This window comes from Salvelinus alpinus, chromosome 27 (assembly GCF_045679555.1).
Source record: "Salvelinus alpinus chromosome 27, SLU_Salpinus.1, whole genome shotgun sequence".
Taxonomy (NCBI): Eukaryota; Metazoa; Chordata; class Actinopteri; order Salmoniformes; family Salmonidae; genus Salvelinus; species Salvelinus alpinus.
In genome coordinates this window covers 22,015,635-22,087,723 of record NC_092112.1, presented here as the reverse complement: position 1 = coordinate 22,087,723, position 72,089 = coordinate 22,015,635, and the positions used below count along the sequence as shown (strand labels likewise).

General features: G+C 42.3%; 1 protein-coding gene and 1 pseudogene across 1 annotated transcript; one reads left to right on the top strand and one right to left on the bottom strand.

The window, feature by feature from the left end:
* Positions 1-16,076: 16,076 nt before the first annotated feature.
* Positions 16,077-50,665, bottom strand: LOC139556162 (meiosis-specific protein MEI4-like; annotated as a pseudogene).
* An 8,699-nt stretch (positions 50,666-59,364) lies between these two features.
* LOC139556161 (5-hydroxytryptamine receptor 1B-like) lies at positions 59,365-63,813 on the top strand. Its single transcript, XM_071369739.1, has one exon. The coding sequence runs from the start codon at positions 59,835-59,837 to the stop codon at positions 60,996-60,998; it is 1,164 nt and encodes a 387-aa protein (XP_071225840.1). The 5' UTR covers positions 59,365-59,834; the 3' UTR covers positions 60,999-63,813.
* The last annotated feature ends 8,276 nt before the right edge of the window (positions 63,814-72,089 follow it).

Genomic DNA, 72,089 nt, shown 5'->3' with positions numbered 1-72,089 from the left:
ACACCTACTCATTCAAGGGGGTTTCTTTATTTTTAATTATTTTCTACATTGTAGAATAATAGTGAAGACATCTAAACTATGAAATTACACATATGGAATCATGTATTCCAACCAAAAAAGTGTTAAACAAATCAAGATATATTTTAAATTATAGATTCTTCAAAGTAGCCACCCTTTGCCTTGATGACAGCTTCACCTGGAATGATTTTCCAACAGTCTTGAAGGAGTTCCCACATATGCTGAGCACTTTTGGTGTTGCTTTTCCTTCACTTTGCGGTTCAACTCATCCCAAACCATCTCAATTGGGTTGAGGTCGTGTGATTGTGGAGGCCAGGTCATCTGATGCAGCACTCCATCACTCTCCTTCTTGGTCAAATAGCCCTTACACAGCCTGGTGTGTTTGGTCAATGTCCTGCTGAAAAACAAATGATAGTCCCACTAAGCGCAAACCAGATGGGATGGCATATCGCTGCAAAATGATGTGGTAGCCATGCTGGTTAAGTGTGCCTTGAATTCTAAATAAATCACAGACAGTGTCATCAGCAAAGCGCCCCCAAACCATCACACCTCCTCCTCCATGCTTCATGGTTGGAACCACACATGCGGAGATCATCCATTTACGTACTCTGCATCTCATAAAGTCCTCAACTGGCAGCTTCATTAAATAGTACCCGCAAAACACCAGTCCCAACGTCAACAGTGAAGAGGCGACTCCGGGATGCTGGCCTTCTAGACAGAGTTGCAAAGAAAAAGCCATATCTCAGACTGGCCAATAAAACCAAAGATTAAGATGGGCAAAGGAACACAGAGACTGGACAGAGGAACTCTGCCTAGAAGGACAGCATCCTGGAGTCACCTATTCACTGTTGACGTTGAGACTGGTGTTTTCCAGGTACTATTTAATGAAGCTGCCAGTTGAGGACTTGTGAGGCGTCTGTTTCTCAAACTAGACACTCTAATGTACTTGTCCTCTTGCTCAGTTGTGCACCGGGGCCTCCCACTCTTCTTTCTATTCTGGTTAGGGCCAGTTTGCGCTGTTCTGTGGAGGGAGTAGTACACAGCGTTGTACGAGATCTTCAGTTTCTTGGCAATTTCTCGCATGGAATAGCCTTAATTTCTCAGAACAAGAATAGACTGAAGAGTTTCAGAAGGAAGGTCTTTGTTTCTGGCCCTTTTGAACCTGTAATCGAACCCACAAATGCTGATGCTCCAGATACTCAACTAGTCTAAAGAAGGCCAGTTGTATTGCTTCTTTAATCAGAACAACAGTTTTCAGCTGCGCTAACATAATTGCAAAATGGTTTTCTAATGATCAATTAGCCTTTTAAAATGATAAACTTGGATTAGCTAACACAATGTGCCATTGGAACACAGGAGTGATGGTTGCTGATAATGGGCCTCTGTACGCCTATGTAGATATTCCATAAGTAATCTGCCGTTTCCAGCTACAATAGTCATTTACAACATTAACAATGTCTACACTGTATTTCTGATCAATTTGATGTTATTTTAATGAACAAAAAATTTGGTTTTCTTTCAAAAACATTTCTAAGTGACCCCAAACTTTTCAATGGTAGTGTATATAAAATGTCTGTGTCTCTTCACAGTCATCTTTGTGCAGTAAGGTAAGTAAGGTGTTTTAAAATCTCTTCTTAATAGGGGGCGCCATTTCCACTTTGGGAAAAAATAGTGCCCAAATTAAACGGCCTCGTACTCTGTTCTAGATCATATTTATTTATTTTATTTTATTTTACCATTATTTTACCAGGTAAGTTGACTGAGAACACGTTCTCATTTGCAGCAACGACCTGGGGAATAGTTACAGGGGAGAGGAGGGGGATGAAAGAGCCAATTATAAACTGGGGATTATTAGGTGACCATGATGGTTTGAGGGCCAGATTGGGAATTTAGCCAGGACACCGGGGTTAAAACCCCTACTCTTACGATAAGTGCCATGGGATCTTTAATGACCTCAGAGAGTCAGGACACCCGTTTAACGTCCCATCCGAAAGACGGCACCCTACACAGGGCAGTGTCCCCAATCATAATATGCATATGATATGCATATTATTATTACTATTGGATAGAAAACACTCTGAAGTTTCTAAAACTGTTTGAATTATATCTGTGAGTAAAACAGAACTCATTTGGCAGGCAAACTTCCAAACAGGAAGTGAAAATTCTGAAATGGGTCTCTGTGAAGGGCTGCTCCTATTCAATTGCCTTGTATTTATGGATATGTATGCACTTCATACACCTTCCACTAGATGTCAACAGGCAGTAGAACGTTGAATGAGGTGTCTAGCCTGATGTGGGACCGAATGAGAGCTTTTGGAGTGACAGGTCAGCCATATTGGCAGTATTTTGCTGCGCACCTGGGAGCACCAAATCGTTTTCTGCAATGCGTTAGGTAGACACGAAGAAATGCTCCGTCTGGGACGTTATTGGATACATACGAGAAAAACATCCTAAAGATGGATTTTCAACCGAGTTTGACCAGTTTATTCGACTTTTATTATGACTTTTGGAATTTTTCGTTCCATGCGCCAAACTTTCATGGACACGTGAGCACCATTATGCTAGCCAAAGTTGCTAATTCGACAGAGGAAATGGACATTCTAAAACAAAACAACGATTTATTGTGGAACTAGGACTCCTGGCACTGCATTCTGATGAAAGTTCATCAAAGGTAAGAGGTTATTTCGTATTTTTGTTGAATATGTTGACTCCAACATGGCGAAGAATGGCTGAGCGCTGTCTCAGATTATTGTATGCTGTGCTTTATACTAAAGTTATTTTTTTAAATCTAACACAGCGGTTGCATTAAGAACCAGTGTATCTTTAATTATATGTCCAACATGTATTTTTCAGCAAAGTTTATGATGAGTTTTTCTGTTAGATTACGTGACTCTCCAAAATTTCTCCGGACAATTTGGAGCATTTTTGCGCCATGTTCACAATGTAAAACCAGGATTTGTAGCTATAAATATGCAAATTTTCGAACAAAACATGAATGTATTGTATAACATGATGTTATAAGACTGTCATCTGATGAAGTTGTTCAAAGGTTAGTGATTAATTTTATCTCTATTTGTGGGTTTTGTGAAAGCTATCTTTGCGGTGAAAAAATGGCGTTGTGTGTTGCGCTATTGTGGTGAGCTAACATAAATATATGTTGTGTTTTCGCTGTAAAACATTAAAAAAATCGGACATGTTGGCTGGATTCACAAGATGTTTATCTTTCATTTGCTGTATTGGACTTGTGATTTCATGAAATTATATTATATGATATTCCCTGTGGCGCTAGGCTAGGCTATGCTAGTCAGCGTTTCTGATGAGGAGGATCCCGGATCCGGGAGGGTGATTCGGTAGAGGTAAAAAAAAACTGGTTTTATTGCTAGCTTGATTTACCTGGGGTGGCATACAGTTCCATATAGTCATGGCTCTATTTAATACTGTGCATTTCCCAGCCTTGGTTCTGAACCTGGGGACTGTGAAGCACAGGAGGTTGGTGGCACCTTAATTGGGGAGGATGGGCTTGGGGTAATGGCTGGAGCGGAATTAGTGGAATGGTATCAAACACATGGTTTCTATGTGTTTGATGCCATTCCATTTGCGCCGTTACAGCCATTATTATGAGCCGTCCTCCCTTCAGCACCCTCCACTGCTGTGAAGAGACCTCTGGTTGCATGTCTTGTGTTGTACCGATGAGTGTCTGAACTGTGTGCCAACTGCTTGAACAGACAGATCGGTACCTTCAGCACATCAATACCTCACACAAAGACCAATAGTGATGCAGTCAAGCTCTCCTCAACTTTGAGCCAGGAGAGACTGACATGCACATTTGGAAAGTTTTCAGACCCCATGACTTTTTCCACATTTTGTTACGTTACAGCCTTATTCTAAAATGGATCAAATAGTCCCCCCCCCTCATCAATCTACACACAATAACTCCTGATGACAAAGCAATAAAAAAAAGTTATTTTTCTTCCCGTTGGAAGGTGAACCTTCGCCCCAGTCTGAGGTCCTGAGTGCTCTGGAGAAGGTTTTCATCTAGGATCTCTCTGTACTTTGCTCCGTTCATCTTTCCCTCGATCCTGACTAGTCTCCCAGTCCCTGCCACTGAAAAACTTCCCCACAGCATGATGCTGCCACCACCATGCTTCACCGTAGGGATGGGCCAGGTTTCCTCCAGACATGACACTTGGCATTCAGGCCAAAGTGTTCAATCTTGGTTTCATCAGACCAGAGAATCTTGTTTCTCATGGACAGAGTCCTTAGGTCCCTTTTGGCAAACTGTAAGCGGGCCTTCATGTGTCTTTTACTGAGGAGCGGCTTCTGTCTACGAACAATTCCTTCGACCTCATGGCTTGGTTTTTACTCTGGCATGCACTGTAATTGTGGGACCTTATATAGACAGCCTTTCCACATGCCCAATCAATTGAATTTACCACAGGTGGACTCCTATCAAGCTGTAGAAACATCACAAGGATGATCAATGGAAACAGGATGCACCTGAGCTCAATTTTGAGTCTCATAGCAAAGGGTCTGAATACTTGTAAATAAGGTATTTCTGTTTTTAATTTTGAATAAATTTGCTAACATTTCTAAAAACCTGTTTTTCTTTGTCATTATAGGGTATTGTGTGTAGATTGATGAGGGAAAAATATATTTAATCCATTTTAGAAGAAGGCTGTAACCTAACAAAATGTGGAAAATGTCAAGGGGTCTGAATACTTTCCGAATGCACTGTAAGTGTGATACGTGTGTCTTTGTTCTGGACCAACTGCAATTTACCTATGTCCTTCTTTGCCGCACATGACCACACACCTGGGCAGTAGTCCAGGTGCTACAAAACTAGGGCCTGTAGGACCTGTCTTGTCGACTGAGATGTCAAGAAGGCAGAGCAACGCCCTATCATGGACAGACCTCTTCCCATTTTAGCAACCATTGAGTCTATATGTTTTGACCATGACAGCTTGCTATTTAGGGTTACACCTGGCAGTTTAGTCTCCTCAACTTGCTCAATAGCCACATTATTCAATAATAGATCTAAACAAGGTTTAGCGTTGAGCGAGTGATTTGTCGCAAAAATTAGGCTTTAAATTTTTTTGATATTTAGCACCAGCTTATCGCTAGCTACCCATTCTAAAACTGACTGGAGCTCTATGTTAAGGGTGTCAGTTATTTATTTTATTGTTGTAGCCAACGTTTATACTGTTGAGTCGTCAGCGTACATAAACACATGATGGGTCACATGATGAAACTAATTCCATTTCAGTCAGAAGTAAATTGAAGAGAAAAGGGATGTGAGGGACCCCATAACACAAAAGCTTTTCAGTGTCCTCGCCATTTCACTTAGTTGTGTGGCTTATTAACATATAATCACAGAGTCAGAGTGGAAACGAAAGCCCCAAATTGCTTTAGATAAATTAAAACAGAATTTCAGTTCGGTGGGTGTCATGCTCTCTTGCTAAATTGAAAAACTGAATCAAGGGAATTTTTGAAGTGGTCATTTATACAAAAGGCATTTTGTGTCAGAGACAAAAACAACATAGAGCTCAGTGGTGGAGTGAGAAGAACCTTCTTATTAAGCAACCTGAACTCTCATGGACGACATTATAATTTATGACCGATTAGTGCTGTTTGTGATCTTCCAACCAAACCCTGTTTTTGAAGCACCACTGCCCACTAATTAACGACAAGAGTGGGCTAATTCCAACACATACTGCCTCTGCAACAGTATCAAAAATGTAATGGAAACATAATACACATTTTGGCAACAATGTCAAAAGTAATGCACTATATAGGGAATAGTGTTTCATTTGGGACGCATTGCCTGTTTTGTATGGGGAGCAGCAGATCATGTCATTATAACTGAATAGCAGCTGTTTCATTAGGGTCGTGATGAATCATCCAGGGAGCTTTAAAACACAAAGGTCACAAACAGGAGTGTAACAGGATGGAGGTTCTGCCCCTGCAGAAGCGCAGGGCCCAGTTTTTCAAAAGCCATCTATCTGGATTTCGTCTATCGGATATGATTAAACACATAGAAATAGAATGAATAGAACTGACAAATCATTGACTTGAATGGGCACTCTTGTTATATTCAAATCTATTTCTAGGAATTTAATCCTATCCGATAGCCGAAATAGATCATTTTTGAAAAACTGGTCCCTGGTGTATTGGGACAACCGGACATGGCAGTAAATGAGGTACAGCCACTGCAGATGTCGGAATGACTTTAACACACCAGTAAAAACGAATTCCTTGAGGCCCCCACACGTCACATTTTCCCCCTCGAGGCCCCCACACGTCACATTTTCCCCCTTGAGGCTCCCATTATTAACCAAATAATGATAATTCTGTGTAACCCTCCTAATTTAGGCAGGCCCACGGGGCTAAAGATGGACCAGCCCATCTGGACAGTCCGTTTCTGTAGACAGCACCAGTGCACACCATCTAATGCACAGCTCTCTGGATCTTTAGGTTAAACTAGTGCGTCACACATTACTGTCTACTCTAAGAACCTGAGTTCCATTATAAGAACACTACAATGTACAAGGTTCCAGTTTGAAAGTCATGTCAGCACACACATAGGTTGTTGAGTTTTTGTAATTGGAAGCTCATTTTCCTATTTGGTCTGTAAACCTCTGACCGGGTCAAAAGTAGTGCACTATGTAGGGGATAAGGTGTTATTTGGAACACACATCCTAAGAATAACTATTCTTATGAGTTAACAAAGAGAGGGTTAGAATGAAAGACGTTCTAGGACATATACTATTATTATCATCATCATATTATTATTATTATATTTCTCACAAAATATGACCTATTGTTGGAGCAGGTTTATCCCCACAACTGTATTCTCAGTAGTCCTGCTGGAACTTAATTGATCAATTACTGTGAAGAATTAGCGAGAAGATGCCAACATCTGGTTTCCCTGATCTAAATCAGTCCCTTTGAAAATCAAGATCCAAAACTAGCAAACACACTGGAAAACTCCAGTCAGTCATCATCATGGATTTTCCTTTTAGCATGACTTATTAATCATTGCGTCAGATAACTGCAAACAAGCCGGAGAATCAACATTGTTCACAGTGGTGTTAAGTTCCATCCATAAATCCTCATAATGTACCTGTCCAATATGACCCATTGGAGTGTGAAGAACTGAAGACGGCCCTCATTTCCTTATATGAAGATTGATGGACATGTGTAGCTCCTCCTGAGTACTCGGACTGTGGGCACCCTAATCCCATTATAGTGCACTACTTTTGACCATGGCCATATAAAGGGAATAGGGCACCATTTGGGATGCAGACACTGTGTTCCGCTTCCACTGAGATGTCATATTTCAGAATGTAGAGGGAAAATAATTCTGTCATCTTGGCAGAGATGCCAAAACATGTAGAATTAAGACAAATGAGGATAAGTCAGCCTCAATTTACACCTTGTTAAAATACTGTATATTACATTAATCTCCCTGATTCCAACACATTCATAAGTAGGAGTGTGTGTATGTGTGTGAGTGAGTGAGTGAGTGAGTGAGTGAGTGAGTGAGTGAGTGAGTGAGTGAGTGAGTGAGTGAGAGAGAGTGATAGAGAGAGAGAGAAAGCGAAAGCGATAGAGAACGAAAGCGATAGAGAACGAAAGCGATAGAGAAAGCGAAAAAGAAAGCTATCGAGAGAAAGAGAGAGACAGAGAGAGAGGGGGCTTGCAGTTGAAATAGCAAGAGAGGACATTCAAACACTATTAACAGTGGGTTTATTTATACACTATCATTCATTATACATTTTACCGGAGGGCATCAATGACAAGTGTCACATAACAGTATTCCAGAGCACAGAAAGATGATGTACTTTTCACAATTTGAGTGTCAGCAAGAGAGTCATTCAGGGGAATACTTAAGGATTGACAAGGCCATTCTTCTTTTCTCCTATCGATAAAATTAGCAAATGGCAAACAATGGAATATGCTGAGGAGGACATTTAATCCCTCCTCTGAAATGTCCTGACATGGAGACATCTGGGAGGGACAGGCATGCTTACTAATGGCATCTTAATAATCCTTCTGTACTATATAACCTTGACAAGGTATGTGTGTGAGTACAAGAGGGGAGAGTGTGATTTCATGGGATATGCATGGTTGGGATCCTCAGTGATTTTTCACTGTCTGTATAACATTCCTGCTTTATGTGGTATTCCAGGGGCTCTTCTAACTTTTCTAAAATAAAAGTTGTAACTAAACCTGGTTTCACAAGTCAGAGAAAGAGACTTGATACTGCAACAGCATGAAGTTCAGATGAGAGTTAAAGTGGCAATTTGGGATTTCTACATCCATTTTTGGACGTTACGTTTCTCCAGCCTTCAGCTGTTCACCAAAAAAGTGACAGGGTCACTGCTTTGTTTTAGTTTGATACCCAGATTGCCCCTTCATACTAACATGAACGTAATTCCTACATACATGAACCCAGAGTAGCTCTGGCAAAAATCGTCAAACGTTTCATTACTTTTATCAAGCGTGAAGATGGCTCAGATACCGTCAAAGAAATTGCATTAACACTGTTACGACGGACGCATCATCGCCACAACTCAAGCGTGACATGTGGGCTGTGGGCTCAAGGGCAGTGCTGTGATCTATGACACAGACCCAGGATGACTCCAACACAACACCCTTAGGGCACTGACGTAAACCGACCGGGCACCACTTTATGACTAAGTAAGAGTGCTAACTGCTAACCATTCAGAGGCAATAAGAGGGTTGTAAGTAATATACTGCATCATCAGTAATATACTGTATAGTCAGTAATATACTGTATAGTAAGAAATACTGTATAGTAAGAAATACTGTATATATATCTATATATATATCTATATATACACACAGTTGAAGTGGGAAGTTTACGTACACCTTAGCCAAATACATTTGAACTAAGTTTTTCACAATTCCTGACATTTAATCCTTGTAAAAATGCCCTGTCTTAGGTCAGTTAGGATCACCACTTTATTGTAAGAACGTGAAATGTCAGAATAATAGTAGAGAGAATTATTTATTTCAGCTTTCATTTCTTTCAACACATTCCCAGTGGGTCAGACGTTTATATACAGTCAATTAGTATTTGGTAGCATTGCCTTTAAATTGTTTAACTTGGGTCAAATGTTTCGGGTAGACTTCCACAAGCTTCCCACAATAAGTTGGGTGAATTTTGGCCCATTCCTCCTGACAGAGCTGGTGTAACTGAGTCAGGTTTGTAGGCCTCCTTGCTCGCACACGCCTTTCCAGTTCTGCCCACAAATTTTCTATAGGATTGAGGTCAGGGCTTTGTGATGGCCACTCCAATACCTTGACTTTGTTGTCCTTAAGCCATTTTGCCACAACTTTGGAAGTATGCTTGGGGTCATTGTCCATTTGGAAGACCCATTTGCGACCAAGCTTTAACTTCCTGACTGATGTCTTGAGATGTTGCTTCAATATATCCACATCATTTCCATCCCTCATGATGCCATCTATTTTGTGAAGTGCACCAGTCCCTCCTGCAGCAAAGCACCCCCACAACATGATGCTGCCACCCCCGTGCTTCACGGTTGGGATAGTGTTCTCCGGCTTGCAAGCCTCCCCCTTTTTCCTCCAAACATAACGATGGCCATTATGGCCAAACAGTTCTATTTTTGTTTCATCAGACCAGAGAACATTTCTCCAAAAAGTACAATCTTTGTCTCCATGTGCAGTTGCAAACCGTAGTCTGTCTTTTTTATGGCGGTTTTGGAGCAGTGGCTTCTTCCTTGCTGAGCGGCCTTTCAGGTTATTTCGATATAGGACTCGTTTTACTGTGGATATAGATACTTTTGTACCTGTTTCCTCCAGCATCTTCACAAGGTCCTTTGCTGTTGTTCTGGGATTGATTTGCACTTTTCGCACCAAAGTATGGTCATCTCAAAGAAAAGACAGAACACGTCTCCTTCCTGAGCGGTATGACGGCTGCGTGGTCCCATGGTGTTTATACTTGCATACTATTGTTTGTACAGATGAACGTAGTACCTTCAGGCGTTTGGAAATTTCACCCAAGGATGAACCAGACCTGTGGAGGTATACAATTTGTTTTCTGAGGTCTTGGCTGATTTCTTTTGATTTTCCCATGATGTCAAGCAAAGAGGCACTGAGTTTGAAGGTAGGCCTTGAAATACATCCACAGGTACACCTCCAATTGACTCAAATGATGTCAATTAGCCTATCAGAAGCTTCTAAAGCCATGACATAATTTTCTGGAATTTTCCAAGCTGTTTAAAGGCACAGTGAACTTAGTGTATGTAAACTTCTGACCAAAGGAATTGTGATATAGTGAATTATAAGTGAAATAATCTGTCTTTAAACAATTGTTGGAAAAAGTACTTGTGTCATGCACAAAGTAGATGTCCTAACCGACTTGCCAAAACTACAGTTTGTTAACAAGAAATTTGGGGAGTGGCTGAAAAACGAGTTTTAATGACTCCAACCTAAGTGTATGTAAACTTCTGACTTCAACTGTAAGTGGTAAGCCATGACTTCCTGTTTCACTGAGGTATAAATATGAGGTGACACACAGACCAAGTTCCCATAGTCATCCATCACTATGGCAAAGACCCGAGAATAGAGTAATGATGTGCGACAAAAGGTTGTTGAGCTGCACAAATCAGGAAATGGCTATGAGAAAATAGCTAAATGGTTGAAAATGCCCATTTCCACTAGCAGGACAATACTTAAGAAGTTTAAAGCAACTGGAGATTTTAACAATCGGCCTGGAGGAGGATGTGTGTCTATATTGACCCTACGCACAGTGAGGAGGATGGTTTGAGTAGCCAAAAAATCTCCAAGGATCACAGCTGGAGAATTGCAGACGTTAGTTGGGTCTTGGGGTCAGAAAGTCTCCAAAACTACAATCAGATGCCACCCACATAACCACAAGTTGTTTAGGAGGGTTGCCATAAAAATGCCTTTGCTGTCATCAAACAATCTCAAGAGCCTACAGTTTGCTAAATGTTACTGGAACTTTCAATGGGACCGGGTTCTATGGTCAGATGAGACCAAAATAAAGCTTATTGGAAACAAACACCAGAGGTGGGTTTGGCGTAGACAGAAAGATAGCCATGCAGAAAAGTACCTCATCCCTACTGTGAAGTATGGTGGTGGATCATTGATGTTGGGGCTGTTTTTCTTCCAAAGGCCCTGGACAACTTGTTAGGATACATGGTATCATGGACTCTATGGTATCATGCCAGCAGATATTAAATCAAAACCTGACTGCCTCTGCCAGGAAGCTTAAACTGGGCCATGGTTGGATTTTCTAGCAGGACAATGATCCAAAACACACCTCAAAATCAACACAAAAAGGGTTCACTGACCACAGAATCAAGGTTTTGCCATGGCCATCCTAGTCCCTTGGCCTAAACCCCATTGAAAACCTGTGGGATGAGCTGAAGAGGAGAGTCCACAAGTGTGGACCTCGGAATCTGAAGGATCTGGAGAGATTCTGTATGGAGGAATGGTCTCAGATCCCTTGCCATGTGTTCTCCAACCTTATTACACATTATAGGAGAAGACTCAGAGCTGTTATCTTGGCAAAGGGAGGTTGCACAAAGTATTGAATGAAGGGGTGCCAATAATTGTGGAAGGGGTGCCAATAGAAATATTTGTTTCATGATAATACATTTCATTTTTATTTTACTTGAATTAAAGGTTCGATTTTTTGAATGAAAGACCAAGAGGATAAACAATAAATAAAAATTCATAGCCCGTTTTTCTCATATTTACCAAGGGTGCCAATATTAGTGGAGGGCACTGTAGTAAGTAATATACTGTATAGTCAGTAATATATGTATAGTCAGTAATATACTGTATAGTCAGTAATATACTGTATAGTAGGTAATATACTGTATAGTCAGTAATAAACTATATATCAGAGTTGACTTAAGAGTAGTACTGTACTGTATTTCTCCTTTATAATGTTGATGTATGTTGTTTATGGCCTGTACAGTAAGTTTAATATAAATGGAACCATTTGATTATTATAAATTGTATAGATTGTTTCTAACCTCATAGGTATTTTCTTGATTAAATAAAGATAAAATAAAATTGTATTCTACAGTTTATTATAAAAATAAATATCTCTCCACCACTTTATATTGCAACTTTTCAAAGTAGAGAGACTTTTGATCTGCTGGTTCACATTCAACTGACATTTCCTGAGGTTCATAATCCTTTCTCTGACCCCTAATGAATGGGTTTTAATGTTTCAACTCAGGATGGTAATAGCTTTGTAGTAATTAAAGAATTACATTCAGTAAATATATTATTGTTGACATCCAAAACAGCTGCCAAATAAAATTAGTTATCTATAACGTAAAAAAAACAGGCATATGGACCAAGCAGACATCAATGACTTGGCAATGACATCAGTCTTATAAGTTAATCAGGGTTGCAAAAAGTAAATTTTAAGTGCTTGGCCTTGGAGTCATTTTTGTCATCAACTCATATAGTAATTACACTATGTTAAATGGATAGTTCAACCAAATTACATATTGGGTTCCATACCCTGTAAGCAGTACAAAGCAAAACCAAAACCAATGTCATTTGGGTGAACTATCTCTTAAGGATCGGACCTCGTAGCTCAGGACCTGAAGCAAGGATATGCATATTATTGATACCATTTGAAAGGAAAGACTTTGAAGTTTGTGGAAATGTGAAATTAATGTTGGAGAATATAACACATTAGATCTGGTAAAAGATAATCCAAAGAATTATTTTTTTTTTGTCCCATCATCTTTGAAATGCAAGAGAATAGCCATAATGTACTATTCCAGGTTAGGTGCAATTTAGATTTTGGCCACTAGATGGCAGCAGTGTATGTGCAAAGTTTTAGACTGATTCAACCATTGCATTTCTGTTCAAAATGTTGTATCAAGACTGCCCAAATGTGCCTAATTGGTTTATTAATACATTTTCAAGTTCATAACTGTGCACTCTCCTCAAACAATAGCATGGTATTCATTCACTGTAATAGCTACTGTAAATTGGACAGTGCAGTTAGATTAACAAGAATTAAAGCTATATGCCCATATCAGATATGTCTATGTCCTGGGAAATGTTCTTGTTATTTACAACCTCATGCTAATCACATTAGCCTACGTTAGCTCATGGGTGGGAAACCGATCCCATAGAGGTTTTAAAGATTAGTCTAATAAATACTGTACGTGAAACCTTGCTGAAAAATATGTTTTAGAGGAGTCATCTTTTTCATTATCAACATTTTAGTAATCTTATAGCCTAATTGGTTGAACATTAAACCTTGATCTCACATTAGAGATGAGGGAATCATTCAGTGTCTCTTTTGTGTGTCAAGGTTAAATCCTCTACTCTGATAACAGAGTATTTGCGCCCGTCGACAGTGATCTATAAACAGAGATGTATGGTTCACCTGGAGCTGTGCATGCACCTTTAGGTGCTGTGTCCCAAATGGCACACTATTCCCTTTATAGTGCACTATCCTAGTTGTGACCTTTAAGGTACGAGGAAAATCCTCTAGGACAAGTAGAGCTGCCTGCCTGTGTGTGAGTGTGCGTGTGTATATAGGTGCTACATTGTATTTCGGTCACTTTAACCCTAGAGCTACCATTACCTCTAGGGTTAAAGTGACTGAAACTAAAAGACAAACTGGCTGGATAAAGTCTCACTATAACATGGATATAAGCTGGACATAACCTTGGCCAGGATCTGGAGTCAGATGGGGATGTAGTAACAAAGTATTATACACTACCGGTCAAAAGTTTTAGAACACCTACTCATTCAAGGGTTTAATATTTTTACTATTTGCTTAGCTCCATTCCATTAATTTATCATCCTGAAAAAATTCCCAGTCCTTAATGATAACAAGCATACACATAACATAACGTGATGCAGCCACCACTATGCAAAAAAATATTGAGAGTGGTACTCAGTAACATACCACATTGTATTCAGGACAAAAAGTTAATTGCTTTGACACATTTTTTGCTGTATTTAGTTCCTTGTTGCAAACAGGATGCATGTTCTGTAATATTTGTATTCTGTACAGACTTCCTTCTTTTCACTCTGTCAATTAGTTTAGTATTGTGGAGTAACTAGTGTTGTTGATCCATTCATTTTTCTCCTATCACAGGCATTAAACTCTGTAACTGATTTAAAGTCACCATTGGCCTCATGGTGAAATCCCTGATTGGTTTCCTTCCTCTCTGGCAACTGAGTTAGGAAGGATGGCTGTATCTATGTAGTGACTGGGTGCATTGATACACCATCCAAAGTGTTATAAATAATTTCACTATGCTAAAAGAAATATTCAAAGTCTGTTTGTTTTTTTACTCACCTGCTAATAGGTGCCCTTCTTTACGAGGCACTGGAAAACCTCCCTCGTCTTTGTGGTTGAATCCGTGTTTGAAATTCACTGCTTGACTGAGGGACCTTAAAGATAACTGTATGTGTAGGGTACAGAGATGAGGTAGTCATTAAAAATGTTATTAATCACTATTATTGCACACAGAGTGAGTCCATGCAACATATTATGTAACTTCAGCACTTCTTACTCCTGAATTAAAAATTAGGCTTGCCATAACAAAGGGGTTGAATACTTATCGACTCAAGATAATTTCAGCTTACATTTTTTTATTCAATTGTAAAAATGTCTAAAAACAGTGACACAAAATGTAAATGTTTTCCATTTAAAATTCTGGCTGTAACACAACATTTTGAAAAAGAGGTGTGAATACTTGAAGGCACTGTATTCCAGGCTTTGCATCTGGTTACCTTGACATTCAGCATGTCTTAGTGCAGCATCACCTGTCCGATGACTCTACCACAGAATTAGAATGATAATAGAATTCATTATCTTTGTAAATTCTACGGACTCCACCTTCACTGCACTGTGGTTTGCTTTTGACGTATTAACGGAAGATAATGCCTCTGCACAAAGAGAGCGCCATAGAGATCATGCAGTTCAGTGTTCTATGTAATTCTAAGAAGAGTGTGTCCTAACAATGACGCAAGTAGCAACCATGTACGTCTTTTGCCCATAGAGATGTGTTTTATCTTAGCGCCTTGGTCATTGCATGTACGTATGCAATGAGATATTTCTGCCTGCCTCCTTTATATTTCTGTTTCCCTTTGAACCAAAACACATTAGATGTCTAGGCACGTAAAAGCTGTCGTTTTTTTCTCTGCAGGCGAATCCTTCCCGGCCCTGCTAGCAACAGGATATGAAAGATGAGGAGATCACAGGCAGTGAGGCAGGCAGGGACACAGAGACAGAAACAATGGGAGTAATGCCTACCAGCAGAGCCAGGGCTTCTCAGAGAGCTAGTCATTCTCCATGCACCGCCTCAAACTGCACACTATTCCCTATATACTTTTGACAAGAGCCCTGGTAGTGCACTATATAGGGAATACACTCTTAGCATCTTTTTTCCCTATCTAAGGTATTCGGCTTTCCCCTACACTCTTAGAAAAAAAGGCTTCTGAGGCTGTCCCCATATGAAGAATTCTCCCTCCTATAGGGACAGCCCAGAACCCTTTTGGAACCCTTTTTTCTAAGAGAGTAGGGTGCCATTTGAGATGCAAATGTATTAAGTTGTACAGCCATTTGGACTCATGACCATTAATTACACACAACACGGGTTACAGCCGGGGCAAACATAGCAGAGCTGGCAGTCATCACAGGCGGTCTGCCTCACCTCCCCTCCCGTCCACAGCTATTTAGATGAGGATAACAAACTGGGGAGGGTCATGCAGCACTAATATAACCTGTTCAGTCTGTTAGGACACAGCCATCGCTGCTATAGAACATGGCAGTAAATCAGACTTACTGTATCCTACCTATAGAACACTACAACAAGTCAGACTTACTGTATCGCTGCACTAGAACACTACAAGTCAGACTCTAATGTCACTGACAATCTCTATACAATCATGTCTTAAATATCAGTACATATTTCTATAAACACTTATTTAATCGATCAATCAAAGTCCAGTAACTAAATATTTACATGGACTTGAATCAAGGATACAATCTGGAATATGAACATTTTGGGTTTTATTTATTTTCAAATCCATTTGTAACAATACTTCACTACATCTTGCTAATAGAATCAACAAATGAAAATGTAAATGCCTAAAAACTTTCTGGACATACCTTCCTTACAGTAAGATATTCCTGCTCATACAGCACTCAGTATATCCATTCTACATTCACAGTCTGTAAAAAAAATATTATAATAATCATAAAAAATGCAATGCTTTCCATTGTAATTCTAATGCCAGCCACAGTAGTCTATTTCACATTATAAACTGTGTGGTTCGAGCCCTGAATGCTGATTGGCTGAAAGCCATGGTATATAAGACAGTATACCACAGGCATGTCAAAACAATTATTTTTACTGCTCTAATTACCTTGGTAACCAGTTTATAATAGCAGTAAGGAACCTTGGGGGTTTGTGATATATGGCAAATATACCACGGCTACGGGCTGTATCCAGGCACTCCATGTTGAGTTGTGCTTAAGAACAGCCCTTAGACATGGTGTATTGGCCATATAATGTACCACTCCCCCTCGGGTCTTATTGTTTAATTGCCACACTTTTCCCAACAAGAATAATGACAGGCTTTGGTTTAGCGCCACACTATTTATAGATTATTCTTCTGAAGAGGTAGCCAACCTCAATGAATAACGCACCTCCCACCACCTCCTTCTCCAGTCTTGTTAAGTCCTGTCTCTTCAATCCTGTCATGTCAGTCAAATTGACTGTATCTGCACCAACTTCTGCAGCCCTTTGAAGTGGAAACATCCTGGAGGTGGAATTACACGCCTGTGTGGCCGTGGTGGCGCCATGCTCGTTCCTGGAACGCCAGTCTCAGGTCTGGGTGGTGGTGTCGGAAAAGGGGGTGAGGAGAGCCCCTATCCTCCACATGTAGAGGCTAAACAGGGGGAAGTCAGACAGGAGAAGGATGCTGTGTTCCAGGCTGCCCAGCAGGGCCCTCTGCTCCTACGTCCAGTGGTGACCTGGCCCCACTGCGGCCCCTGGAGGTCCATGTAGGAGCTGCTCCAGGAGCCAGACCAGGTAGAAGTTTTCATACTGGGACACGTCAAACTGGACAGACCCCTTGCTGCTCTCCCCCTGGGAAACACACATCACACAGGAAAGGAAAGTACATGTCTGGAATAAAGAACAAGCTAACGGCATCTCGCTCTTCATTGTTAATATTTGTACTCAACTTCCTCTCAAGCAAAGCTGCAATAAAAGATACAGTTCGGCTATATAACTGTACAGGCTAGTAAAAAGGGCAATGAAATTAATATCTACTCAACTGAAGTTAAAGGCAGAAAAACAGACAAAAAAGTGAACTACAAAAAGTTGGACTTATGCAAGACGTGTACTTTGAGGCAATAAGAAGTCACTGTGTGCATATGTGTGTGTGTGAGTGCTATGTGTTTGTTGTGTTTGTGTATGTGACTGTTGTGTGTGTGTGTGTCCGTGGTTAGCGTTTGCGTGTGTGTGCATGTGTGTGTCGAGTGTCAGTGAATACATTAGCAGCCAGATGGCTGTCGGGTGCGGCTCCAGGCGAGCAGCCTCCAGAGAGCTGACAGGATGTGGCATACTTTGTCCTTCCAGGCTCACTCAGAGCCCATCAGGGTTAGAGCACGTACATACACCTCACCTCCCTGGGGTGCTAATATTTTATTCTCAATATTGCCGCCGCCATGACGTCTCCTGTCACATCTCAAGTGGTTGTCCTACTGTTAAAAGGTGCATTCCCAAACCACAACAACCTGGGAAAGTATGATCAAATGTCTACAGAATTCATAACGCTTAGAAATGTTTCACAACACAATCCATTCCCCTAATTGGTTGCATCATAGAAAACAAGATTGTACATTTGTCCATTAATATTACAGCAGGTTGGGAAACAAAATGTAGAGGAAGTCCCGAAATGTACTGCAACACCTCGATCAGTGGGGGTTCTGTGCACTATTCTGTCACTCCTCTCCCCTCAGGAAGAAGAAACGTTCTGCTACTGTCGTTAGTAGGGCCTTGGATTGGTCTCCTGGTGCTTCTATAAAAGGGAGCACCAGGAAACCTACCTCTCAACACAGCACTGTGAGGGGCCTTCAGTGTTGCACTGGATCCATCTGTCCGTCTACTCTACAGTAGGCTTGGTCGATACACCGTTTACTAAATCTGGATATCGCCCAACCCTACTCTACAGGGATTCTCATCATTATGTGCTTAAACCTTGATAGCATCAGAGGATTGAGGTAATGAAGTGGACCCTGAACGGAATTCAAATCGGCTCATTATCTTTAGGACAGTACATACGGTCCCTCTCTCTGATTGCAGAGCCAGCTATCAAAATCTGAGAGAGAACACGAGAGAAAGCGAGAAAGAGCACGAGAGAAAGCACGAGAGAAAGCGAGAAAGAGTGTGAGAGAAAGCGAGAAAGAGCACGAGAGAAAGCGAGAAAGAGCGCGAGAGAGAGCAAGAGAGAAGAGAAAAAAAAGAGAATTGGTGAGACGATGGGGAAGACAGAGAGCGAACGAGACATATTGCGAGAGAAAGAGAGATACATTTGTGAAATTGTGAGCGTAGGCCTAATAATAAATGTAAAAAATGTTGATGTAATTGTATTTCCATTGTGAATTCATGCAACATATCTTGACAGGCTATATATAATTTCCCCGTATCAGTGCATTTGTTACGATAATAAGTACAGTAAATTTGTTAAATTCAAATCGTCCGTTTGATTAGACCTGGGGCTCGTTACCATTAGAGAGAGGGACAGTATGTAGTCTCCTGATTGCAGAGCCAGCTATCACAATCTCAGAGAGAGCGAGAGACAGAGAGCTGAATAAAGACAGATTGAGAGAGATTGAGAGAGACAGAGACAGAGAGCTGAATAAAGACAGATTGAGAGAGAGATTGAGAGAGACAGAGACAGAGAGCTGAATAAAGACAGATTGAGAGAGAGATTGAGAGAGACAGAGAGCTGAATAAAGACAGATTGAGAGAGAGATTGAGAGAGACAGAGAGCTGAATAAAGACAGATTGAGAGAGAGATTGAGAGAGACAGAGACAGAGAGCTGAATAAAGACAGATTGAGAGAGAGATTGAGAGAGACAGAGAGCTGAATAAAGACAGATTGAGAGAGAGATTGAGAGAGACAGAGACAGAGAGCTGAATGAAGACAGATTGAGAGAGAGATTGAGAGAGACAGAGAGCTGAATAAAGACAGATTGAGAGAGAGATTGAGAGAGACAGAGAGCTGAATAAAGACAGATTGAGAGAGAGATTGAGAGAGACAGAGAGCTGAATAAAGACAGATTGAGAGAGAGATTGAGAGAGACAGAGAGCTGAATAAAGACAGATTGAGAGAGAGATTGAGAGAGACAGAGAGCTGAATAAAGACAGATTGAGAGAGAGATTGAGAGAGACAGAGAGCTGAATAAAGACAGATTGAGAGAGAGATTGAGAGAGACAGAGAGCTGAATAAAGACAGATTGAGAGAGAGATTGAGAGAGACAGAGAGCTGAATAAAGACAGATTGAGAGAGATTGAGAGACAGAGAGCTGAATAAAGACAGATTGAGAGAGATTGAGAGACAGAGAGCTGAATAAAGACAGATTGAGAGAGAGAGACAGAGACAGAGAGCTGAATAAAGACAGATTGAGAGAGAGATTGAGAGAGACAGAGCTGAATAAAGACAGATTGAGAGAGAGATTGAGAGAGACAGAGAGCTGAATAAAGACAGATTGAGAGAGAGATTGAGAGAGACAGAGAGCTGAATAAAGACAGATTGAGAGAGAGATTGAGAGAGACAGAGAGCTGAATAAAGACAGATTGAGAGAGAGATTGAGAGAGACAGAGAGCTGAATAAAGACAGATTGAGAGAGAGATTGAGAGAGACAGAGAGCTGAATAAAGACAGATTGAGAGAGAGATTGAGAGAGACAGAGACAGAGAGAAACACAGTGATGTGGGAGGCACAATAGAGCTGTGCTTAGAGGTCTAAAGGGTATAGAATGGGAAAATATATACAGTACCAGTAAAAAGTATGGACACACCTACTCATTCCAGGGTTTTTCTTTATTTTTACTATTTTCTACTTTTTATATTTGAGATTCTTCAAAGTAGCCACCCTTTGCCTTGATGACAGCTTTGAACACTCTCTTGGTATACCAGCTTCATGAGGTAGTCACCAGGAATGCATTTTAATTAACTTTGAAAGTTTCTTCAAGAGCAGTCGCAAAAATCAAATCAAAGTTTATTTGTCACGTGCGCCGAATACAACAGGTATAGACCTTACAGTGAAATGCTTACTTACAAGCTCTAACCAATAGTGCGGGGGAAAAAAAGAAGGTATGTGTGTGTGTGTAGGTAAGTAAGTAAAGAAATAAAAACAACAGTAAAAATACATTTGAAAAAAAGAGTAGCAAGGCTATATACAGACACCTGTTAGTCAGGCTTATTGAGGTAGTATGTACATGTAGGTATCGTTAAAGTGACTATGCATATATGAACAGAGAATAGCAGAAGCGTGAAAAGAGGTGTTGGCGGGTGGTGGGACACAATGCAGATAGCCCGGTTAGCCAATGTGCGGGAGCACTGGTTGGTCGGGCCAATTTAGGTAGTATGTACATGAATGTATAGTTAAAGTGACTATGCATATAAGATAAACAGAGAGTAGCAGCAGCGTAAAAGAGGGGTTGGGGGGGGGCACACAATGCAAATAGTCCGGGTAACCATTTGGTTACCTGTTCAGGAATCTTATGGCTTGGGGGTAAAAACTGTTGAGAAGCCTTTTTGTCCTAGACTTGGCACTCCGGTACCGCTTGCCATGTGGTAGTAGAGAACAGTCTATGACTGGGGTGGCTGGGGTCTTTGACAATTTTTAGGGCCTTCCTCTGATACCGCCTGGTATAGAGGTCCTGGATGGCAGGCAGCTTTGCCCCAGTGATGTACTGGGCCGTACGCACTACCCTCTGAAGTGCCTTGCGGTCGGAGGCCGAGCAATTGCCGTACCAGGCAGTGATGCAACCGGTCAGGATGGACCATCAAGCGCTATGATGAAACTGGCTCTCATGAGGACAGCCACAGGAATAGAAGACCCAGAGTTACCTCTGCTGTAAAGGATACGTTCATTAGAGTTACCAGCCTCAGAAATTGCAGCCCAAATAAATACTTAAAGTAATAGACATATCGCAACATCAACTGTTCAGAGGAGACTCTCACAGGGCACGTGTGAAAGTGAAACCATTGTTGAAATACTATAAAAGACTGAGATAATGGGAAATGAAATGAGAGATGGCTGATATTGCTCTGTTGGAAGATTTGGCACACACTGCATTTCGCAGAAAGCGTGTTTTTAGAGACAGGTGGGACTTTGTTGCAGAGGGTACTGATTGGCTCATAAGATACCGTTTCCCAGAACCAATCATATAGGATCTTTGTGAGGATTTCAGAAACATATGCTATTCTGGTGCACATCAAAGTGCTATCGGCATCTCACATCCCTCGATGAGCTAATGTTTTGGATGCAATCTTCGGCAAAATGAACTAACATACAATTTCCAAACACCATCGCACAGCAGGTTAAAATCAAGGGGGGTTTCTCTGCCATCAATGGGTTCCAAAATAGCCTACAAAACGAAGCAACAGATGACGCCCACATCGCCATAAAAGCACCATCCCAAAACGAACAGAAAAGGCTTCCACTATGTGCAGGTTATGTGATGCTCAAAAAAATGCTGCTGAATGTGGTGGCAAGGTGACCAGGTGTAATGTACGACTCGTTTATTCTGCAAAACAGCAATATGCCTACAGCAGGGAGCTGTCTCTACAGCTGGATGGATGGCTTATTGGTGTGTTGCCTACTCATTTGAAGTATATTTGCCATTGCTAAAGCAACTTGAATTGTCCTAATGGTCCTCTCGTTGTAGCAGTTTTACTGGTCAAACCACAACTGAGCGAGCCAAATCAAACCTTTTTGTTTTACTCAATTGGATTGTGATAGCTGCAGCTGTTTCTAATCTTCAATTGTATCTGTAACTTATGACACTTTGTCTTTTGTGTGTATTTAGTATTTTATGTACATGCTGCTACTTCCCTGTTTAGTCTTCTTGCCAGGTCGCCCTCGTAAAATAGGTTTTTAACCTCGATGGGTCTTACCTGGTTAAATAAAGGTTAAATAAAAATGATCTGACACTAGCACCTCTACTACAGCCTTTTTTCTTAGTTTTTTTCAGTTGCACCTTTGTATGGCTATTTCATGATACAGTGCTGTAAAGGGTATTAAAGGGATGATTTTGACCATATATGGTTAATTAGGCGCGTTTCGAAATGTAAATAGTCATGGTCATGCACAAGCACTGAGAACAACTGGTATTTATCAAAAGTTATCTCCTACCAGTGTGCTATGATGCTCGTGGGACTGTTTGATAAATCACACTTCTTCTATGCGTACGGACATTCTAAACTCCGTGAGTAAGTAGTATTTTAGAATAGTTCTACCCAATATTAATAAATGAGGCCCCAGGACTTTGGTCTGCATCCAAATTCCTTATAGTGCACTACTTTTGTCCCAAATGGCTGCACATAGTGCACTACCTTTGACCAGAGCCCTATTGGCCCTGGTCAAAAGTAGTGGAATATATAGCAAATATAGAGTGCCATTTCAAATCAAATCAAATGTTATTCGTCACATGCGCCGAATACAACAGGTGTAGACCTTACAGTGAAATGCTTACTTACAAGACCTTAACCAATAATGCTTTAAGAAGTTAACACTTTTTTTTCATAAGTAAAAACATTTTTTGAAAGTAAAAGTAACAAATAATTCAACAGCAGTAGTAAAATAACAATAGCGACGCTATAAATCAGGGGGTACCGGTACAGAGTCAATGTGAGGGGGCACCGGTTAGTCAATGTAATTGAAGTAATATGTACATTTAGGTAGAGTTAAAGAGTTAAAGTGACTATGCATAGATAATAAACAGAGAGTATCAGCAGTGTAAAAGAGGGGTCTGGGTAGCTCTTTGATTAGCTGTTCAGGAGTCTTATGGCTTGGAGGTAGAAGCTGTTAAGACCTTTGGACCTATACTTGCGCTCCGGTAACGCTTGCCGTGCAGTAGCAGAAAGAACAGTCTATGACTAATGTGGCTGGAGTCCTTGAATTTTTATGGCCTTCCTCTGATACCGCCTGGTATAGAGGTCCTGGATGGCAGGAAGCTTGGCCCCAGTGATGTACTGGGCCGTACGCACTACCCTCTGTAGTGCCTTGCGGTCGGAGGCCGAGCAGTTGCCATACCAGGCAGTGATGCAACCAGTCAGGATGCTCTCGATGGTGCAGCTGTAGAACCTTTTGAGGATCTGAGGACCCATGCCAAATATTTTCAGTGTCCTGAGGGGGAATAATCAAATCAAATGTATTTATATAGCCCTTCTTACATCAGCTGATATCTCAAAGTGCTGTACAGAAACCCAGCCTAAAACCCCAAACAGAAAGCAATGCAGGTGTAGAAGCACGGTGGCTAGGAAAAACTCCCTAGAAAGGCCAAAACCTAGGAAGAAACCTAGAGAGGAACCAGGGTATGAGGGGTGGCCAGTCCTCTTCTGGCTGTGCCGGGTGGAGATTATAACAGAACATGGCCAAGATGTTCAAATGTTCATAAATGACCAGCATGGTCAAATAATAATAATCACAGTAGTTGTCGAGGGTGCAGCAAGTCAGCACCTCAGGAGTAAATGTCAGTTGGCTTTTCATAGACGATCATTAAGAGTATCTCTACGCGCCTGCTGTCTCTAGAGAGTTGAAAACAGCAGGTCTGGGACAGGTAGCACGTCCGGTGAACAGGTCAGGCTTCCATAACCGCAGGCAGAACAGTTGAAACTGGAGCAGCAGCACGGCCAGGTGGACTGGGGACAGCAAGGAGTCATCATCCCAGGTAGTCCTGAGGCATGGTCCTAGGGCTCAGGTCCTCCGAGAGAGAAAAAAAAGAGAGAATTAGAGAGAGCATACTTAAATTCACACAGGACACCGGATAAGACAGGAGAAGTACTCCAGATATAACAAACTGACCCTAGCCCCCCGACACATAAACTAATGCAGCATAAATACTGGAGGCTGAGACAGAAGGGGTCAGGAGACACTGTGGCCCCATCCAATGATACCCCCAGACAGGGCTAAACAGGAAAGATATAACCCCACCCACTTTGCCAAAGCAGACCCCACACCACTAGAGGGATATCTTCAACCACAAACTCACCATCCTGAGACAAGGCCGAGTATAGCCCACAAAGATCTCCGCCACGGCACAACCCAAGGGGGGGCGCCAGCGCCAACCCAGACAGGAAGATCACGTCAGTGACTCAACCCACTCAAGTGACGCACCCCTCCTAGGGACGGCATGAAAGAGCACCAGTAAGCCAGTGACTCAGCCCCTGTAATAGGGTTAGAGGCAGAGAATCCCAGTGGAGAGAGGGGAACCGGCCAGCCAGAGACAGCAAGGGCGGTTCGTTGCTCCAGAGCCTTTCCGTTCACCTTCACACTCCTGGGCCAGACTACACTCAATCATAGGACCTACTGAAGAGATGAGTCTTCAATAAAGACTTAAAGGTTGAGACCGAGTCTGCGTCTCTCACATGGGTAGGCAGACCATTCCATAAAAATGGAGCTCTATAGGAGAAAGCCCTGCCTCCAGCTGTTTGTTTAGAAATTCTAGGGACAATTAGGAGGCCTGCGTCTTGTGACCGTAGCGTACGTGTAGGTATGTACGGCAGGACCAAATCAGAAAGATAGGTAGGAGCAAGCCCATGTAATGCTTTGTAGGTTAGCAGTAAAACCTTGAAATCAGCCCTTGCCTTAACAGGAAGCCAATGTAGGGAGGCTAGCACTGGAGTAGTATGATCAAATATTTTGGTTCTAGTCAGGATTCTAGCAGCCGTATTTAGCACTAACTGAAGTGTATTTAGTGCTTTATCCGGGTAGCCGGAAAGTAGAGCATTGCAGTAGTCTAACCTAGAAGTAACAAAAGCATGGATACATTTTTCTGCATCATTTTCGGACAGAAAGTTTCTGATAGGCTTTGTCGTGCCCTCTTCACGACTGTCTTGGTGTGTTTGGATCATGATAGTTTGTTGGTGATGTGGAAACCAAGGAACTTGAAGCTCTCAACCTGCTCCACTGCAGCCTCGCTCCTTGAAAGTGGGAATCATTTGGGATCAGTTGGATATCTTCTCTGTTCTGTTATCCCTCTGAATATCTTTAATAGGCCACATTTAGAAGAAAAACGGGCCAGGTGGTGCCCTGACTAACTCCAGCAGGCTACGCTGTCACTGGCCACTCTTAAAACACAACCTTCCCAATATAATGTGGCTGTTCAAGATTTTGGCTAGGCAATCATTACAAAATTATTTAATTGCTAGAGAAGGACAGAAAAGGTGATCGACTGATGGTTAAAATGGGCGATGGTAAAACAGCCTCCAATGTGGCCTGAACAGAATGAATATGCACTGTGGATAGACCAGTGATGCCTAGATTCTAATATTTAAAGTACTCTACGTCTAGTCAACTATGAAACAATATACAGAGACTATATATAGAATGTCTGTTTTGGCAGATGTACAATATACTCAGGTAGCGTTTGCTCATTTCAGAACAGAGCCAACAACACAAAAGCAAATAGACATTTGCTCATCACAAACACTGTTAAACAAACAAACTTTACTTAAGCGCCATTTCATCAAAACGACAACGCTTGTTTCTGTGGCAGATTCGCTGTACAATCCAAAATAGTAGAGAGTTCAAATCAAATGTCAAACTAAACTTGCCAGCAGGCAGCATTATTGGAGGGTTACTCTTCCAAGCTTTTAAATCCGATTTTGTAAATTGAATAGCCTTTGGGGTCTAGGTCACTTGGCTATCAAGAAAGAATGGTTGTTAGGCTTACACTTAGCATAAGTCACCTTATTTCAGCAGCCAAGAGATAACCAGTACCCATTTCAAATCATTCAAAAAGTGAACTTTTGAACTCCCATTTCAATCATGAACATGTGTTACAATGCATTGTACTTCACTGTATTGTAAAGAATGTTATGCTCTGCTGTGAAAGTCATTCATAAGCATCATCAAGCAGATAAATGATCTGTGCAACTATGAGGCGTGAATATGATCAAAACATCTCCTGGACCATAAATCACGATAAGTTACAATAAATCTCTTTCAGCCAAAACAAAACAACCGCTGCCTAAAAATGGCTTCTTGCCAGGACAGTTGGTCCTGTCTTTACAATCCCATCTTATGTCATGAGGTCTGTGTAAACTGTGGAGCGCAGAGAAGAGCAGAGCAGATAGGCTTAGTGAATAAAATCCGTCCTGATAGCCATCTGATCTGGCCTATTGTAGCCAGCACTACAGAGTTGGACAACACTAGCCCACACTGCCGTCATCACCCCAGCTGAAGACAAGGAATTGATTTCTCTTCTGCCTCAGAGAAAGCCACTCGTTAGAGTGTCTTTCAAGGCGGTGGACTGACAATACAGCGATTTCTCTGACAGCTAATCGATCCCATCTCATCCACGAATGAATTCTCTGAGTTCTATATGACTGCATCTTGACCGCTTCTAGTGTGAGAACATTTACTTTTGTTACAAGACAAAAAAACACCAAGCTCCTTAAGCTTGTCTCAAAATCCACACTATTCAAATCTAGGCTATTCTCTGTGGAAGAAAATGACTTTGCAGTTCTTTAGGAAACAGTCTCTTGAGGTCTTGGCTCAGTCAGAACCGATGTGATGTAGTGAATATCTAGACGTTGACTCACTGGATGAGTGTAACATCAACCTTCTGAGGGGCTTATTACATGGGTTGAACTGCACTATTCCATCCATTTCCCCAAACAACTGTGTATTGATAGCTAGAAACCCCACACGCTATAGCCCCCTCTGCCTACCTGCTTGAGGGCCTGACACCAGTGAGTCCAGTCCACCTTCTCCTCAGTCACCTCTCTCCCCAGCCGGTCCTTACCCAGGCACCTCTGCTCTATTTACCAGGTCTGTTTATTCCTAAAAGCCCAGAGCAGTCAGTCAGAGCAGTCAGTCTGTCTGTCCTCAACATGTCAGTCCTGTGGTTCAGCTCCCAGTCAGCCAGCAAGTGGCAGGACAGGACACAGTGCAACCTGAACCCTGACTCATGTACCCAGAACCACAAAACAGATGACACATAGCTTCCTGGTCGAGTCACACCAAACACAAAGAATGGGCCGGATGGATCTCTGCACTCAGCATTAAGGAGATGGATTGGGGGTAAAGCCCTGCAACTGACTAGCATCCTGTCCAGGGGGTGTACTTGTAGTCTAGACACTTCTGTGTTTTGAGAAGGCACATAGGAGACCACCAGAGAAGAGGGTATGGTAATACTCCACAGATCAGCCCGCTCTGTCCTTCAGCTTAGCACGTAGCTAAGCTGTATTGACCTATACACAGAGAAACTGGAAATGAAGAAAATCAAGTAAACCTTATGTGAGCCAGAACGCCCCACAGGGCAGATGTCTATCTACTGTTTCTGTAGCATGAGGCAGATTGATGTTGCTAGAGTCTACTGAACAGCAAGCACAGAGAAAAACACACTGTCTAACATGATAATACATTATCAGCTTACCTAGCTCTTTTCTTTAGTTTTCAATTACAGATGTTTGGAAAATGTAATGCAAACTTTGAAATAAAAATGGCCATGTTATTTAAGATGGCTCTCAGTAAAGACACAGAAGTAGGAAATCCCTTCAGGGTCCATGATTGTGCTTCTATATATTCTCTGCAGTCTGCCTAGATAGGCTGTCACATGTGTTTGCTCTAGTGCTCATCAGCAGAGTGTGTGAGAGTCTATCTAGGACTGCAGAAGGGGGTGGCAATTTACCGGCGCACCGGTGACTACGGGCTTTGTCTCCTCATAACATGACTTTGATCAAACAGCTTGATTTTCCCCCTCGGTTAGAGTTCTAATGACATCTCTGCTGCTTTGAGGGGCTGAGGACGACTTTGATCCCGGCTATTTAATGGTCCAGCAATCCCTCTGCTGCAACTCCTAATCTGATCGTTCTTCAAACCTGTCACTGGCCTGGGCGGAAAAGCAATAGGCAGGACGCACCAACTGTGTAGAAAATACAAATACACACACACACACACACACACACACACACACACACACACACACACACACACACACACACACACACACACACACACACATATATATATGAGAGCGAGAGTGAGACGGCAGTTTGTTATAGCCTACACACACACACACATAACGTCTCGTAAATGTACGAGGCAGAAATGTATAATGAGAGACATAGCTCAGTCAGAAGTGCCAGAGTTATAACCATCAGCATCATGAAATGCTGGGAGCCATAAGTCAAGTTCCCTAGCAGCCTCGTAGGCTTGCTGGATAGGAGGGGTCCCCAATTACATTCAGCTGTGGGCTGCTTACAGGGTAAGGAAACCAATATGCTTCAGCCACGTAGGCTTGCTGGATACAATATATGGGGCTTCAGCACAGTGCATGTCAGCTGGGAAAATAATCAATGCCAAAATAACTTGACTTTTATGCAGAGACAACCACACACGCATGCACACAAACATGTACACGTAAGCATGCTTACTCATGCTCACAAGCTTGCTGGCACAGAGACATGAACAAACACACACTTTTTCTCCTGACCAACAGGAGAGGACAAATTGGCAGAGGACGGCGTTTTCCCTCAGGTGCACTGCACACCATGCATTACTAGGCTATACGAGTTTGATATCCTCACGCAGTCTACTCGTCAGTTTTTCTCCTTTTAGAAGTCCCCAGAGCAGATAAAACAACTATTCCTTACAGATGTAGGATCTTAATTTGATCACTCTTTTGTAGCTACAAATTTTCCTGCACAGTACAAAATGCAAACTTGTAGTATATTCAAGGTTTAAAAAGGCTAATAAAGTTTGTAATTTCCGATTTAAAATGTCAGACTTGATTTGCCATAAAGAAAAATGTGCGTCACTGGTACGGAAACTGTTCCTAAACAACGGCGTCTTTCTTCACTTATTACACTACTGCTGACTCAGACGTGCTGGAAATCACTGACCTCACTGTCCTTTGTATGAGTTTTACAGTGAGTGAAAAGCTAAAATGACGACCAATTGTTTTAGTACAAAAGGACTCTTCTTAGTTTTCTTCTGGTAAGAATAATGCACCTAGAAAGGGGAGTTTGTCTTTGTAAAGGTTTCCGGTCTTGCAGGACACCCTCAGAGTGTGTGTGAGTGTGTGTGTTCATGCGCATGTGTGAGAGAGAGGAATATTTGTCCTGACAAGTCTCTTTGCAGTAAACCCAGGGCATAGGCAGGGTCTGTGTCCCCCTCAGATGGTGGCTATATTTATATCCTGATGTACTGAGGGTATGGCATGTCCTAAGCAAGGTTTCTGACTCGATCACTAACTAATGGAGGATGTGTGTGTGTGTGTGTGTGTGTGTGTGTGTGTGTGTGGTTAGAGTCTCAGGTGCTGACTCTGTCGTGGTATGGCAGGCAGTGTCCCTCAGCTGAAATATCTTATGCACATGCATAACTGCACATTAGCCTTCAGGCTGCCATGGCGACATGTACAGCATATTATGATGAAAGTGCTTGCATCAGAAAGAGTCATTGAGAAATGCAACAGGAAGTGGGCTGCTCTTAAGTCTATAAAAATATCTCAAAATGACACATCTCAAACTGACAATGACGACATATAATTACGCTCTCAACTTTCAGAGATTGGGGCAGTCTGAATCCTCCCCAACTCAGGGAAGATTATCCTACTCAACTTTCTGTGGTCATCCTCCCCAACTCAGGCAAGATTAGCCTAATCTATCCCAGTAATGAAAGGGGAAGCTAATAACTGTGTGGGCTTTAAGGCTTTGGTAAAAATAAAAAATAAAAGTGTTTGAAGTACAGATATCGCACTGGTGACATTTAGGGATGAAAACTAAGAGGTCTGCTTACTGTTTTCTGGAGCCAAATAGAACCGTTTTTAGCTGCCATGCATTGCCCTTTACAAGAACAAGCTCTGACGCTCATTTCCTCCAGCTCTTTGCCTGATGGCTCAAACTGAATTTTTCCGCTGCTCTATCGTTCACTACATACTTCAGTCTGAGACGGCCATCATTGAAGTAATTTGCGGTGATGTCAAAATGTTGTACAAAACAAAGTCATCCGCAATTGGATCATCTCTAACCAACCAGAGTATCAAAGCCAATGCAGAATTTTCAACACCAGTCAGGGTTTCCGTTAGCCGGTAATAGTCGACTATTTGCCTATAAAGAAATTCAGCCGATAAATAAAACTGGTGCCAGCCAATTACCTGAACTAACCGGTGCCTCCGCACATTAACTCTGTACTGGTACCCCCTGTATATAGCCTCACTATTGTTATTTTACTGCTGCTCTTTAATTATTTGTTACTTTATTTCTTAAGTTATTTTTCTTAAACTGCATTGTTCCAGACTTAAGACTGGGCTAGCTAGCACTAATTAGACCAGGGCTGTCCCCGGCTAAAAATAAATCTTGGCCGACTGAGAGTCGTCTGTTCCTTCGACCAATCAATTGTGACTGACTGCTCGACTAAAGACATTTTGGTCGACCAACAGCCTATCGACCAAACAATCGACCAGTCGACTAAATGGGGCCTAAATTAGACAAAATACAGAGGTTTGCTGCTTGGACCACAAGTCTGATAGATCATATTCAGGCAATGGGGTCTGTCCTTGGAGTAACCCCTGTTTTAGTAAGAGGAAAAAGACAACCATCAGTAAATAGCAGAGCCATATATCTAAATACATGGCTCTGGTAAATAGTGTTTGTACTAATTACAAAATGACAAGGCCAGCCACTGAACCATGATTTTAACTTTACATAACGCACAGTCCGACCCCCTGTGCAGGGCAACAGGACAACAGAGAGTACACACACAGTTATGCCTACACTCAGTGTTCTAGTGCTATTGAAGAAGTGGAGAGTGAGTGTTTGTACTGTTTGTCCTATGGGCATTCTGTACTGTGTGTGACTGTCATGGCCTGTTACAAAGCAACACGGGTCCCAGATGGCTGGGCTTATTTGTATGCTACACTGGTTGAAGGGTAGGGGCAGCCCGCCCACCCGCCACCGTGGGGGCACACTTAGGGTTCACGTCCGACAGACAGCCCTCCACAGCGCTCTGCCTGCAAACTGGAGCCTGACTGCTAAACTTTGTGATGGAACAACCCTACTCCCTTTTTAAATCTGCCAATGAATTAATAATGTCTTAAAGAAGAGTAATCATTCTTCAATTGATTTTCATTACTAGAGACCTACGGCAAACCCACTCTTTGGGTCAGTATAAGGCTAGATATAGTAGCCTACGGCACATACTTGTAGAAAAACCCATTAGAAACGCTATCATTCTCATAGTAATCATGTTTACAATGTCCACCGGGCAACAAAACATTTATCCAACAATTTTATACCAAATGACTTCTTCTCAGAGTACAACCAGATCATGTAGAGCTCCGACTCATCGTTGAAACAATTTGAAACATAATTGAGCATCATCTCCCTGTCGTCCTAAGAACTGTGTTATAATTAGGCGTTTCTAGACAGCTACATTAACAGAGAAGCAACTAGTGACATGGTTTATAAAAGCTTTTTTTTTTGTCCCTGGGCAACCTTTACCCAGCCCTGCCTGTGTTACCATGGGAAGGGTCTAGCCTAACAGACAGATGGGGATGCCTTGCCTACCTCCCATTTCTAGTGGCCAGGGGGATGGTGCATTCACTGTAAAAAGATAAAAAATAAATAAAAAGCCAACTCAACCAATTGCTTAATCAGCGTTATTCTGTGGGGTGGACTTACAAAAGGACAATAATTGGAGCTGTTCTAAATATCAGAGTAAGAAATTGACGGACACCATGAAAGCGCCAACCAAGTTTACTCACACCAAAGGATCAAACCGCTGAACTGACAAATATTACTTCCCCCAGTGGTAGTATATATACACCCCACTTTGGGTGGAGTCTCCTCCTCCTCTCTAAACATTACATCTTTATTGCTAGGCAGGAAGTTAAGTGAAACAGGCAATAAACTGTTCCTTCTCCCTTAATGTGACCTGACCTCAACCCCCTTCCTCACTAATCCACAGCTCTCCACCTTTATCAGTGCCTGCCAACATGTGATTGTCTTCCCTACATTTCAAGCTTAACTGCATCCACCATATACATTCCTCCTACAGATAACCATTCACTTCTGGTGTAGACCCAAGACTACGGCACCCCTCATGTCTCTAGTATAACTAATGATGAATTACATTTACATTTACATTACATTTAAGTCATTTAGCAGACGCTCTTATCCAGAGCGACTTACAAATTGGTGCATTCACCTTATGACATCCAGTGGAACAGCCACTTTACAATAGTGCATCTAAATCTTTTAAGGGGGGGGGGGGTGAGAAGGATTACTTTATCCTATCCTAGGTATTCCTTAAAGAGGTGGGGTTTCAGGTGTCTCCGGAAGGTGGTGATTGACTCCGCTGTCCTGGCGTCGTGAGGGAGTTTGTTCCACCATTGGGGGGCCAGAGCAGCGAACAGTTTTGACTGGGCTGAGCGGGAACTGTACTTCCTCAGTGGTAGGGAGGCGAGCAGGCCAGAGGTGGATGAACGCAGTGCCCTTGTTTGGGTGTAGGGCCTGATCAGAGCCTGGAGGTACTGAGGTGCCGTTCCCCTCACAGCTCCGTAGGCAAGCACGAAGCATGAATAATATTTAAAGTTGAGAAATCCGAACCCATCAGAGCTAATCTGTTAAAGTTTGTTTACTCAACAAACTCTGCTCGAAGTGAGCTGAATTTGAAAAAGCTTGTTAAGTAAAATTCAAAATTCATGTTTGCTTTTGAAGGCAACAAACGTAAAAAGCCAACTTAACCCAAGGCTTAAATCAACGTTATTATGTGAATTGAGGACTTCAAAAGGCCTAGAATTTGAGCTAATGTGTTAAAGTTGGTAAATTACAAATTCATGTTTGCTCAACCATGCTCATCATTATCATATTACCCAGCATGCTCTATTGCTGGTTGATTTTTCAGAATTGTTTGTTTCAGTACTTGTGTTTTTGCATGTGCATTGATTGGTTGATTTTTAATCTTATGCTACAAAAAAAGATAAAATACATTTTCTAAAGCAATCCAATCTGTTATTTGGACATTTTGCAGCCGTTACTGAGATGGCCGTTCCAGTTTATATGATTTAGGTAGTTTCCTTAGCCCAGCTGTCATTCTCAATGCATGTTGCAGGTGATTAAAAATAAAAAAAGGCCCTGGTCAAAAGTAGTGCAGTATATAGGAAATAGGGTGGCATTTGGGATAGATACTAAGTCTGGCTCACATTTCTATGTTCTCCATGGCCTGGCCTGGACACAGAGTCCCTGTGGCCAGAGCTAGAAAATAGAGTTTGCTTGCTAATGAAATACTATGGTGTTGTTTGTTCAAATGTTTCCACCCTGGAATTCAGGTGTGATCTCACTGCAGCTGGGTATTTCAGTGATTTTAAATGTCTTCATTACAGGAAATCCAAAGTCATTTTCAAGCAGCCTAAATGTCCAATAAACTGGACTCTATCATATTCTAGTGAGAGTGATTTCAGACTGAATTTCAAACAATAGAGAATAGACTGATTCTGAGGACTTTGTCAAGAGGAAGACAGTAAGTACAGTCTGTTTTCTGTTATTGGTTTAAACAAAAAGGTAAGAGGATTTTGGGGTGGACAGACTGAGACAGATGGGCTCTGGGCTTAGAGCCAGGGCTAGATTCGAATGTGTTCAGTCTTCAAACTTTATTTCCCAGGACTCAAACACAGCTCTACATAAGTAGGATCTTAATTTGATCACTCTTTTGTCACTGAGAATGTTCCTATAGAGCAGGAAATGCTAACTTGTTGATAATTCGAGGTTTAAAAAGACTTCAAGTTTGTAATTTCCACTTTAAAATGTCAGATTTGATTTGCCCTAATGAAAAATGTGTCAACCCCTACAATAAAATTCCATTAATTATAATCCACATAATAATTCACGATTCCTGTTGCTGCAGGATTATTTTCCTGCTGTAGCAAACTGGCTCAAATTCAAAATCAAATCAATGAAACATGTTTTTAAATATATTTGCCACATGGGCCGAATCCCAACAATGCAGTTTATTAAAATTTATTTCACCTTTATTTAACCAGGTAGGCTAGTTGAGAACAAGTTCTCATTTGCAACTGCGACCTGGCCAAGATGAAGCAAAGCAGTGCGACAAAAATCACAGTTACACATGGGATAAACAAAAGTACAGTCAATAACAATAGAAATATCTATATACAGTGTGTGCAAATGGAGTAAGGAGGTAAGGCAATAAATAGGCCCTAGTAGCGAAGAAATTACAATTTAGCAAATGAACACTAGAGTGATAGATGTGCAGATGATGATGTGCAAGTAGAAATACTGGTGTGCATAAATTAAAACAATATGGGGATGAGATGGGTAGTTGGATGGGCCATTTACATATAGGCTGTGTACAGCTGCAGCGATCGGTGAGCTGCTCAGATAGCTGATGCTTGAAGTTAGTGAGGGAGATCTAAGTCTCCAACTTCAGCGATTTTTGCAATTTGTTCCAGTCATTGGCAGCAGAGAACTGGAAGGAAAGGCAGCCAAACGAGGTGTTGGCTTTGGGGATGACCAGCGAGATATTCCTGCTGGAGCGTGTGCTACGGCTGGGTGTTGTTATGGTGACCAGTGAGCTGAGATAAGGAGGAGCTTTACCTAGCAAAGACTTATAGATGATCTGGAGCCAGTGGGTCTGGCGACGATTATGTAGAGAGGGCCAGCAGACGAGAGCATACAGGTCGCAGTGGTGGGTGGTATATGGGGCTTGGGTGACAAAACGGATGGCACTGTGATACACTGCATCCAGTTTGCTGAGTAGAGTGTTGAAGGCTATTTTGTAAATGACATCGCCGAAGTCGAGGATCGGTAGGATAGTCAGTTTTACGAGGGTATGTTTGGCAGCATGAGTGAAGGAGGCTTTGTTGCGAAATAGGAAGCTGATTCTAGATTTAATTTTGGATTGGAGATGCTTAATATGAGTCTGGAAGGAGAGTTTACAGTCTAGCCAGACACCTAGGTATTTGTAGATGCCCACATACTCTAAGTCAGAACCGTCCAGAGTAGTGATGCTAGTCGGGTGGGCGGGTGCGGGCAGCAATCGGTTGAAGAGCATGCATTTAGTTTTACTAGCGTTTAAGAGCAGTTGGAGGCCACGGAAGGAGTGTTGTTGTTTGGAGGTTTGTTAACACAGTGTCCAAAGAAGGGCCAGATGTATACAGAATGGTGTCGTCTGCGTAGAGGTGGATCAAGGAATCACCCGCAGCAAGAGCGACATCATTGATATATACAGAGAAAAGGGTCGGCCCGAGATTTGAACTCTGTGGTACCCCCATAGAGACTGCCAGAGGTCCGGACAACAGGCCCTCCGATTTGACACACTGAGCTCTATCTGAGAAGTAGTTGGTGAACCAGGCGAGGCAGTCATTTGAGAAACCAAGGCTGTTGAGTCTGCCGATAAGAATACGGTGATTGACAGAGTCGAAAGCCTTGGCCAGGTCGATGAAGATGGCTGCACAGTCCTGTCTTATATCGATGGCGGTTATGACATCTTTTAGTACCTTGAGCGTGGCTGAGATGCACCCGTGACCAGCTCGGAAACCGGATTGAACAGCGGAGAAGGTACGGTGCGATTCGAAATGGTCAATGATCTGTTTGTTAACTTGGCTTTCGAAGACTTTGGAAAGGCAGGGCAGGATGGATATAGGTATGTAACAGTTTGGGTCTAGAGTGTCACCTCCTTTGAAGAGGGGGATGACCGCGGCAGCTTTCCAATCTTTAGGAATCTCGGACAATACGAAAGAGAGGTTGAACAGACTAGTAATAGGGGTTGCAACAATGGCGGTGGATAATTTTAGAAAGAGAGTTGGAGTTAGAGCTGCAGGATGTAAATTTATCTTTGAAAATTTCTGGTTGCTAAATAAAAATAAGGAAATAGTAACACAAAATAACAATAATGAGACTATATACAAGGAGTACCGGTACCGAGTCAATGTGCAGGGGTGTGAGGTAGTTGAGGTATGTACGTAGGGGAAAAAGCGAGTAGGCAATCAGGATAGATAATAAACAGAGTAGCAGCAGTGTATGTGAAGTGTAAAAGTGTCTATGTGTGTGTGTGTTGGAGTGTCAGTGTAGTATGTGTGGGTACTCTAGTGAGTGTGCATAGAGTTAGTGCATAAAAAGGGGGTCAATGTAAATAGTCCAGGGAGCCATTTCATTAACTGATCAGCAGTCTTATGGCTTGGGGGTAGAAGCTGTTCAGGAGCCTTTTGGTCCCAGACCAAGATCATACATCTGTAGATATTCATATAAAACACAAACTGCCCAACTGCATTGAGAGGCAAGGTGCAGTAATGAAGGCTTGATGTGTTATGCAATCCCCTCGCTGTGTTCTGAAGTGCAAATCACGCAGCTCAGCTCTCAACGTACTGGCCTCTTCTCCAAAGCATTCGTGTATTATTGCATAGAGAGCATATTCCAAGCCTCTTAATCAACCCACAAGAGGCCTGTCCTTGGGTTATGTCTCCATTTTCATGCAAACGTTCAACAACAACACAGATAAGCTTGTAAACCAAATGAAGCCTGTTGTAGTTGTAATGTACTACAGTGCTAATGCAAGCCAACAGCCCATTCAAGGTCTTCTGTTGAGCGCACCTCAGCCCTCTCAACCCCATTACAGGGTCTGTGTCCCAAATGGAACCGTATTCCCTCCATTCTCTATATAGTGCACTACTTTTAATCAGAGCACTATGGGCCCAGGTCAAAAGTGGTACAATATAAAAAGGTAATAGCGAGCAGTTTGGGACCTACCATGGAATTCCATACTCCCAGGGGGATGTACTCATTAGCCAGTCTGATGGCTAAAGGGCTAAGGCACAGCAGTAGCGTTTGCTGACCCGAGAGTACTTAGCACCTCTGAAACCTATTCTGCAAACAGAGTGGGCACCGATTTTACTTGTGGAATCGTGTGAAAAGCTACAGCGAGTGGTCCCTAAAACACAGCGGCGCTGAATGATCTGCAGATGAACTCTAGATCCACATCGTTCAGCGCGCTGTTTTAAGGACCACCCGCTGTAGACGCTTGACTGCCGACATTTTTCATGCGATTCTGATGTGAAATCAGTGAGGACTCGGTTCTCAAATTACACTCAGAAGTGCTAACTATTCTCGGCCAGCAAACGCTATTGCTGTGTCTGAGCCCTAAGTCTTCAAACGGTAGAAGTCTTCACAAGCAATTTAAGCCTCCCCTTATTTTGCGATGAGAGCAGGGGGGTCAAGTGCTTACAATTATCCAAGGGCACAATGGCTTTAAAGTGCTTTGAAGTATCAAGACATCAATGTTAGAGGGGTCCGAGGCAAGTCAACAATACCGAAAATTAAGTGAGCAATTACAGATAATCTGAATACATTATCATTAGACCAAATGACAGTGGTTTGTTCCTTATCAGGAAGTTCAGTTTGCAGATTAATTCTTCAGTGTATTCCATAAATGTTCTCTTATACCTCAGGCCTGCTACAGCTATAGTAGCAGCCAGTGTACTTAAATAACCCAACATCAATATTCTCAGCAGAGAAAAGGTTGTTTTTATAAAGAAATCTGATGTGACAGAAATTATATTTTCTCATTTACTTGATGCAGCAGCAATGTGTGTTTTGCTTTTGCTCAGGGCTGCTTCAATAAGGGCTGTTCTGAATGGGGTGTAGGAAAGACCCACAAACATGCATGACTGACTATCTCTCTACTGTGGGAGTAAAGCGACAAGGGAAGGGAGAATAATCTGCTTTCCTTTCCCCATTCACACATTAAAAATCCCCAGGACCGCTGGCGGCTGGGCTGTCTGTATACACTAGCTTTCAGAGGAAATGCACCCACCATCACACCATGAAGGCTAGGATAATCAAATTTTATCAGTCACATGCACCGAATACAACTGTGAAATGCTTACAAACAAACCTTTAACCAACAATGCAGTTAAGAAAAATAAGAGTTAAGAAAATATTGACTAAATAAACTAAAGTAAAAAAAATACAAAAGTAACAACAACGAGGCTTTATACAGGGGGTACCGGGTCAGTCAGACTAGCGCTGTGGGGACCACTAACAACTTTTTCTTCAACATTTACTTCAAGGAACTTACCTGTGTGTGTGTGTGTGTGTGTGTGTGTGTGTGTGAGAGAGTACTCTACATGTACATAATAAGCAGTACTATAAATGATTTGAGTCATCCTATACACTTGTAACATCCACCCCCCGTGTGTGTTCTGGTCCTTACCTGGCAGGTGATCCAGACGTGCTCTGCCAGCCGGTTGATCTCAGACAGGACATGACGGATGAGCAGGGACCTCAGCAAGCTGTTCCCTCCCAGCAGGGTCAAACACTCTGTCAGCCTCTCCTCAACCTGGAACTGACAGAGGCCAGACGGACACACGTTAACACACGACACAGTAACACTCACACCACCACATACCCCATCACTCAACCTGGAAACTGACGGAAGACACACGTTAACACACGACACAGTAACACTCACACCACCACATACCCCATCACTCAACCCGGAAACTGACGGAGGACACACGTTAACACCACCCATCATATCCGATCACTCAACCTGGCCACTGCTGATCCACACGGGGTTACAAAGACCTAAACGCCTGTCAATTCAGTGGATTTACTTGTGCCAGCTGTCACCTACAGTATGAGTCAAACCAAAGAGTAGTTAGTTTGGTTTGGCCTTAGAGAGGGGGGTGAGATTATGGATTAGATGATGTTTTGGGAGATACCATCACCTTTTCTTTTTTGAACCAAGGCCTGTAGGGATTACATTTTGTTTGGAAAAACCCAGACATGTAGTAGCATGAGGTGGGAGCAGCGATTACAGTAAACAAGACTGCATTGATCAACACAGAGTTGCACCATCACTGCTAGCTAGCTCTAGTACAGTGTGTAGGATCTTCATCAGGGTGGGAAATGTACTTTTTGGTCTAACAAATCTATAATGAAGATAAATCACAGAAAACACTGTACCCCCAACCTGCTTTCAGCACTGTAGTGTTGAGATTCTCTCTCCCAAAGCTGACAGACACACACAAATACATCTGTAGGCTACTGAGGATTTGTTTGGAACAGCAGAGATGAGAACGGTGATAGTATAACAATCTCTACACAGTGTGGATGCTATACAATAGGCTACTGTAAACACTATGATACAAGACGTATTCAGATCAGACTATAGGTCTAAGGTTCCACATCGCCAAGAGAATAAACTAGACCTAATGTAAGCCTTCACATAAGAGACAGCCAATAACTGAGCTCCCTCACCAGACAGAAAACCAAGCTGGGTGCTATTCTCAAAGACTGAAATGAAATACAGTCATGAAATAAAGCTAGTATTGCTATGAGAGTGACATTTGGCTGACGCCTCTGGGGAGTCAAGATATGCAATTTCATTGTCTGGGCGCTTCACTTCGGCTTCACCTCCACGACTATAGTACACTGGCCTGTCTCTGGTCCTCTAGTCCTCAGCCCCAGACAGCTGTGGAGCCATTACAGACAGACAGAGGGGCAAGGAATCCATTCAGACACAAGAGCCCCAGCATTGCCATCATCATCACCAAGGCTGGGGGCTGCAGTCAGTGTAAACGATATATAGGCTATGAGTGTTGCCTATTGAGAGGCCTCTATAACCTAATTTCATCATCATGATGGAAACTGTCCATCTGTATTTCCATGGATAGAGAATACATTGTGTATTCAAAGACAAGGTAGAGATTTGATCAACATATCAGGCAGATATTCAGAGGCAGTAAAGGAAGACAACATGCTCAACTCTAAATCCTTGTGTAAACTAATGAAAACGGTGCTTGGAACCAAAAATCGATCACATGATACATTCAAATTCTAAGAGGCCTAAAGCACAATATAGAACAGGAATAGTAACACAACATAAACTTAAATTAAGGATTTCCTCCATCCATGCCCCATGTGAAGATGCTGATGAACATGAATACTTGTGTTAGTTGGGTCATTCCACTGAATTAGTGCTGTAAGAATATTTTAAGATAATACACAACGCAGAGGACTAGAGGTCAATAGGGAATTAACGATCAATGGAAATAGCTGTTTTTCAGTTCAACATCTGGTTAGAATCTGTGTAGGGGTTTCAGTCCTGGACTCCTAGCTACATGTGGCAAGATCTCATTGGTCTGAATCGTCTATACATTGAGCATGAAACAGGATACTTGTTATTTGGCCATTGGCCCAATTTTACTGCAAGGAATTTTAATTGATCAACGACAGGCTAGGGTTGGGTGTTATGAAGTACATCCTGTCACTTTGTTCTGTGGAGAATCATTGAGGACAGGGAAGAATGAACATTGACCATCTACTTTCTAGCATAACGATTTGTATGATTAACAATGATTTGTTTTTTTTGTTGTTATTTTTGAATAAACCTATTTTTCTCCCCCTGATTTGCTTTGGGGTCTGTGTTATTGAAGAATAAAATCAACTGATAACAGTGCCTTTTGCATCCCTTTGATATTTTGTGCACAAACATTGAAGTTTCCCCGTTCATCTTTCCCTCGATTCTGACTAGTCTCCCAGTCCCTGCCGCCGAACAACATCCCCACAGCATGATGCTAACACCACCATGCTTCACCGTAGGGATGGTGCCAGGTTTCCTCCAGACGTGATGCTTGACATTCAGGCCAAAGAGTTCAATCTTGGTTTCATCAGACCAGAGAATCTTGTTTCTCATGGTCTGAGAGTCCTTTAGGTGCCTTTTGGCAAACTCCAAGTGGGCTGTCATGTGCCTTTTACGGAGGAGTGGCTTCTGGCCACTCTACAATAAAGGCCTGATTGGTGGAGTGCTGCAGAGATGGTTGTCCTTCTGGAAAGTTCTCCCATCTCCACAGAGGAACTCTGGAGCTCTGGTAAAGTGACCATCGGTTTCTTGGTCACCTCCCTGACAAAGGCTCTTCTTCCCTGATTGCTCAGTTTGGCCGGGTGACCGGCTCTAGGAAGAGTCTTGCTGTTTCCAAACTTCTTCAATTTAAGAATGATGGAGGCCACTGTGTTTTTGGGGACCTTCAATGCTGCAGAAATGCTTTGGTACCCTTCCCCAGATCTGTGCCTCGACACAATCCAGTCTCGGAGCTCTACGGACAATTCCTTCGACCTCATGGCTTGGTTTTTGCTCTGACATGCACTGTCAACTGTGGGACCTTATATAGACAGGTGTGTGCCTTTCCAAATCATGTCCAAGCAATTGAATTTGCCACAGGTGGACTCCAATCAAGTTGTAGAAATATCTCAAGGATGATCAATGGAAACAGGATGCAGCAGAGCGCAATTTCGAGTCTCAAAGCAAAGGGTCTGGATACTTATGTAAATAAGGGATCTTTTTTATTTTTAATACATTTGCAAAAATTTCAAAAAACCTGTTTTTGGTTTGTCATTATAGGGTATTGTGCATCGATTTGAGAAAAAAACATAATTTTATATAATTTTAGAATAAGGCTGTAATGTAACAAAATGTTGGAAAAGTGAAGGGGTCTGAATACTTTCCGAATACACTGTAGATAGGCTAGAAATGTTTTTTTTAATAATTGAAATGTTTTAGTGAAGCTTGCATTAATTTCACAAGGGGATTTATGTCTGAATTAAGATTAAGTCGTCAACCTTGTTACTTTATTTGGCACTTAATAGACACTTACTATAGTCTATTTATACCCCCACGTTTTTAATTATATTTTTACACAATTTTAAAAAAGGGCACCAAATTGGTGGATCAACCCAGTTGTTACAAAACCACCATTCCCTAACATGGTAAACACATAGTTAACCAGCAGAAAGGCAAAGCTACTGTACAATGTGCTCTAGCCAGCAATAGGACTGGATCTGGCGTAATTTCCCGGGGGGAGGGGGTTTAATTTAAATGAATCAACTTTAAATTAAATGAGGGGTAAAAATAGAAAGTCACACAGCACTGGTGGATCCCACTACTTCCACGCCCACAATCGCAAATGACATCAACAAGCCCCAGCAGCAGCTATTACGCTAATTACAGGATGGAGCTGGAAATCATTTCAACAACTCCTACCGTATCTACGATGACTCAATCTCCAAAAAGAATTCCCAGCAGCAGTGACACTCCTCCGGCATACAGCGTATTCGAGCGCCACCTAGAATCTACTGTAACAGGCCGGAACTACGAGGCCCCCTCCATCTGTGCCACATCTCCCCTCCTCCATCTCCAAAAAGAATACTCAGTAGTGACACTCCTGCTGAAACGACATAAAGCCTACCCTAATGTCATCGCTATGTGGCCACTAGAATGGCCCTATAACAGACTGGTACAAAACTATCTGGCTCCATATGTGCACAGTGAGGTCAAGGAAGGTGTTTGCATCGTAACGGTGCAGCAACAAAACTGTTAGCAATGACTAAAACCATTACCCTTCCTCAGTCAATCAAACAAACTGTGAGCTTTTGGTCCTCAGCTCATGGTCCTCCTGGAATCAGAAGTTTTTTTGACTTAATGGAGGAACGTAGGCAGATAAATGCTGATGAATGTCTTTCTCGAGCTGTGTATGTGACTGGTTCACCTCTGATGCTCACAGGCAATGTGTATTGGAAGAGATTTCTGAATGTTCTTCGCCCAGCATACACCCCTCCAACCAAACATGCTTAATCTACTCATTTGCTGGATGCAGAGTTCAACAGAGTTCAAGCGAAGGTCAAGCAAATCATAGAGAAAGCAGACTGTATTGCAATCAACTCTGATGGGTGGTCAAATGTTCATGGGCAAGGAATAATTAACTACATTATCTCCACCCCTCAACCAGTATTCTACAAGAGCACAGACACAAGGGACAACAGACACACCGGTCTCTACAGTGCAGATGATCTGAAGGCAATCATCAATGACCTTGGACCACAGAAGGTATCTGCACTGGTGACAGACAATGCTGCGAACATGAAAGCTGCTTGGTCTAAAGTGGAGGAATTCTACCCTCATGTCACACCCATTGGCTGTGCTGCTCATGCATTGAATCTGCTCCTCATGCATATCATGGCACTGAAACAATGGATACACTCTACAAGAGAGCCAAGGAAATGATTAGGTATGTGAAGGGTCATCAAGTTATAGCAGCAATCTACGTCACCAAGAAAAGTGAGAAGAATAAGAGCACCACATTGAAGCTGCCCAGCACCACCCGTTGGGTGGTGTTGTCATCATGTTTGACAATCTCCTGGAGGGGAAGGTGTCTCTCCAAGAAATGGCCATATCACAGTCTGCCAATATGGACAGCCCCATCAACAGGATCCTCCTGGATGATGTATTTTGGAAGAGAGTGGTAAGCAGCCTGAAACCTATAGCAGTAGCCATTGCGCGGATTGAGGGAGACAATGCTATCCTGTCTGATGTTCAGAATCTGCTCGCAGATGTAAGAAAATAAATCCGTACTGCCCTGCCCACTTCACTGTTGCTCCAAGCAGAGGAAACTGCAGTTCTGAAACACATCAAAAAGCATGAAGACTTCTGCCTGAAGCCCATATACGCCACAGCGTACATGTTGGTCCCTAAGTGCAGTATGCTGGCAAGAGCATCCTGTCTGGTGCAGAGATCAACAAGGCCTATGGTGTCTTCACTACCGTGTCTCGCCACTTTGGCCTGGATGAGGGCAAGGTTCTTGGCAGTCTGGCGAAGGACACTTCCAAGCAAGGGCTTTGGGATGGAGATGCAATATGGCAGTCGTGCCAACATATCTCATCAGCCACCTGGTGGAAGGGACTTTGGGGATCTGAGGCTCTTTCCCGTGTTGCCTCCATCATCCTCCAAATCCCACCAACATCAGCCGCATCAGAGCGCAACTGGTCCTTGTTTGGGAACACACACACCAAAGCATGCAACAGGCTGACCAATACAACTGTTGAAAAATTGGTGTCCACCTGGGAATATGTGAGGCTTTTTGAGCCTGACAACGAGCCATCCTCAACAAGGTTGGAAAGTGACAGTGAAGATGAGGGCTCAGAGTCTGATGTTCAAGAGGTGGACATTGAGGAGGTCCAGGGAGAAGACATGGAAGCCTGAGAGGAAGACAACCAAAGCTTTAGTTTCTAGACTATCATTTTACAGATATATGTTGAAAACATTTTTGGGAGATGCGAGGGATCATTCAATATTCCCTTTTGTTGTTCAGTGAAATCATCCCATGTGAAGAGTCAACTCATTTAATTAAAGTTCAATTCGTAACTAAATATTTTTTTTTGTATTTCTATTGGAATGATTTAATCATTTGCAATTATGTCTACTTATGATAAGGTAAAAGATCTCTGTCTCCATATGATATAGTAAATATATCCAATGCAAAAAACATCTACATTTAAATGGTATTAATATTAATTAGCATATATTTCCGCTAATTCCCATACATTTCTGTTAATTCCCATATATTCCCACGGAAAGTTTCCACCTCTGAATATTCCCCAATGTGCAACCCTGTTTTGGTTCTGTATTCTAGCACTTTGGATTTGTAAATGATACATAGACTATGAGGTTATAGAGCAGACTGCCAGCTTTAATTTTAGGGTATTTTCATGGTACCAAATCATTGGATTCTACCATGATTACGGATAGGCCTGAATGAATCGTGAATAATGATGAGTGAGAAAGTTAGACCCACAAACATCATACCCCCCCAAAAAAGCTAACCTCCCCTGTTATTGTAATTGTGAGATGTTAGCATGTCTTGGGGGTATGATATTTGTGCATCTGTAACTTTCTCACTCATCATTATTCACGATTCATTCAGGCCTATCCGTAATCATGGTAGCATCCACATTAATGTTGAAGTGTTTAGAAACATATTACATTCTTATTTACAATAAAAGTGACTCCAAAATGACACAATACAATATTTACCATTAATTTCTACTTGCCACAAAATAATCTGGAACACAACCAAAACAAACAGCAAATGCATCCAAGAAGCTTGTTGAGTCACAAGCTTGATGTAATATTGCATGCTAGGAATATGGGACCAAATACTAAACTTGATTACTTTAATACAAATTTAAGTGAATTTATCCCAATACTTTTGGTCCCTAACATTTGGTACAAAAAGTGCTGTAATTTCTAAACGGTTCACCTGATATAGATGAATACCCTCAAATTAAAGCTGACAGTCTGCACTTTAACCCCATAATCATTGTATCATTTCAACTCCAAAGTGCTGGAGTAGAGCCAAAACAAAATCGAAGGATTGTCACTGTGCCAATAATTATGGCAGACACTGCGTTTCCTCCCACCTATTAATCTTCATTTAGAAAGGGACAACACGCCCTTCACAACTCATCTGTGACAGCCTTTATTCAAGCCTATTGACACTAAGGTGATTGTCTGTTCCCTCAGAAGCTAATAAGTATTGGTACTGCCAGTCATAACGCATTAGTCATTACACACAGCGGGTGGGGTGCCGTTTAAAATGCCAGGTCTGTTCCCCCATTTCATATCTCACATCACACTTGTTCTCCATGCACTTCTTTACTTCCTCCTACAGTATCACCAGTCTGGGAGGAGTTATACATTACTGTTACGTTAAAATAGAAAAATGCATTATCTTATAAACGTACACCATTCTCCCCTCAATATCCCAGTGGGACAAATGATGGCTGTCTATAAACTGTGTGTGGATCATTAGATTTTAGTGTCAAGGGTCAAAGCAAAGGCCATTTCATCAGTTACAGCTTCGGTGGGCTTTGAATGAAGGTTAACAGCTGGCGATAAAAGCACCTATAAACTTCAATGCCACTTGATGACCGTCATTTCTTTCCGAGGGTCATGATTTTATCGATCTCAGGTCAACTTGATGTTACATTTAGTCATGCGAAGATCATACACATTGAGATTAAAATGAGAACCCGTCACTTTGGAATAAAAACAATATAGGTCTACAGTTTTAGAATTAAGAAATAAGGCACGAGGGGGTGCGGTATATAACAAGGCTAACTACACCGCTCGCGTTCTAAAATAAATGTAGAAATCTATTTCATTCAATTATTGCGCGCGCCAACGAGCGTCTGTGTTGCCAAGGGCTAAAATAGAAGTCAGTTCTATTTCTGACGCAAATCGCGCTGCAAGTCCTGCCTCTCCCATCTCCTCATTGGTTTATAGAAGCCAAATTGTTAGAGGTGGCGCCGACAGATATGGCTGCCTCGCTTTGCGTTCTCAGGAAACTATGCAACAAAACAAAGGAGATGATCGTGGACTTCAGGAAACAGCAGAGGGAGCACCCCCCTATCCACATCGACGGGACAGTAGTGGAGAAGGTGGAAAGTTTCAAGTTCCTCGGCGTACACATCACGGACAAACTGAAATGGTCCACCCACACAGACAGCGTGGTGAAGAAGGCGCAACAGCGCCTCTTCAACCTGAGGAGGCTGAAGAAATTTGGCTTGTCACCAAAAACACTCAAACTTTTACAGATGCACAATCGAGAGCATCCTGTTGGGCTGTATCACCGCTCCGCCCACAACCGTAAGGCTCTCCAGAGGGTAGTGAGGTCTGCACAACGCATCACCGGGGGCAAACTACCTGCCCACCAGGACACCTACACCACCCGATGTCACAGGAAGGCCAAAAAGATAATCAAGGACAACAATCACCCGAGCCACTGCCTGTTCACCCCGCTATCATCCAGAAGGCGAGGTCAGTTCAGGCGCATCAAAGCTGGGACCGAGAGACTGAAAAACAGCTTGACAAGGCCATCAGACTGTTAAACAGCCATCACTAACATTGAGTCAGTATGTTGGCAGCAGCCACTCAATCTCTAGTCACTTTAAAAATTGGATGTAATAAATGTATCACTAGTCACTTTAAACTATGCCACTTGATATAATGTTTACATACCCTACACTACTTATCTCATAGGTATATACTGTACTCTATACCATCTACTGCATCTTGCCTATGCCATTCAGCCATCGCTAATCCATATATATTTTTACATACATATTCTTATTCATTCCTTTACACTTGTGTGTATAAGGTAGTTGTTGTGAAATTGTTAGATTACTTGTTAAATATTACTGCACGGTCGGAACTAGAAGCACAAGCATTTCGCTACACTCACATTAACATCTGCTAACCATGTGTATGTGACAAATAAAATTTGATTTGAAGCAGGTACCCACGTGCTATCTCCTCATTGGTTATACCCACATGGGTGACTGAAAGACGAACGAGGTCAGTGGCAGTAATGCACCTAATTTATGAAAGTTGCCAAACGCATTATAAAGTCAAGAGAAGAAAAAGCCTGGAAGGAGGAGAGATGACTAGAAACGATCCGGTTGACCGTTTTATGTGTGGATTAATTGTCGGAGTAGAGGACCTTGTGCATTTCAGGTAAAATAACAACTCAATGTTTATATCCCAGGACAAATTAGCTAGCAACAGCAAGCTAGCTAAATAGGACAAATTAGCTAGCAAGTGCAAGCTAGCTAGCTAAATTGCCATACATGTTCAATGCTTTTCGACCTGTCCCCAAATTAATATAATTGGTTCAGAGTTTGTTTTGATATTTTAACCTGCGTGTCGTGATCGCGTTTGGTGTGGGGGGACAAAATACATTTATACACGATGGCGCACCCGCGCAGCCGGTTTGGGTTCCGTGTAAGGGCTGTTCTTAGGCACGATGCAACGCGAAGTGCATGGACACAGCCCTTAGCCGTGGTATATTGGCCATGTATCACAAACCCCAGAGGTGCCTTATTGCTATTATAAACTGGTTACCAACGTAATTAGAGCAGTAAAAATACCTGTTTTGTCATACGCGTGGTATACGGTCTGATATACCACGGCTGTCAGCCAATCAGCATTCAGGGCTCGAACCACCCAGTTTATAATGTAAGAATAATGCATTTCAAACACCTACACACATATCACTCTATAAAATGTATTCTCATGAATTCACTACGATATGCTGTGCACTATGTTCTCTTACCCTGTTGAGCTGGTCATTGCATAATAGCAGCTCGGTGAGCTCTTTCAGGGCATCTTCCATGTGTGCCACAAACTTCAGGGAGGGCTGTCTGTGGGAGAGCAAGTGGTCCACTGCCTGAGCTGCCACTAGGGACACCTGCAGGAGCAGTGAGTGAGGGGGCAGGGCCCTGGCATCCCTACTAGCTGCCATCACACAGGACAGCAGCTGGCACACTGAGTCTTCCACCACCAACCTGTCCCCATCCCCACCCCTGTCCAGGCTGAGCCCTCCAGCCTCTGCTCCCATCACCTCTCCCTCCACCCTGTTCAGCCAACATAGGCTTTGGAGGAACTGCATACAGAGCAGCATGGCCTTTCCCCGAGGGCTTAACTCACACAGACTGGAGAATGGTATCTGGGGAGCCATGGTGTTGACAGGTGGGAAGGCTGGCTGGGCACTGGGTGGTTCTGCAGAGTCTTGAGTGGGTTGCAGTGTCTCTTTGTTGTTTTCTGTCCCACAGCCAGAGTCCATGTCTGAGTTGAGCTGATCTTTCAACGAGCCTGGCCCCACAAGGTCCTGAGAGAGCAGGCCCATGAAACCATCTCCTGCAGGTTGCACCAAGTCAGACAGACATGAGCTTAGGATCACCATTCACATCTCATTGTCAGCCTCATTATATTCTGTGACACTGAATGAGGCATTGTATCTAAAACATTGCTGTTTTCACCCAATTAGCTATGTTATTAAACTTCATTAAATCATGTCTCTCTCACCTTTATAGCAATCCACTGTCACCTTGTGTAATTTCATATAGCTGCATTCTTAAAATGTGTTTTGCACATCAAAGGACGAAGGGCCTTGTTTCCAAAGCAACCTTGTGTGTCCATAACCTCATTAATGAGCTAGATGCATTAGCCACAATGCCCTTCAGTTCAATAATACACCCGGCTAATAGCTAGACTCTGAAAACAGCAGCTTGTCCACTCCTCACATAGACATTGTAATCCAATTACCATCCATGCCAGACATGCAGAGCAGTCCTTTACTAACTGACAATGAGCTACATTTAATGAGCATGAATTAGGCTGTTCATCAATTGAACAAAATAATAAACTGGAGGGAGGCTATTTACCGTGGCAGTAGAAAGCTGTAGAGCCACTGTCGCTCTGGGTATCTCCAGCAGCTCTAAAGTACAATGGGCCTACTGTATTGTATATGTGATTGACCAATCTTGGTGACACATTTTTAAATATTATGAGGTGTACTATGAGTCACACTTGGGGAGAGGGGGTTAGCTAGCAGGGGGAGAGGATGGATGAAAGAGACCCACCAGCATCTGCGCCACTGGTGTTCTTCGGCTTTGAAAGCATCTGGGTGAGTAGGAGCTCTTGTCGCAGTCTAAGCATTGCCTCCTGGTTGCCCGGAGCAAAGATTTGCATAATTAAACCAAGATAGACCACGGCCTGTCGTTTCCAATGGGAACAAATGAGCCATAGTGGGCAGAGCACGCAAGGAGGGGGGCTGAGCCAAGCACGATCTAGCGAGATCCTATTGGTGCGTTCTAGCATCATCTGCATATTTCCGTTAGGGAACGCCTACGCTGTGAAGTGTGCAATAACTACATTTCGCCTTTGCACCCCTTCTAAACAACTTTTGCAAAAGGGTCAAGTGTACAAACATCAATCTACTCTGTTCATAACAGATTCTAGTTTTGGGAACAGAAAACTGTATTGAGATCAAATGTTTAATCTATGAGAAAATGTGCAGAATGTTGGCCAATATCTATCTCGTTCCATCTTCTCACTGCTCGCCAGTGGGCTTTCTCAATTCAATAGACTTCATTGACATGGCAAGTTAAATTACCTACATTGTCAAAGTATACATATAACAAAAATGGTGGGACCAACAGCAATAATAATAGTAGTGAACACCAAGCGGATGCTTCACATTTATACATCCAGTGAAATATCTGTCTCATTGTTCTATACGTGCCCTGGGCTTTGGTTTTCCAGGCCTCATCCTGACAAAATGTTCTGTGTGCTGTCGACCACTTCTCCTGGAAGACTTAACGTTACTCTTTATTAGGACAACAGCTTTCTGAACACCCCATTCCGCGATGTCTATGCCTGAAAGCAACCGAAAACAATTATCTTGTCAAAGTAGCTATGTGATGTTGTTCTGTTACCTAGCTAGCTATCTCCTAATCGTGTTCACTACTAGACACATCCCCCTACACTAACTAGCTCAATTAGCCTGGGCCCCAGGCTGGGGACGAGATTATTAGCCATCTTCGACGAAAAAGCTAGCAACTGTTAGCGCAACGTTTGCAAGAAGTCGGCTACTAGCCCAGCAATGTCACGATAAATTGCTGCACAACCCTCGAAATTGTAAACAAACCTTGGTTAAAACAAACAAACGAGTCATGCTACAAACTACCACTAGCTAACCAAACGCTAGCTTGCTCACCATCGGTAACGTTAGCAGGAGGACTTTGCTCCATTTTGTGATCCATCAAGCCGAGTTCATCAACACCTGATGAGGCAGAATACCGCAACGATCATTTTAGCTAGCTAACGTTAAACATGTCATGCTGAAAATATCAGATATTGACACCTGGACTGTCGGTTTGTATAGGAGCACATTAGCTGGCTAGATAGATCATTGGTAGTTGGTTAGCCTCTCGCGCATGATGATCGCAGTCAATAATTTCAGAGCGCGCACACATGTTATTGATCTTAACTGCAATCGTTTTCACTACTGAACATATCCACTACAAAAAAAAAATGTCCCTCCCCCAAAATATTTTTTTATTGATGAAATAGTGCAGTGCAGCTGCCTTTTAGCTTCACAAGTAATCGCGTGTAAGCACTGGGTGAGCTTCAGGGCTTCCTCACTTTTTTCAATTTGAGAAGACACGGAAAATGTATTCTGATCAATTCTAAATAAATTATATTTAATAACCACAAAAATTCCATGAAAAACGATAGAATGACAAACCAAATAAATATGTAGGCTACAGCAGCCTAGAGGTAGGTAAATAGTGGTTTATTCCCTGTCTTCTCTCGGCTACATGTGTGCACTGCAGAGGCTGGAGGCTTGAAAACTTCAGAACGTTGGGGGCACTTGTATGCCTTGATGTTCATAAAACTCCACCGACCTTCTCTAGCGCACTGGAACCCAGAATGATATGTGACCACTTGGTTAATTAAAGCGACACCGATCTGCCGAGGACACCCAAACCAGAGTGGCTTCCGTAAAGCCCAAGAGCCTTACCGTCTCTGGAAGTTGGTGCAGCCCTGCATGGGATCTTTAGCCTATGTTGACTATTGGTTGAGTCTGACTCAGGGTCCGTTAGGGTAGGCTACGTCAGAGTTGAAAATTGGAAATGTGAATTGGGCAAAGTTGGAGGTAAAAATGCATTTAGGTTATAGTTTATTGAGATGAATGAATACACCACACCAAAATATTTTTGTTTTAAAACGAATTTCCTGCAATTATACATAGTAATGATTAATGTTCATTACTTGGTCAATTTATTTGTTGATTACATATATGCAAATACATTATATGAATTCAGAGTTAAGCCCTCTGTTTCCTTTCATTCTTTATTCTGTAATAGGTACACTACAGTACCAGCCAAAAGTTTGGACACACCTACTCATTCAAGGGTTTTTCTTTATTTTTTACTATTTTCTACATTGTAGAATAATAGTGAAGACATCCCAATTATGAAATAACACATATGGAATCATGTGGTAACCAAAAAAGTGTTAAATAAATTTTAATATATTTTATATTTGAGATTCTTCAAAGTAGCCATCCTTTGCCTTGATGACAGAATTGCACACTTTTGGCATTCTCTCAACCAGCTTCACCTGGAATGCTTTTCTAACAGTCTTGAAGGAGTTCCCACATATGCTGAGAACTTGTTGTCTGCTTTTCCTTCACTCTGTGGTCCAACTCATCCCAAACCATCTCAATTGGGGTGGGGCCGAGTGATTGTGGATGCCAGGTCAGCTGATGCAACACTCCATCATACTCCTTCTTGGTCAAATAGCCCTTGCACAGCCTGGAGGTGTGTTGGGTCATTGTACTGTTGAAAAACAAATGATAGTCCCACTAAGCACAAACCAGATGGGATGGCGTATCGCTGCAGAATGCTGTGGTAGCCATGCTGGTTAAGTGTGCCTTGAATTCTAAATAAATCACTGACAGTGTCACCAGCAAAGCACCCCCACACCATCACACCTCCTCCTCCTCCTCCATGCTTCACGGTGGGAACCACACATGCGGAGATCATCTGTTCACCTACTCTGCGTCTCACAAAGACACACGGCGGTTGGAACCAAAACTCTCAAATTTGGACTCATCAGACCAAAGGACAGATTTCCACCGGTATAATGTCCATTGCTCGTGTTTCTTGGTCCAAGCAAATCTCTTACACTTATTGGTGTCGTTTAGTCGTGGTTTCTTTGCAGCAATTCGACCACAAAGGCCTGATTCACGCAGTCTCCTCTGAACAGTTGATGTTGAGATGTGTCTGTTAATTGAACTCTGAAGCATTTATTTGGGCTGCGATTTCTGAGGCTGGTAACTCTCATGAACTTATCCTCAGTAGTAGAGGTAAGTCTTCCTTTCCTGTGGTGGTACTCATGAGAGCCAGTTTCATCATAACGCGTGATGGTTTTTGCAACTGCACTTGAAGAAACTTTCAAAGTTCTTGAAATGTTCCAGATTGACTGACCTTCATGCCATAAACAGTAATGATAGACTGTCATTTCTCTATGCTTATTTTAGCTGTTCATGCCATAATATGGACTTGGTATTTTACCAAATAGAGCTATCTTCTATATACCACCCCTACCTTGTCACAACACAACTGATTGGTTCAAACACATTAAGAAGGAAAGAAATTCCACAATTTAACTTTTAAAAAGGCACACTTGTTAATTGAAATCCATTTCAGGTGACTACCTCATGAAGCTGGTCCAGAGAATGCCAAGAGTGTGTAAATCTGTCATCAAGGTAAAGGGTGGCTACTTTGAAGAATCTACAATATTAAATATTTTGACTTGTTTAACACTTTTTTGGTTACTATATGATTCCATATGTTATTTCATAGTTGGGATGTCTTCTGTATTATTCTACAATGTAGAAAATAGTAAAAATAAAGAAAACCCTTGAATGAGTAGGTGTTTCCAAACTTTTGACTGGTACTGTATATATACAAAAGTATGTGGACACACCTTCAAATTAGTGGATTAGTTTATTTCAGCCACACCGGTTGCTGACAGGTGTATAAAATCGAGCACACAACCATCTCCATAGACAAACATTGGCAGTACAATGGCCTTAGTGAAGAGCTCAGTGACTTTTAACATGGCACCGTCATAGGATGTCACCTTTCCAACAAGTCAGTTCGTCACATTTCTGCAGCGGTCAACTGTAAGTGCTTTTATTGTGAAGTGGAAACGCATAGGAGCAACAACAGCTCAGCCACGAAGTGGTAGGCACCACAAGCTGACAGAACGGGACCGCTGAGTGCTGAAGCACGCAGCACGTAAAAATCATCTGTCCTCTGTTGCAACACTCCCTATCGAGTTCCAAACTTCCCCTGGAAGCAACGTCAGCACAATAACTGATAGTCTGGAGCTTCATGAATTGGGTTTTCATGGCCGAGCAGCCGCACACAACCCTAAGATTGCCATGCGCAATGCCAAGCGTTGGTTGGAGTGGTGTAAAGCTTGCCGCCATTGGACTCTGGAGCAGTGGAAACGCATTCTCTGGAATGATGAATCACGCTTCACCATCTGGCAGTCCAACGGACATATCTGGGTTTGGCGGATGCCAGGAAAACGCTACCTGCCCGAATGCATAGTGCCAACGGTAAAGTTTGTTGGAGGAGGAATAAGGGTCTGGGGCTGTTTTTCATTGTTCGGCCTAGGCCCCTTAGTTCCAGTGAAGGGAAATCTTAATGCTACACTATACAATGACATTATAGACAATTCTGTGCTTACAACTTTGTGGCAAAAGTTTGGGGAAAGGCCCTTTCCTGTTTCAGTATGACAATGCCCCTGTGCATAAAGCGAGGTCCAAACAGAAATGGTTTGTCGAGATCGGAGTGGAAGAACTTGACTGGCCTGCACAGAGCCCTGAACTCAATCCCATCAAACACCTTTGGGACGAAATAGAACGCCGTCTGCAAGCTAGGCCTAACTGCCCAACAGTGCCCGACCTCACTAATGCTCTTGTGGCTGAATGGAAGCATGTACCCGCAGCAATGTTCCAACATCTAGTGGAAAGCCTTCCCAGAAGAGTGGAGGCTGTTATAGCAACAAAGTGGGTACCAATTCCATATTAATGTTGCATACGCCTAATAGTCCTACTCATCACTTATTATGATTATTATGATTACAAATAGAAGATTATCATTCCCACAATGGTGCTTGTTTAGTAGAGTTAGATCAAAGCTGAATCAATGTCTTGCAAGATCACATAACAGTTCATTAGTATTTTATAGAACAGAACCGAATAGCATAGCAGGCCTATAACATTACTGTTACACCAAAAACACCACATTTTTTATGAGATTTTAGGATGGTTAGCTGAAGATGAATAGTCAAAAAATATATATAATGTGCCAAAACTCAGTGCCACTATGCAGGATAAATGCTTTGATTTAAACAAAATACAAGAAAGGCTAATATCATCTGCTTTAATTCGCTCACGAAACAGTAATTCAACAAGATCTAAATGCATATGCTATTCCCATGACACTGATTGAGATCAATCAAATGATTGGCATGGAGATGCAGTTTCACCGGTAAAACGTGAATAATTATCATTCCCGGTGGACATTGATGATGGCCTATTTTGAAATGAGGTATGCCTAACTTGGTGTTTGAGGGTATTAAAATAGAACATGTTCTTGAGACAATATGTGTGGGCATAGGCAGACGTTGCAATTGGAGGATGCATTTTATGCATATTTTATAACAGGAATCTCCAACTCTGTTCCTGGAGAGCTACCATTCTGTATGTTTTGCATTCCAACCCTAATCTAGCGCACCTGATTCTAATAATTAGCTGGTTTATAAGCTGAATTGGGTTAGTTACAACTGTGGAGTGAAACCCTACAGGATGGTTGCACTCCAGGAACAGGGTTGATGGGCTATTCAATAGGCTACATCTGTTGGTACAAATGTTTTCTGCTACCTCATATAAAAAAAGAACACTACACCATTGCAAGTAAGATCTGTGGTAGGTCTGTAGCCTTGGTGTCATGTGCTGCATGTGGTCCCGCTGGCTTCATCCATCTGAGCAGAAGCCAAAATAAAACCGTTCCGTTCTCATTATGAACAGGGTAAATAAAGGACCTTGAACCATGGACCACTCCCCTGTTCACTCCGAGACTTAGTGCCACTATTTTGATCTGCGCTGACCACGTTTTAACCTTCTCCATTTACAGTGCATTCGGAAAGTTTCTCCCATTCTTCTCTGCAGATTCTCTCAAGCTCTGTCAGGTCTCTCCATTTTCAGGTCTCTCCAGAGATGTTCGATTGGGTTCAAGACTAGGCACTGGCTGGGACCCTCAAGGACATTCAGAAACTTGTCCCAAAGCCACTCCTGCGTTGTCTTGGCTGTGTGCTTAGGGTTGTTGTCCTGTTGGAAGGTGAACCTTCACCCCAGTCTGAGATCCTGAGTGTTCTGGAGCAGATTTCCATCAAGAATCTCGCTGTACATCTTTCCCTCGATTCTGACTAGTCTCCCAGTCCCTGCCACTGAAAAACATTCCCACCGCATGATGCTGCCACCACCATGCTTCACTGTAGGGATAGTGCCAGGTTTTCTCCAGACGTGAAGCTTGGCATTCAGGCCAAATAGTTCAATCTTGATTTCATCTGACCAGAGAATCTTGTTTCTCAGGGTCCGAGTTCTTTAGGTGCCTTTTGGCAAACTACAAGTGGGCTGTTATGTGCCTTTTACTGAAGAGGGGCTTCCATCTGGCCACTCTACCATAAAAGCCTGATTGGTGGCATGCTGCAGAGATGGTTGTCCTTCTGGAAGGTTCTCCCATCTCCACAGAGGAACTATGGAGCTCTGTCAGAATCACCATCGGGTTCTTGGTCACCTCCCTGACCAAGGCCCTTCTCCCACGATTGCTCAGTTTGGCCGTGTGGCCAGCTCTAGAAAGAGTGCTGGTGGTTCCAAACTTCTTAATTTAAGAATCATGGAGGCCACTGTGTTCTTGGGGACCTTCAATGCTGCAGAATTTTTTTGGTACCCTTCCCCAGATCTGTGCCTCGACACAATCCAGTCTCGGAGCTCTATGGACAATTACTTTGACGTCATGGCTTGGTTTTTGCTCTGACATGCATTGTCAACCGTGGGGCCTTACATAGACAGGTGTGTACCTTTCCACATAATGTCCAATCAATTGAATTTACCACAGGTGGACTCCAATCAAGTTGTAGAAATGTCTCAAGGATGATCAATGGAAACAGGATGCACCTGAGCTCAATTTTGAGTGTCATAGCAAAATCATGTAAAGAAGGTATTTCTGTTTTTTATTTTTAATAACTTTGCAAAAATGTATAAAAGTCTGTTTTCACTTCATTATTATGGGCTATTGTGTGTAGATTGATGAGGATTTTGTTTATTTAATCAATTTTTGAATAAGGCTGTAATGTAACAAAATGTGGAAAAAGTCAAGCGGTCTGAATACTTTCGGAATGCACTGTATATACATTGTGTCATAGCCTACACTTGGATTAGTTTACACTGTAATTCATTAATCTGCACTGGATTATTTTACTGCACCAGCATTGCAATCCAATGCATGCACGATTTCTGCAAAAAAACGAGATGTATTTGGGCGCTGTACATTTTTTGGGTCTGTGCTACAGAAGGCTATATCGGTCTTCTAATACAGGACTAGTAAAGGCTCAGTGCACTACTTTTGTGAAATGTTGTTTTTTAATAAATAACTCAAATCTGATTTTCAGGGGGTGCTGCACCACCCTGAGTACTCCTTCTTCCCCCTGCTATTCTCAAGGCCATCTCTTGACTCACAGTGACAAAGGTGTGACAAAGGAAAGCAGCAAGGACACTGTCACTGTCATACCAGCCATGATGGAACAAGACCTTGGCCAGCGTCAGATAGACCTACAGTCAAATACTTTAACATAGTAAACCACTGATCAAAGAAGGCCTTCTCAGTTACAACAGAGAGTGGGGAGAAGTTGTGTCCCAGTCATAAAATGTATTTGAGTCTAAATTGATCTGATTAAAGAAACTAATTGATTTGACAACATGAATTAACCCATGATATTCAGGATTCTCTTCATAAAGAAACGATTTTCAGAACGGTCATGTTTCTAGCATCCAATCTACGTTCAATAAATAGGCTAGTTATGATTGACATCCTCTATTGATTACATTTAATAGGTTTACACATTGACATGATTATGCCTATTAGTTCCATTTGTGAAGATGTTGGTGATAATCTACTAGGTCAATCCCCACTGGGGACACAGACGTCAGTTCAATGTCCACTTCTGATTTATATTTGGTTGAGTTGTCAACTAACGTGAATTCAATGTGAAATCAACAAACAATTTCACCATGTCATTAGATTTAGGTTAAAGGTTGTGTGAAAAAATGCAAAATTCCCTTAATTTGATGACTTTTTGCATATCCAATCAGGTTTCCACATTGATTCAACTTCACCACATTGCGTTATTTTGTTGAAATTACTTGGAAACGTTGATTCAACCAGTTTTTGCCCAATGGGTCATGATGAGCATTTAAGCTCGCCTCCCTGATGCTGATGCAAATTCCACAAGATTGCAGAAAGTGTGTCTGTCAATGGAAATCCAATAAGAAACTGCTTGACCTCATTTCTTACACAAACAGATGATGATGATTATTATCTATTCTCTAAAGCTTGACTCTGTGCAACACCTGGGTGGGGAAATAGAATGAACACCAAATCAAATTGGATTGAAAATGACTGTCTAATAAAGATTCATAATGCCCCACCTAAAAGTGAAGTTTAAGAAGAGTGAAGGCAGAAAATGGAGCTAGACATAAAATATCCACATGATAGGCTATAGAGACTTATTGGCTTCAACTTCTTTACTCGAAAGGGAACCAAAAAATGTTCAGTATGCAGTGCACAATTGATTTCCTCTATGATAGAGTGACTTGAGGGATTGTGAGGATGTAACTAATTTTAACGTTAATAAGAGATTGGCTTCCCTTTATATTTGCACCAACATATTAATAATTTACAAAGTTAATCACGAAGTTCACAAAACCCATCTCAGCCTCAACTCTCAATTTTCAACATGTGGAGATACAAAAAGACAGGCTATATATGCCATACAAAAAGACAGGCAGCTGAATCTAATTGATCATCTCTGGGCTATGCCATTGTGGTTTTACATTGATTCAGCATATACATAGGCCTGCACCTACAGCATAAACTTTGGAGCCCTGCAGGTCTGACTGGAGCATTGTAATCATTTGTCCAGTGGCTCCCTAAAGGCCTAAAGCAGTAGGCTATAGTGCAGAGAGGTTGCCACATTGGCATTCATTTATACAGCCTGCAACGTCTGTATGTTTGATTTCTTGAGAGAACAGAGCACAACCAGTATCGCATAATCTAAATACACTATAATACTATCACCAACAACATAATAAGCAGAATAATCACAAATCGTGACTTTCCCTGTTAAACGAATGACCTAAGAAACGTTCAAGAGGAGCTGTCTGTGGACTCCCGGAGTGGAGCTATCCAAGGTTCTGATTGACAGTTTGCTGGCGTTGGACTGTATCCCAATGCTATGTGGCCGAGTGCATTGTAAATGTAGGTTTAATTTTTGAAGATCTTAGTTAGGCCTATTGCAGATATCCTACCATAACAATATCTGCATGTCATATAGTTTTTCTTGCTATGATGTATACTAAACCCAAGGGCATTAAGACCTGGTGGATGAAACCACTTGCTCAGCCTGGAGAGAGAGAGGGAGAGAGAGGGGGGGGGGGGGGGGGAGTGCGATCGATGATATCTGTAGGGTTCTGACAGCGCGAGCGTTCTCTATAAAACCAAGTGTGAAGCCTCGCCCGCGCCCAACTTCTGAAGCGCAGCAGATCCAACACAGTGCCTTGGAGAGCAGATGAACAGACTCAAAGAACAACGAATATAGATCACAAACTACTATAGATCATTATCTTTCCTTTTGATTATTGATACTGTGATACATAATTCGTTTAATTGTTTAATTGTGAAAACTAACGACAATCAGTATTGGATATAATGGAATTGCTCTTCTCATATTTACATTTAATTGAAAATCTGAATATACAACCAACAATAAAGTAAATAAATGGGAAGTCAAGACAATAAGGATATTTCAAGAAGAAGGGTTCACATTTTCTCCCTGTGGTTGTTGGATAATCAACGTGCCACTGATGGACACCGATGGGGATTGAGCTGCGTTTAACCTGGAAAAGATGAAAAGAAATGCAACGTTTACGTTGGTTAAGCAGTCCTAGTGCTCCCTTTTTGAAGGGTTTTCTTCAAAGCTCGATGACATCTGTCAAAAAAGTGTCGAGGAATGGAGCGCGCCAGTCAGTTGAAGCCAATGTCTTTTATTTATGGAGAGTTCTGGAATATGTCAACCAATGATACCAATGTCAATTTAACGACACGAGGAGAGGAGGAGAAGGATAGTTTGACTTTTCAAGCTGGTTTAGCAGTTACATTATCCCTAATAACTTTTGCAACAACATTATCAAATGCATTTGTTATTGCTACTATTTATCAATCCAGAAAACTGCATACGCCTGCAAACTTTCTGATAGCATCGCTCGCCCTGACAGACCTTCTGGTGTCGGTATTGGTGATGCCAATCAGCGCGCTATACACGGTGAGTCAAACATGGACTTTGGGCCAAGTTATGTGCGACATATGGTTGTCTTCAGACATAACGTGTTGTACCGCATCCATTCTTCATCTGTGCATAATTGCGCTGGACCGTTACTGGGCAATAACAGACGCGGTTGAGTACACCAAGAAGCGCACATCAGCGCGCGCGGCGGGGATGATCGCCACTGCCTGGGTGATTGCCATCTCCATCTCACTACCGCCCTTCTTCTGGCGTCAGGTGAAAGCGGAGGAAGTTACCACTTGCAATGTGAACACTGATCACATTTTCTACACAATTTATTCCACTTTTGGAGCCTTCTATATTCCCACGTTGTTACTCATAGCCCTTTACGGTAGGATCTATGTGGAAGCCCGAAAGAGGATCTTGAAACAGTCGTCTAATAATAAACCGGGGAAAAGACTCACCTCTGCCCATTTGATAACAAACTCGCCAGGTACAAACTCTGTAGCATCCACCGTCTCTCTAAATTACGGGACGAACGAAATCTCTTCTTGTGAAGCTAATAGCTCACCTGCCAATGTGAACTATGTGAAAGTCACTGTATCCGACGCGCTCCTGGAGAAGAAGAGGATCTCAGCTGCCAGGGAAAGAAAGGCGACTAAAACTTTAGGGATCATTCTCGGAGCTTACATCATATGTTGGCTACCGTTTTTCATTTACACCTTAGTGGTTTCAGTCTGTGCGTCATGTCTCTATCCAGAATTATTTGACATATTTACTTGGTTGGGTTACCTTAACTCTTTAATAAACCCCATCATATACACCATGTCCAATGAGGATTTCAAAAAGGCTTTCCACAAACTAATACGCTTCAGATATTGCAGGTCCTGAAAATAGGCTACCAGACATAAAAGGCTGCCAATACCATTACATTTTGTTCAGCTATGTCAAACTGCACCTCGCCAATAATTGCAACATGTTAACTCTCAGTCATCATCAACCAGTAAACATGTGCAGTATTGTATCTTGCATGCTTTCGAAACGGCTAGCAACATTATTATTTTAATTACATTATAGCCTTCATAGTCATACAGTACATGGCCTGCAGTCATATTCTGTACACTTGATTATTTAGCAAAACCAGAATGTATTGATCTATCACTGCTAGAGACATTATTATAATAATTATATTATAGCCTACTTCACAGGCATGCAGTACATGGCCTGCAGTCATATTCTGTAAACTTGATTATTTTGCAAAACAAGAATGTATTGATATATCACTGCCATTATTGAACAATCTATCCAGAAATCATAGGCTATAATCTCTGCTGCCTTCCTTATGATCGGCAGTCATGAGATTACAGCCCACCCTATACAATTCATATTCCAACCTAAATCAACATTTTGATAAGGACTTTTCCCATTATTGATATCAAAGGTTAATATTAAGGAGTACGTGTTGGAAATCAGTAGACTTTGCCATGGAATCATGTAGCTTGTTCTGGGGGGCAGAATGTCTGAACAGGCACAGTGGGAACAGCAAGGCTTGATATAAAGTTTAATATTTAAACATGCATGGAAAGCCTGCTGTGTGACCAACGCTGTATGACACACAGAGTTACTGTAGGCTAACTGGTATGAGGAAATTATAAGCACAAGATTCTGAGCCCTCTGGGAGGGCCCCCCCCTCCCCCCCCTTAGACAAAATAACTTTGTCCCAATAAGATATCATTTCTTCTGAAGTGTACACTTGTTCACTACCTCCCACAACTCTAAAATCATTGGAGTGTTGGAGGCATGGGCTAGTCGGATTCAATCATTCCACCATATGTCTTATACCATTACTTTCCTTTCTTATACCCAGTAATTTCCCTGCATACTTTAAGAGGAAGGAAATCAAATTGGGACACAGAGATCATTTCTGTTCCATTTGTTATATGTTTTCTATTGGTTCGACTCCTTAATGAGATCAGTATGAATTTTATGATAAAAGAACATCTCTAATTTCATCTCATAGTCAATGTAAATAATCGTTACTCTATTACTTTATTGTGGGTAATGTTGTTTACTTCAGACTGGACTATAAGCTGACCTCTCGTTGTTAAACAAGCCTCAATCAATGTATTTATATCTGTATGCATTGTAACATATATGTATGTGTGTATGTGTGTACGTATGTGTGTAAATGTATTTATTTATGTCATTTTCATTATATTTTGCTATGGAGCTGCTTAAATTGCCTGCGGGTGTTCACTCTGCTGCAACCTTATTATGGCCATTAGCCTACAGAATACTGTTGGTAGAATTATACAAATCAAACTCAAATATGACAGACAAGAATACAGACAACTAACACATTTATTCACCTACAGTACCATTACTCATATTGATCATGTTTCACAGATGTCTCAGCATGCTTGCCCTTTATATTCCACGCAAGACTGCATGTGTTAAGTGCAAGCTCAAATAGCAGAATTAACAGAGATAATAAGCTGTTAAAAAGCCATTCAAATTTGATTGGTAAACATAACTTTTTGAAGAATACAACCACTGTAAACTACAGAGATGCAATAGTAACAGCCAAGAAGATAAACGACTCAAAACAGCCACACACAGATATACCATCTTGATCTACAGTACTGGCTTTATAATGGCAAACTATGTTCATGAGGTACTACTGTATACTATTGCAGTATTCATGTAATGGAAATTCTATACCGAACAAAAGTATAAATGCAACATGCAACAATTTCAACGATTTGACTGATTTACAGTTCATATAAGGACATCAGTCAATTGAAATACATTAATTAGGCCCTAATCTATGTAAATCACATAACTGGGCAGGGGCGCAGGTATGGATGGGCCTGGGTGGGCATAGGCCCACCCACTTGGGGGCCAGGCCCACTCACTGGGGAGCCAGGCCCAGCTAATCAGAATGAGTTTTTCCCCACAAGAGGGCTTTATTACAGACAGAAATACTCCTCAGTTTCATCAGCTGTCTTGGTGGCTGGTCCCAGACGATCCCGCAGGTGAAGAAGCTGGATGTGGAGGTCCTGGACTGGCGTGGTTACACGTGGTCTGCAGTTGTGAGACCGGTTGAACGTATTGACAAATTCTCTAAAACGACGTTGGAGGTGTTTTATGATAGAGAAATAACATTCTGTTCTCTGGCTACAGCTCTGGTGGACATTTTTGCAGTCAGCATGCCAATTTCACGCACCCTCAAAACTTGAGACATCTATGGCATTGTGTTGTGTGACAAAACTGCACATTTTAGAGTGGCCTTTTATTGTCCCCAGCACAAGGTGCAGCTGTGTAATGATCATGCTGTTTAATCAGCGTCTTAATATGCCACACCTGTCAGGTGGAGGGATTATCTTGGCAAAGGAGAAATGCTCACTAACAGGGATGTAAACAAATTTGTGCATAACATGTTAGAGAAATAAGCTTTTTGTGCGTATGGAACATTTCTGGGATCTTTTATTTCAGATTATGAAACATGGGACCAACACTTTACATGTTGCGTTTATATTTTTGTTCATTATATTTCATCCAACTTTGCTACTGCTGTACAATAAAGCTTCTCTGCTCATAAGGAATGCACAGCTTTTGCCTTGATCCTGTGGGTAAAGGTCTATCCCAGTGGAATACAAATCACTGCTGCTGTTGTGAAATACAATAAATAAAAAGTTAAATGGAATCTAAGGGTACGGCCATTTTCCTTGGAGAAAACAAGATGGTAGAAGGGTAATAATGAGTTCGCACTTCAAACAGATGGAAGTGCAATTAAAAAGCTAACATTATTAGACAACAGCAGGTTATAATTCAGAACAGACTGTGTTACAAATTGTGATTCGGGGTCAATTGCTATATTCCAGCCAAAAGCTTGTAGAGGTGTGATATTGTTAAATCATGATGTGGAAATAGTTATAACATTTGTTTGCTGTATCATTTTCTCATCATTGTGGAGAGGAGATAAAGCCATGTTCTGAATGCTAATACATTTGAAGGGCTAGTAGAGTGTGTTATGGCATATGTCAGGTGTGAACATTGAACAGGCATTTTGTCAGAATGCTACTGAGTTAATAATCGAACACGACTTTAAAGACCATTTGAATTATTGAACATCACTGTGGAAAATGCTTCCGATAGCAAGAGAAATGTAATGAGGCTCATTATCAGTGGTGCTTTCAAAGTATTTCCATTTCTCATTCCTTCGAGGCACTTCTCAGTGTTGCAAATCTTACTTAGTATAGGCTATTATTATTTCATGTGAAATTCAGAGACCGGATGTGTGGATGATGGTGTGGCTTATTGTTTTGGCAGAAGACGCCCACTGTGTATACAAGAATTAACAGATGCTGTGGGCACCTTCTAAATTTACCCATTTAGAATCACACTGGGATTATAGAGGCAGGGTGTCTTTTGTACTTCAGATTCAGTTGACTCATACTGTGCTATGATATGAAAAATGTGCATGGGTGGCAGGTAGCCTACCGGTTAAGGTCGTTGGTTTGAATCCCAGAGCCGAATCCCATGAGTAAGGCACTTAACCCTAATTGCTCCAGGATTGCAGTCAATAATGGCTGATCCTTGGCCGTGAGATATGACATGCAAAACACAAATTTCCAATTCACATGCATATAATACACACTTCTCGGACAAATGTAAGCACAGACCTAATTATTATTATGAAGGAGGGATGGACTTGTGACATCATTTTCGATCTATAAAATAAGCAGATAATCAATTTCAGGCTCCTAATGAATCAAGGCCCGATTCCCAGCCCAAAGGCTAGAGTCCAGTGGACTAACTGACTGACTGATTGACTGGCTGGCTGACTGACTGGCTGACTCATAACTGACGGAGTGATTTGCTATCTGACTGACTGACTGATGACTGACCAATGGACTGACTGACTGACTGACTGATGACTGATGGAACAATTAACTGACTGACTGACTCCTTGACTGACTGACTAATTGGCTGACTGACTGACTAATTGCCTGACTGACTGACTGGTTGTCTGACTGCCGTTTAATCATTCCTGTATTACATGACACCTTCGCCTGCAGTCCCCACACTCAGAATCCTATTTTCTGCCTTTTTACTGAGCTCTATGTTCTCTCCTAAGCGATGCGTGCTGGCAGTGATCTAACCTGAATACTATACCGCCTGTGTTGTCCAAAGCTTCTATTTTAGCTGTTGGTCTGTATGTAAGCTGTTATCGTGCATGGACAGTATCTACAAAATCCCACTTGGCCTCATTCTATGTTATAGAGACGTCATTATAGACATCACTTTATAACCCCCCCCCCCCCGCAGAGGAGGAAGGGGAGGAAGGGGTGGACCATCCTCCTCAGTGAATTAGATAAAACTACACTAAATATATTCACTCGACCAAATAATTGATGAAAACACACTGTTTTGCAATAAAGATCAGTAGCCTTAGTAGCCTCTAGCTTCTGTCCTCCTGTGGGTACATTGACTTCAATCCAAAACTAGGAGGCTCGTGGTTCTCACCCCCTTCCATAGACTTACACAGTAATTATGACAACTTCTGGAGGACACCCTCCAACCTATCAGAGCTCCTGAACTGACATGTTGTGCACCCAATCAAAGGACCAGAGAATTAATCTAGTACTGAAAGCATAAGCCACACCTAGCTAGCACTGCAGTGCATAAAATGTGGTGAGTAGTTGACTCAAAGAGAGGGAAAGACAATAGTTGAAAAGTTTTGAACAAATGAATTTCTTCCAAAATTAAGGAGAAGAGAGAGAGAGAGCTATATTTTGCTGTATTAAAAAAAAAAAAAATCACTTCGCTAACAAATGCAACTAGCTAGTTTAGTCTACTCAAACACCTGGCTCAAACAGAGAGGGTTAGCTAGCTGACTATGACTATCCAACAATGGAACTCTTCCAAGTTAAGGTAAGCTTTTGGTTTTATAAATTTATTGCCACCGGGCCTGCCGGTGTAACTGCTAAGTTTCTTTCTGACTGTACACAGTCTGCATGATTGTAGTGGGTTTACTATGCTTTAGTTCTAGTAGTTCTAGTTGACTATGATATGACAACGATGTAGGCTGTGTGTCGCGATTAGCGGTCATGATATGAAGGTTTGGCTTGAAAAGGTTTTTTCACCTGGTCACAGACAGCTGATGTGTTGTGCACTGAAGTCCACAAGCGAAGGAAAAAGGTGAGAGGAGAAGAGCGCTTAAATAGTTGCAAAAGGAATATTATATACAATGAGCAAAGTGATCATACTGTTTTTATGTGGCTGCTATGAAAATGAACTGTTTGCATGTGATCAGGGGTGTATTCATTCCACCAAATCTGTTGAAAAAACGTTTCATAAACGGACGCAAACAGAACGAAACGAGAATAAACATACCTGAATTTGTCCAATAGAAACTCTCATTTGCAACTGTTGGACTAATGAGTACACCCTAGATCAGCTAGATGCAGGCAAGAGCGTGCAAGGCAGTCACCTTGATTACTCAAAATTCTCTTGGCCTGTGCACCTACGTTGTACACTTTCATTCATAGGCTAGGTTGTAGCAACCTCATGATGGGTACAGGGAAAATTTGAATATCACTTAGTAGCATAAACCTATCGATGTTACATTGAGCTGGGTGAATATGACAGTCATCCAACATGCTGTAATAGAAATAAGGCCATATTCATAATTTAAAAAATAATCATCCTCCCTCTTCTTAAACTGTACCCACCGCCACATACATACTGTATTAAGTGCTTTGCTCAAAGGAAACAACAGCAGGCAATGGCATCTAGGATTTGATACCAGCAACCCTCCAGTTGCCAGAGCATTTCCAGACAGATTTTTCCCTTCAGACCTGGGATTCAAACTGGCAACCCTCCAGTTGCTGGCTCACCTCTCTAAACGCTAGGCTACCTGCTGCCCCATAGCTTGTATCTCATATAATTTATAAGTCAGAGGGGGAAAGGGAAGCTCAGAATGCATTTTTATTTATCTTTATTTCTGTCATGTGAATTTAGAGTAGCTAACCTATTCCTCCTTTGAGGATAATTACAAAGCAAAAGAAACACATTTTAATGTTTCCCGTGGTGGCGTGTAATGAGAAAATGTATTGAGATATTGAAGGTTTCTTATATGATCTAAAGTTGATATCAACAGGGTGAGATGAATCGAGACGAATTGCTGGTTGCATACTGTATTTGATCTGAAGTTGATATGAAGAGGGTGAAATTAGTTGCTGCTCCAGATTCGAACCCTGCCAGGAAGCTATCAGTCTCTGCCTTTAGTGCCTACTGACCCTGCATAGCCTGCAAATGACTCAGTTAAGCGAGCTGTGATAGGGGTGAATGGTTGCTTGAGGGGTGTAGTTTCCAGCTCTGTAGCTCGCTGATTGAATGGTAGGGAGACTGCCTCCACATCAAACAAACAACCCAGCTAGGCCAAAATAATTTTGGAGAGCTCACCGATCCAATTCGCCTTTTAGTCACTGCCAAGATAGAGAGAGACACTACACAAAAAAACAGAACATGTCCAACTGAGAAAACTCACCAACTTTCAGTGAGACTTTTCAGATTGAAGTAACTTTGATGTTGAGGATCATCTACAGTAGGATCCATCTAGTGAGGGAAATAGGCCTGCTGCTATCCAAACTGCCTAGTTTGTCAAGAACAAATAAATGACAGATACACTGCAACAGACACACTGACTAAGTGACTGATGAAACTTGCGTGCCACAGCACAGTAGATTAAGATGTGAAAATGGCTTGATGTACTGTAGCTACTTCCGTGGCTCGACGACTCATTGCGAGCTCACAGAACAGGGCTCCGGGCAGCCGAGCGGAAATGGAGGAAAACTCGCCTCCCTGCGGACCTGGCATCCTTTCACTCCCTCCTCTCTACATTCTCCTCTTCTGTCTCTGCTGCTAAAGCCAATTTCTACCACTCTAAATTCCAAGCATCTGCCTCTAACCCTAGGAAGCTCTTTGCCACCTTCTCCTCCCTCCTGAATCCTCCTCCCCCTCCTCCCCCCTCCTCCCTCTCTGCTGATGACTTCGTCAACCATTTTGAAAAGAAGGTCGACGACATCCGATCCTCGTTTGCTAAGTCAAACGACACCGCTGGTTCTGCTCACACTGCCCTACCCTGTGCTTTGACCTCTTTCTCCCCTCTCTCTCCAGATGAAATCTCGCGTCTTGTGACGGCCGGCCGCCCAACAACCTGCCCGCTTGACCCTATCCCCTCCTCTCTTCTCCAGACCATTTCCGGAGACCTTCTCCCTTACCTCACCTCGCTCATCAACTCATCCTTGACCGCTGGCTACGTCCCTTCCGTCTTCAAGAGAGCGAGAGTTGCACCCCTTCTGAAAAAACCTACACTCGATCCCTCCGATGTCAACAACTACAGACCAGTATCCCTTCTTTCTTTTCTCTCCAAAACTCTTGAACGTGCCGTCCTTGGCCAGCTCTCCTGCTATCTCTCTCAGAATGACCTTCTTGATCCAAATCAGTCAGGTTTCAAGACTAGTCATTCAACTGAGACTGCTCTTCTCTGTGTCACGGAGGCGCTCCGCACTGCTAAAGCTAACTCTCTCTCCTCTGCTCTCATCCTTCTAGACCTATCGGCTGCCTTTGATACTGTGAACCATCAGATCCTCCTCTCCACCCTCTCCGAGCTGGGCATCTCCGGCGCGGCCCACGCTTGGATTGCGTCCTACCTGACAGGTCGCTCCTACCAGGTGGCGTGGCGAGAATCTGTCCCTCTCCTATTCTCGCTATACACCAAGTCACTTGGCTCTGTCATATCCTCACATGGTCTCTCCTATCATTGCTATGCAGACGACACACAATTAATCTTCTCCTTTCCCCCCTCTGATAACCAGGTGGTGAATCGCATCTCTGCATGTCTGGCAGACATATCAGTGTGGATGACGGATCACCACCTCAAGCTGAACCTCGGCAAGACGGAGCTGCTCTTCCTCCCGGGGAAGGACTGCCCGTTCCATGATCTCGCCATCACGGTTGACAACTCCATTGTGTCCTCCTCTCAGAGTGCTAAGAACCTTGGCGTGATCCTGGACAACACCCTGTCGTTCTCAACTAACATCAAGGCGGTGACCCGTTCCTGTAGGTTCATGCTCTACAACATTCGCAGAGTACGACCCTGCCTCACGCAGGAAGCGGCGCAGGTCCTAATCCAGGCACTTGTCATCTCCCGTCTGGATTACTGCAACTCGCTGTTGGCTGGGCTCCCTGCCTGTGCCATTAAACCCCTACAACTCATCCAGAACGCCGCAGCCCGTCTGGTGTTCAACTTTCCCAAGTTCTCTCACGTCACCCCGCTCCTCCGCTCTCTCCACTGGCTTCCAGTTGAAGCTCGCATCCGCTACAAGACCATGGTGCTTGCCTACGGAGCTGTGAGGGGAACGGCACCTCCGTACCTTCAGGCTCTGATCAGGCCCTACACCCAAACAAGGGCACTGCGTTCATCCATCTCTGGCCTGCTCGCCTCCCTACCTCTGAGGAAGTACAGTTCCCGCTCAGCCCAGTCAAAACTGTTCGCTGCTCTGGCACCCCAATGGTGGAACAAACTCCCTCACGACGCCAGGTCAGCGGAGTCAATCACCACCTTCCGGAGACACCTGAAACCCCACCTCTTTAAGGAATACCTAGGATAGGATAAAGTAATCCTTCTAACCCCCCCCCCTTAAAAGAGTTAGATGCACTATTGTAAAGTGGTTGTTCCACTGGATATCATAAGGTGAATGCACCAATTTGTAAGTCGCTCTGGATAAGAGCGTCTGCTAAATGACTTAAATGTAAATGTAAATGTACTTTACGTGTGTTAACACGTCCCACTCCATAATGACCTCCACAATTACATAACTCCTCCATTCATCTGTCACAGCAGATTATTTTGTAAGAAATGGACCAGTAATCTCAGTGGTGTTATGATTTATCTAGCCCACATGCCGAGCCTCTTCTGCCGCAGTGACAGCTATGAGCTAGCCGTCAAACCAAGTTAATGACTCCAGTCACAGGAGCCCATCTATCATGTGTGATGAGCTCTGTCTCTTCAGCTCCGCTGTCATCCAGCACTCAGTGGCTGTAGGAGATGTTCTTTATCCTTCCCCTCCTGCCTAGTGGCATTGGGATGCTGGGCTCAGCAGAGTCATGCTAACTCCACTTAGATCAGTGGTCACCAACCTTTGCTGAGTCAAGATCACTTTGAGTCAAAATGCAAGCTGAGATCTACCGCTCAGATATTTTACAAACATGACTTAAAAAACGTAAGCCTATGCAATATTAACCAATGAAAAACAGTGCTGTAGCAATGAGGTTTGTGCAGTAGGCTATAGGCCCAATACATTATCACTGCATATTGGCTATCCTTGAACTGCCTTGCCAATGTTGTTCTTCTCAGAACATTTTTAAATCATATTTTAAAAATGTAGGTACAGTGCCATGCATCCCGTTTGCAAAAAGGCACTAAAGTAATACTGTAATACACTTTTTGTCCTGAATAGAAAGTGTTTGGGGCAAATCCATTTCAACACATTACTGAGTACCACTCTCAATATTTTCAAGCACAGTGGTGGCTACATCATGTTATGGGTATGTTTGTAATCATTAAGTTCTAAAGGTTAAAAAATAAACGGAATGGAGCTAAGTACAGGCAAAATCCTAGAGGAAAACCTGCTTCAATCTGCTTTCCACCAGATACTGCGAGATGAATTCACCTTTCAGTAGGACAATAACTTAAAACACAAGGCCAAATCTACACTGGAGTTGCTTACCAAGAAGACAGTGAATGTTCCTGAGTGGCCTGGTTACAGTTTTGACTTAAATCAGCTTGAAAATATATGGCAAGACTTGAAAATGGTTGTCTAGCAATGATCAACAACCAATTTGAAAGAGTTTGAAGAATTCTTTAAAGAATAATGGGCAAATGTTGCACAATCCAAGTGTGGAAATCTTTGGAGACTTACCCAGAAAGACTCACAGCTGTGATCACTGCCAAAAGTGCTTCTGCAAAGTATTGACTCAGGGATGTGAATACTTATGTAAATGTAATTTTCAATAAATTAGCAAACATTTCTAAAAACATTGTTTTCACTTTGTCATTATGGGGTATTGTGCATATATTTTGAATTCAGGCTGTAACACAACAAAACGAGGAATAAGTCAAAGGGTGTGAATAAGTTCTGAAGGCACTGTATATAATCACACTGGTAATAGATCATTTGATTTATTACTTGTGAGGCACAGCTGAGTGAGCTTTTTTTACTGGACTGATGGCCTGCATCTGATGGTCAGTCTGAGGGGAGGGAGCAGCTGTGAGGTTGCCTCTCAACCGGACTCACGTCCCTTCACTCTACCTCCCTCCACTGAGAAAAGGGGACACAGTCTTCCAGCTGAGGGAGAAACTCAAGTCGCACTGCATTATTTCTGACTCATGCACCAATTCATGTTGTTACTCCTATGACCAGAGAAAGTGAAATATTCCTTGATATTAAAAAAGACACGGGGGGCGCTGGTGAGCAGCAACATGTGAAGACACGTTTTCTTTGTGCTCCTGTCCAGGGCGAACAATTGACTATTAATATTTCACAACACCTCCCCTACCGCGTTCATTTTGTAAAATTCTATTAGAATCAAATACAATTCACAAATCTGGCAATTTTTTTGGGGCATTTTGTTTTTTTCATCGTAAAATGTCGAAACAACAACGGCCATGAGTCACAAAAGAGCAGGCCTCTACTAAAGCCTTAGGCTCACCCGATACTGACACGGACTCTGATCCCCTAACCAGATATCCTAACCAAGGAAATTGTGGCTATCACTCTGAACAGACCGTGCTAGCTAAGGTGGAGTCCCTATCCACTGACCTATCCGCACAAATAGTCACTCTTGCCACCGAGGTCAACACAAAGACTGCGTTATAGAAGACCTGGCGAAACAGGAAACCCGTCTGAATAG

What these genes read in the sequence shown, in the direction of transcription:
- LOC139556161 (XM_071369739.1), top strand. Translation starts at nt 59,835, where the DNA reads ATGGAGCGCGCCAGTCAGTTGAAGCCAATGTCTTTTATTTATGGAGAG.